Source organism: Bison bison, unplaced genomic scaffold (genome assembly GCF_000754665.1).
Source record: "Bison bison bison isolate TAMUID 2011002044 unplaced genomic scaffold, Bison_UMD1.0 scf7180017864384, whole genome shotgun sequence".
Classification (NCBI taxonomy): Eukaryota; Metazoa; Chordata; class Mammalia; order Artiodactyla; family Bovidae; genus Bison; species Bison bison.
This window is the reverse complement of record NW_011494956.1, coordinates 1,254,834-1,326,922: the sequence shown is the minus strand read 5'-3', so window position 1 is coordinate 1,326,922 and position 72,089 is coordinate 1,254,834. Positions and strand designations below refer to the sequence as shown.

General features: G+C 38.6%; 2 protein-coding genes across 2 annotated transcripts in view; both read left to right on the top strand.

The window, feature by feature from the left end:
• Nucleotides 1-8,157, top strand: part of CPB1 (carboxypeptidase B1 (tissue)) — a 36,836-nt gene extending 28,679 nt beyond the window's left edge. Inside the window, exons 10-11 of the mRNA XM_010858123.1 lie at nucleotides 6,004-6,088; nucleotides 7,791-8,157. Coding sequence (XP_010856425.1) covers nucleotides 6,004-6,088; nucleotides 7,791-7,978 — 273 coding nt within the window. The 3' untranslated portion in view covers nucleotides 7,979-8,157. The remainder of the gene's footprint in view (nucleotides 1-6,003; nucleotides 6,089-7,790) is intronic.
• Nucleotides 8,158-18,144: 9,987 nt separating this feature from the next.
• Nucleotides 18,145-50,313, top strand: CPA3 (carboxypeptidase A3 (mast cell)). Its single transcript, XM_010858122.1, has 11 exons — nucleotides 18,145-18,229; nucleotides 18,327-18,402; nucleotides 21,440-21,564; nucleotides 29,559-29,661; nucleotides 29,771-29,872; nucleotides 31,297-31,398; nucleotides 33,606-33,716; nucleotides 34,787-34,877; nucleotides 36,261-36,463; nucleotides 38,132-38,216; nucleotides 49,752-50,313. The coding sequence occupies exons 1-11, from the start codon at nucleotides 18,162-18,164 to the stop codon at nucleotides 49,937-49,939; spliced, it is 1,254 nt and encodes a 417-aa protein (XP_010856424.1). The 5' UTR covers nucleotides 18,145-18,161; the 3' UTR covers nucleotides 49,940-50,313.
• The last annotated feature ends 21,776 nt before the right edge of the window (nucleotides 50,314-72,089 follow it).

Below are 72,089 nucleotides of genomic sequence, written 5' to 3'. Positions count from 1 at the left end.
CACCAAGCTTGAGAACTCCACTTTAAGCAAAGATAAGAAAAGTCTCATTCCTGGCCAAAGTCCTTGGCTTTCACAGGATCTTACACCTCCACACACACAGTTTACAGTTTTCTACAAACCTCAAGTGCAAGACAGCACATCCCCATTACACAGCATTTATTTGGAAGAAGCACCACTGCCATCAAAAAAAAAAAAAGAAAAATTCTGGGCTTTGCAGCTTCAGCTGACTCATGCTTCACATTTTACTTGAATTCTAAAGAGCTAAAAAACACATATTTAGATCAGCCACAGAAAGAATTTAGTTTACATCAGTGAAAGCATTGCCACGCTCCCCATGGGGTCTGCCAAGATAGACAGGCTCCGTTCTCCTAAAGCAGACCCTTTGCTACTCCTTATCTTCTTTTTTTCCCCCCACCTCAAGGCTTTGCAGTCAGAGCCTGCACTTGTTTACTCTCCTCCTTTTTCTCAGAAACATATTTGTTTTTTCAAGTCCTGTAGGCTTTCTCCTCAGTCCCTGCCTTAGTAGGCCCTGGGGGTTTCTCCTTTTGCACCAAAATTACAAAAGTTCAATTCCTCACTGGTCCCTTGGTGTAAGTTACCCAGGATCACAGCACAGAAGGAAGGAAACTGCAGTGACAGATCATTTTGATGTTTCCATTATCACATGTATTCACCCAGAGGGATGGTTAAACTCAGGACTTGAAGTTAGAAACAAAGTTCTGAAGCAAATCTCCTCTGCACTGGTGTATACCCCACCGCCAGGGTGGGGCTTCTGCTTTCTTGTACTGTAAGAATGGGCCAGGGGAAGATGAGAAGAGGCAGCCCCCGCTGCCATGACACTGGCTGTGCACTTGAGGTTGCAGTAAGGACATGAGCACAGTCGTGAGGCAGGGGCTTCCTGATCACGTGTTACGTGGGAGTGCAGGTCACTGAAAAAGATCACCCTCGCCTTGTTCATCTCACCAGCCTCCTGGAGCTCAGAGCCTCGGGAGATGTTACAGGAGTCGGCCCTTTGTCTCTTGGGCTTTGAGTTAGATGTGACATTTTAGACTCTCTCTGTCTTTTGCTCTATGACCAAGGCCTCCTTTTAAGAAGACAAGTGACAAAAGAAAGCATGCATAAGATGTGCTAGGAAACGCCTAACTAAGGACTAATAAAGGCTGGCCATGTTTGGCCTTGACTGAAAGCAAAGTTTTCTCTCAGACTGGTTTATATTTAGCTTCCTTCTGTTCTTTACAATTGGTAAAACCAGCTCGAGCAACACTTCTTTTGAAGTATTCCAAGGCCACAAGGAGAAGTGAAAAAGAGCACAGGATTTAAAGCAAGAAGAACCCAGCTCAAGTCAGCCACTTACAGGGCTGCGTGCCCTTGGGCAAGTTCTTTTATCCTCTCTGAGTTTCAGTTCTTTTATCTGTAAAATGGGGATAAAAATATCTAGCTCTTAGCAAGAGCTCTTTGTAAAGTCTAAGGTTTTATGTAAATGTTAGTTCTTATTTTGAACCCGTTGAGGATGTAAGGTCTCCGTTAAATAACAGGTTATATAGAAAGTGTTATTAATTAGAGTTTCAAGATATGAATCATGGTCTCTGATATACCATTGTTTCTGCTGCACTTCTGTCAGCTGTCTTAGTCCCTTTTTACAAAAACATACAAGGAAAAGAAGTTACCTTCTCTAATATATTAGCAAATTCAGGAATCACCTCTCTCTCTACCATACCTGACAGGCAGGGGTCAGTCATCCAGCTTGGTTGGAACATTCTCACCTAGCATGCTGCCCCACATGGCATTCCATTCTGCTAGAAAATTCTGTGTTGATGAAATGTGGACAGATAATGTTGGGAAGATAAATGAGTAACATTTGTGAAAGTATTTGAACTCTTCAAAAGAAAAGACTCACACTGATTCCAGAGATTTTTGTTACCATAACTGGAATTTAAAATATGACATTTTGGTTGATTAATGTTTGTTCTGACTTTTTTGTCTCTTGGCCTTAGAGGGGCTGAAAGAAAGGGTCCACAGACTCTACTTTTTTTATGAAAGGAAATAAGCTAAGTGCATAGTAGAGGTCAATATCTAAATATGCTAACCCATCAACCACCACTACATGGTACCACCACTCTCCCCACAAGCATCCTTAATCTCCACCCAGGTTGGGGGGGGAGGGGGGGTCACAGTCCAGCCTCTGTAGAGCTCTGCACTCTGCACCCCCAATCAGACCATGCCCACCTGAAGCCCTGGGAAGAGAATCAATCGAGTAACCATGTGCTAGGTGTTATGCGATCTGCTAAGGATACAAAACAAACAGCCAAGAATCCTTCTCCCCCACCACCACCCCACCAAAAGCTCCACTAGAGGACAGACAGATGCAAAAACACATGATGGGAGCACAGAGTGATAGGAACTCCGATGGAGACGTGAGCCCTCACAAAGAAGAGGGGCAGCTTTGCAAAGAAGGTGACATTTAGACTAAATTTGGAAGAACAACAGCAATTCCCCTTGTAAACAAAAAAGGCAAGAGGATTCCTACAAGGGGAGAAGGACACCCAAAGTCATGGAGGTAAGGAGAGGCAGGGAACAGAATGAAAGCAGTTCAGGGCCACTTGGCTTGGAAAGAAGGTGGGGATGCAGGGCAAGTGATACGTGGCCAGACTTCATGAGAGAAGGTGAGAGAGCCATTCAGGGATGCGGTGATGAGGGGATGGTCAGAAGGTGAGTGAGGAGGTGGATATCAAGATGAGAGAGCAACTGAGGACAAGGAAAGCCAAGTCTGAGACACAAACTAAATGTTCCTTTAATGGGCACCAGTGACAAGAGCAAAATAACAGCTGTTTTAAGTTAACATCAATCTTAGGTATTGTTTCAGCATCGGAGGCAGAGCAACTGTTTGCAAAAGTTGTCTCTGATGGCTTAGATTGCACTTGGTTATTGCTTTGAGGAAAGGAAACCAAACATTTTTATGTGGCCCTAATGACAATCCCTGGTGGCTCAGACAGTAAAGCATCTGCCTACAAATGCGGGAGACCTGGGTTTGATCCCTGGGTCAGGAAGATCCCCTGGAGAAGGAAATGGCAACCCACTCCAGTACTCTTGCCTGGAGAATCCCATGGACAGAGAAGCCTGGTAGGCTACAGTCCATGGAGTCGCAAAGAGTCGGACACGACTGAGCGACTTCACTTCACTTTACTTCAATCGTAGTTATGACTAAATGGATAAGTTGATCAATCAAAAGAGATAACAGATCACAAGTAAGCCTCTTAGATTTTGCCAGATAACTCAAATGTTACATTATACCAATAAAAATACAGAGAGACTTTGAAGATCATCTGTCATGCAGGAGATCAAGAGATAATGACAATGATCTTGTCTTAAATCGCCTAAAGTCATCACAACTTTTCACATTTGGAACTAATTGTAAAGAATTTCCTTTATTCCAGATTTATGGAGATAAAATAAATATAAGGTGTACAATGTGATTATTTGATAATATAAATACTGCAAAATGTTTAATTAATTTACATACTATCTCACATAATTGTCATTTTGTTACGGTGAGAACACTAAAGCTCTACTCTCATAGCCATTTTCATGTATTCAATGAAGTCTTGCTATCTATAGTCACAATGCTGTACATTACATGCCTGGAACTTATTAGAATCTTATTTCTACTAACTAAAAGTCAGAATTCATGGCTTAAGTTGGGGTTGGAAAGCAGAAAAGAAGAAAAGCCTGAGGAAGGCAGCTAGAGAAGGAATAAGAGTTCTTTAGGATCAGAGGTTCTGCCTTACAGAAAAATAAATAATAAAAATTTCCTTGGTTGAATCAAAAGTTAAGGAAACTGTAGAATTGTAGGAAATATGCTGTTGATCTAGGGCTTCCCTTGTAGCTCATTCGGTAAAGAATGTGCCTACAATGCAGGAGACCCAGGTTCAATTCCTGAGTTTGGAAGATCCCCTAGAGAAGAAAATGGCAGCCCACTTCAGTATTCTTGCCTGGAGAATCCCACAGACAGAGGAGCCTGGCAGGCTACAGTCCATGGGGTTGCAAGAGTCTGACATGACTTAGTGACTAAACCACCACATGCTGTTTATCTAGCAAAAAAACCTAGTACCTCACCATGTTTCACATCTTTAAAAGATGGTTTTAAATGTATTCTGAGTATTGTGCAATGTTTACAGAGTATTCTGATTTCGATTGGCAATAGACCCTATACTAAGGGATGGAGAGAAGACCCATCTCTAGTGTGCTGGTTAGAATAAGATTAAACTACAGAAACAGTACCCTTAGATAACAACAGGAAAGACTGCACACAGTATGAGAAAGCACATATTATTTTACCAGTTTGGAAAAAGGGGAAGTAAAACCCTGAAATTTGAGTTCAAGTTTCTGTCTCAAAACTCTAAGAATAATAAGTTAGTTCCAAGAAACTGATTGCATCATTTCAGTGGACCAGACCAGAAAATCAGGCTTGAGATCATGATTTATAATTCCTTTTAAATTTTCAAATTTACCACTTGGTTGGTGAAGCATTCATGCTTGGGGAGCTGAAATTCTTAAAGTCTTACAGTCATGCCCTCATCAATTTAAGTTAAGACTTTACTAAACTGGTTTTAATATTAGAGCAAGGAGTAAGGAAAGTTCCTACTTTTAAAAAATGGAATTATTCTGATGTCATCACCAACCTCACAGTTTTTCAGGCATATGTACAAGACAATTATGTTGCCAAAGTATGAAATACAGCTAGTTTCATAGCCAGAATGAATTATGTCTAATTCTCCTGCAGTAAACAATCAGATTCACCAATCTGTATTCTCCAGACAGCTAAGTCAAGCCTTGCTTTTCAAGTGATTCAGTGCACACTGGAGACTTTATAGAACAGGAAGGAGCTGCAGGCAGAGCCCTTCTCCCTGAGGAACTGAGTGTAGGGGCCAGGAGGGCAACTTAAGGTGATGCTGCTTTTAAGAAAAAATAAATAAATTAGTACTTACTACTTTTCTTAATTCTGGGATTGAAATATTCTGCATTTTGAAATAAAATAAGTGTTCTCTAATTTTTCACTCTAAAAAAAAATCTCCCACCCTGGAACTACACTCCTCCTTGAAATTGTCCGCTCTGGTGGCTCAGATGGTAAAGTGTCTGCCTACAATGCAGGAGATCCAGGTTCAATCCCTGGGTCGGGAAGATCCCCTGGAGAAGGAAATGGCAACCCACTCCAGTATTCTTGCCTGGAGAATCCCACGGACAGGAGAGCCTGGCAGGCTATACTCCATGGGGCCGCAAAGAGTCGGACACGACCGAGCAACTAACATGCAAATTTTACTCCAACAATGATTTAAAATAAAGGTAAGTACCTAATTCTCAAATAATGTGGTAGAAAGAGTGCTTATCATCCTCAGAGTTTCAAAAATATAGTTACTGAGTAACCACTAAGTGGGCTTCCCAGGTGGCACTAGTGGTAAAGAACCTGCCTGCCAATTCAGGAGACACAAGAGACGAGGGTTCAGTCTCTGGGTCAGGAAGGTCCCTTGGAGGAGGGCACAGCAACCGACTCTAGTGTTCTTGCCTGGAGAATCCCATGAACAGAAGAGCCTATCAGGCTACAGTCCATAGGGTCAGATACGACTGACGTGACTTAGCATGTACGCACAACCACTGAGCAACACCCCCTGCGTTAGGCCCTGGGAACACTGAGATAAAGGACAGGAAAAGTCACTGAGAACTTAGAGGGCAGCTAATGGTACTGACACAATATGACTCACTCTGTGTATGAGACAAAGGGAAGCTCAACCTGGGTGCTTGGGGAGGCTGTTAGGGAAGACATCCTTCTACTAGAATCACTTGCATTGTGTGACTAAATTCACTGCAAAATGGGGCTGGGCACTGAATAAGATTAAGACACTAACCCGAATTATGACTTATATGTCTTCAACGCCTTAGAAATAATGGACAGGTGTCTGTTTGTCAGTGTGCACTTTATTTCTTCACTCATATACCACTCTTTTGCAGAACACCCTAGCTAAAGGTGCCGTGAAAAAACTGGCCTCACTGCACGGTACCACGTACACCTATGGCCCAGGAGCTTCAACAATCTGTAAGTCTCCGCTTCAGAACAAAGGCAACAGATGGTCCCCAGAGTCTTTCCTTTCTATCATTTAAAGCATGTGACTTTTGCCTGAGAGTGAATGTTTTATAACACATGTAATCAGTTTTCTGTTTAGAAGACAAAAGGGGGCAGGGAATATCCCTTTCAACTCACGGACACATCTGCTCTCTGTAAACATCTACTGAGCATCTACCCCCATGCCAAGTCCTCAAGGGGTGCCCGTGGATAAAGGAAGCCGGGACAGAGAGAGAGCAAGAGGGAAGGAAAAGGGAAGGAGGGAGACCAGAGCAATCTTCCAAGAGCCCACAGCAAGGAAGCAGGAAGAGTTCATGGCCACACAGGTGCAAAGTGCTGAGACAGAAGGATGTATGAGAACAGAGCACACCCAAAGACTAGCCAACCCACCCCGCAGTATCAGGAATGGTTTCCCAGGACGGTGACACAGAAACTTTATCTGGAAGGATAATTGGTGGGGAAAAGCAATAGAAGGAAGGTTTTCTTGGCTAAACAGACTGAAGTTTCAAAGGGCTACCTCAGGCTTAAACTGTTTTCATGGGGTGCAAGCAAATGGCAAAAGAGTTAGTATAGGCTGGACCCCAGGGCCTTGGGTGCTACAGTGTGATTTCACTGAGAAGGAACATACTGCAGGTTCCATTTCCAATTTCTACATATATTTGCCTTTGCATGATTTTTTTCTCCCCCAGGCCTTAAAGGACCAGAAATATAAGGGAGAAAATGGCCAGCCTCACCATCAATGGCCTTCAATGCAGTTGGAGAGGCTCCAATCATGAGGGTTATTTTTTTTTTAAGCTTCATGTAGAATACAGTTTTCTGTATTCTTGTCCTTTATTAAACTTCTCTGTGTCAAATGGGGTATACTATTTTCTTAAGGGGGTTCTATTAGAAATAACTCATCTATTCACATACTGTGAACTTCATAGAAGCTTTATTCAGGCCAGTTCAATGAGGTTTCTTTTTCCATTATACCATAAGCCCTTGGAGGGCAGGGGCCATGTCTTTCCTTTGTCCTAGTATTTCCAAAGTTGAGCACATGGCCTGCTGCTCAATGAAAACTCTACAACTTCGGACTGAATGAATGAATGAATGAGCAAGTGACTGAATAAATGAATGACACCATAACTGTCACTGAATGAATAACTGAATGATGTCCAATCTATGCCAGGCCATATGCTGGATCCCAAAGAAACAAAAATGAAGACCCAGCTCTGCCCTTGAGCTGCTCCAGTTTCATCATTCAGTATAGTTTCAGCGAGGCTCAGAGTCCTCTCCTCTCACCAATCATCATGCAGTTTCCCTTATTTTTCTAGAAGATACACATTATTTTCCCAGGAACTATATATATGTTGTAAACAAATCACACACTATGTGACAGTTTACCACAGCATAGAAGCACACTGAGTATATAAATATGTATAACTGATTACATCCTGAAGTATTAAACACATCACTATTACCATGTAGAGCTAAGAGGTAATCTTACCAAGAGATAAGATTGGACTAATCTTTAAAACAGCCCCCGTAGCTTTTGTGATCTTGATGACTAGAAAATTTCCCTACCTGTACTATTTTGTTCAATGAAACATTTGTAATTATAAAAGAAAGCTGGCATGATTTTAAATCTCCTTCCTAGATTTAAATTGTTTTCTCCCCTTTGATTTGCTCATTTCAGATCCTGCTTCTGGGGGCTCTGATGACTGGGCTTATGACCAAGGAATCAAATATTCCTTCACATTTGAACTCCGGGATAAAGGCAGATATGGCTTTGTCCTCCCTGAATCCCAGATCCAGCCAACCTGTGAGGAGACAATGCTGGCCATCAAATACGTTACCAGCTATGTCCTGGAACATCTGTACTGAGCCAGAGTGCTAAGAGCTTGATTTCTGAATATTCACTCTGTTTCTCTTCTATCCTGAATTCCTACTTTTGTGGGCCTGGAGGTTTTTTTTCCAGATCCTCATCTTTCTTTTAAGCTTCTGGGTCTATTACGCTACTTGGATCTTTAATATTGATCATAATAAAAGTGAATCAGGATAACGGAAAAACCTGGCAGACTGTCTGCTTCTTTGGGGGAAAAGATATGAACAAATGACGAAGCAAGCTGTGCACAACCAATGATGTAGGTCAGCCTGCAAGGAGTTGAAGTCATTGGGGTACTGACAATCACAGCAGATTGCAGAGATGTCCAGGTTATAGTGGGGGGCTGATGAGGAAGAAGTAGGAGAAATTTAGGACTGTAAGATATGGTATAGGTGAGACGATCCCATCACAGTTTAGCTTTCACGTCAGCTCATTCAAGTTATTTTCTGAGCTGTAGTTACTACATGCCAAGTACTTTGCTAAGCAACTGAGGACCGAGCAACAAAAAATAAAGAAAACATACCTGCCCTCAATGGTTGTATAGGCCATTTGAGATGACAGACATGAAACAAATAATGATTTAGCTTATTATGTAAACTAAGATCATGGCATCTGGTCCCATCACTTCATAGCAAACAGATGGGGAAACAGTGGAAACAGTGGCTGACTTTATTTTTCTGGGCTCCAAAATCACTGCAGATGGTGACTGCAGCCATGAAAAGACGCCTACTCCTTGGAAGGAAAGTTATGACCAATCTAGACAGCATATTAAAAAGCAGAGACATTACTTTGTCAACAAAGGTCCGTCTAGTCAAGGCTATGGTTTTCCAGTGGTCATGTATGGATGTGAGAGTTGGAGTTCTTTATAGGAAAGCTGAGCACTGAAGAATTGGTGCTTTTGAACTGTGGTGTTGGAGAAGACTCTTGAGAGTCCCTTGGACTGCATGGAGATCCAACGAGTCCATCCTGAAGGAGATTAGTCTTGGGTTTTCATTGAAAGGACAGATGTTGAACCTGAAGCTCCAATACTTTGGCCACCTGATACAAAGAGCTGACTCTTTTGAAAAGACCCTGATGCTGGGAAAGATTGAGGGCAGGAGGAGAAGGGGACGACAGAGGATGAGATGATTGGACGACATCACGGACTCAATGGACATGGGTTTGGGTGGACTCCAGGAATTGGTGATGGACAGGGAGGCCTGGCGGGCTGCGGTTCATGGAGTCGCAAAAAGTCGGACATGACTGAGCGACTGAACTGAACTATTATGTAATAGCTAGTGATTTAATTTATATCATTGATCTGAAGTAGAGGAGAAATCTCAGGAAGCACTGAAAACTGAAGAACCATTATCTGGATGAATGGAGTACGATTTCCAGGCGCTATTAACTATGCAGAAGCTATAAGAAGAAAGCCAGAAAGGGTGGAACTCAGAGAATTGAGGGAAGATGGGGCAGGTTTAAGGGCTGAGGAGAGAGTTGGGGATCATATCAGGCAGGTTTAGAGGTCAGGTTAAGGATCTGGAACACTGGTCTAAGAACAAAGAGAAGCATTTTGGATCCTTAGAAGGTGGATCCAAAAAATACTGCTGCAATTTGTGTCAAAGAGTGCGTCTATGATTTCCTCTAGGAGTTTTATAGTATCCAGTCTTACATTTAGGTCTTTAATCCATCTTGAGTTTATTTTTGTATGTGTTATTAGAGAACACTCGAATTTCATTCTTTTACAAGTAGCTGTCCAGTTCTCCCAACACCATTTATTGATAAGACTGTCTTTTCGTCATTGTATATTCTTGCCTCCTTTGCCATAGATAAATAAGTAAAGGGAAAAGGAATAATTGGGACCTAGCTAAGCTTAAAAGCTTTTGCACAGCAAAGAAAACCATCAAAAAACAAAAAGACATCCAATGAATGGGGGAAGATATTTGCACATCATTTGACTGATGAGGGGCTAATACTGAACATATGTAAAACTCAACAACAAAAAAATAAACAAGTGGGTTAAAAAGGGGCAGAAGAATGAAACAGACATTTCTCCAAAGTGGAAATGCAGACAGCCAAGAGAAACATGAAAAGATGCTCGACATCGCTAATCATCAGGGAAATGCAAATGAAAACAATGAGATACACCTCAGAGTGGCTAACATCAGAAAGAACACAAATAACAAATGCTGGCCAGAATGTGGAGACTAGGGAACACTCCTACACTGCTGGTGGGAAAGTACGCTGGTGCAGACACTGTGGAAAACAGTAGGGAGGTTTCTCAAAAAACTGAAAATTGAACTACCATATGACCCAGCAATTCCATCCCTGGGTATATATCCAAACAAATATAAATGTGAAATGATACATGCTACCTCCGTGTTCACAGCAATACAATTTACACTTGCCAATATACTGTAGCGACCTAAGTGTCCACCAACAGATGGAAAAATAAAGAAGATGTGGTACATATATACAATGGAATAGAGCTCATTCATAAACATTAATGAAATTTTGCCATTTGCACCAACATGGTAGATATTGAGGGCATTATGCTAAGTGAAATAAGTCAGACAGAGAAAGACAAATACTGTCCAATATCACTTATATAAAAAATAAATGAAAAAATACAACAAACTAGTGAATAAAACAAAAAACTCATGAATAAAATAATAAAAAATACAACAAACTAGTGAATAAAACAAAAAATAAATGAAAAAATACAACAAGCTAGTGAATAAAACAAAAAACTCACAACAGACTCACAATAGAGAACAAACCAGTGGTTACTAGTGGGGAGAGGGGAGCAGGGAGGGGTAATATAAATGTAGGAGGAAAAGGCGGTTATTATGGGATGATATGAAATCATGTGTGTGAAACTTCTGAAACCTGTAAAACAGTATAGAATTTAAAGAATTTTTCATTCAATTAATGAAGAGCAATAAGTGACTATCCTGGTGGTCCAGTGGTTGAATCCATGCTTCCAATGCAGGTACATGGGTTCAATCCCTGGTTGGAGCACTAAGAACCCACATGTCACAGAGCATGGCCAAAAATTAAAATATAAATAAAAATATTAAGAGAACAATGAGCAGCCACTGAAGATGTTAAATTGTAAATGACATGATCAGAGTTTTGGGTTTAAAAAAAAAAAAAAACACCAGTCAGGCTACAGTGTGGGAAGTAAATTGGAGGTGAAATAAGAAGGTGCCAGGGACCCTGACTGAACCATTTGGGCCTAAAATAAAAGAGGCAAAAATAATTCTTTGACTTGTACATCAAATATGACTTGAAATTTTCCAGAATTAAAACTGAACATGCTAATAATGGAGAGTATTGTTGTCGTTCTTCAGTCACTCAGTCGTGTCTGACTATTTGCAACCCCATGGACTGCAGCACACCAGGCTTCCCTGTCCTTCACTATATCTCAGAGTTTGCCCAAACTCATGTCCATTGAGTCGGTGATGCTATTCAACCATCTCATACTCTGCTGCCCGCTTCTCTTGCCCTCAATCTTTCCTAGCAGCAAAATCTTTTCCAGTGAATCAGCTCTTCTCATCAGGTGACCAAAATATTGGAGCTTCAGCATCAGTCCTTCCAATGAATATTCAGAGTTTATTTCTTTTAAGATTAACTGGTTTGACCTCCTTGCTGCCCAACAGACTCTCAAGAGTTTTCTCCAACACCACAGTTCAAAAGTATCAATCCTTCATCACTCAGCCTTCTTTATAGTCTAATTCTCACATCCATACATGACTACTGGAAAAACCATAACTTGGACTATATGGACTTTTGTCAGCAAAGTGATGTCTCTACTTTTTAATACTCTGTCTAGGTTTTTCATAGGTTTTTGTCCAAGGAGCAAGCATACTGTGCAAAGTTCAAATTTTAAAATATAATAATATGTATTTAGATTTTAATGGGGGAGGGGGGCATTGGTTACTTTAAAATCATAAAGCAAAACATGACCTCATTGTTTTCCATGTGGAGTCAAGGAAAACAGGATTCCATATCTAGCATAATACATTAAAGTAGCTGTGGCAGTGTTCTATTCAAAAACAAAATCCACTAGTCACTTGTTCGAAAGTTGTCAAGCCAAAGAATGATTAATTGCATTAATTGTCCACTAGATGGTAGCAGTCAGCTGCTATAATTTGTGAGGCAATCCTCTTCAAAATAATTTAGTAATGTCAATATATCATTCATTTTTTTTTAAATAAATCATTTAAGTAGGCATAGCAAAGGAGAGACTCTTAAGTGCAAAAATAGAAGTTCCCACAAAGTTTTAAGCAGTATTGATGCTAACTTTAAAAATAGATGTAATTTAGCTAAATTATCTTTCCCCCATTCTATTTAAGTTCCATCCATGTGAACTGCAAGGATAACTCAACCACAGTTACTGGAGTGAAGTTACCTTGATGGAGGTGTATCATTCAATTCATAGACAGCTCCACAGAACACTCCCTCACCCTACCTGTAGCAGATAGCATCTACCTCTAAGGGATGCTGTGGCCCAAAGTTCAGTGCTTTAAAGCAGAAATTAGGAATCTATATGGGCTTTTCTAAAATTCCAAGGAGTTTTTAAGAAGAATAAAGCATAGGAAAGCAAATAAAATCCATGTATCTGAGATTTCCTGCACTTGAGACATTTTGGCTCTGTCTCTTGCAACTGAAAGTTAACAGCTGGCAGGTTAGCAGTTTCATTTGCCTGAGCCTTGTAAAGAATAGTAAAGACTGAGAGAAAAAGAGAAAGAGAAGTTTCTGCATTAAGCCTTCCCAGTGCAATGGTGCTGTATACCCTCCTGCCTGGCTGACCACAGGCTACTGCTTTGGCAGACCGGATGCTGCCCAGCCTTGCCTACACAGGAGCCCCTGACTGTGACTTACTCCCACCTCGGGACCTAGGACAGGCTCCAAGCTCTTCCTTCAGTCCCCAGCTCTTACCTCTCCAAAGCAGCAATTAATCAACAGCATAGGAACAGCTCCCTGGCTCTTTCCTATCTCCGATGGTGTTGCCACAAGACTAGCAAGACTGGTTTTCCAGCCTGTAGAATGGGAGTTCTGCTAGAATCACATCTCATGTATTCATCTGCTTTGCCAGATAACCTATATGGATTGATCAAAGAGAGAATTTCAGGTGTAGAAGGAAGACAGGAGGAACCATGACAATTAATAAGGTTACTTAGGTCATCTCATTTAAGCAGGTAGTTACCCCCGTCTAGCCCGATCTGCCACTGCCTGAATCACACATCCATGTATCTGTCCAGAAACACCGCCTTTTGTGCAACTGGTAAAGACATGTTTCTCTGCAGCACTCTACAGGGCAGTTTCAGTTCCATGTTAAATATACAATACCCATAACTAAAGGTAGAAATTTGTCCTTTCTGACATTTCCTTTATGAGATATTTAAAGGTATTCCATCAGTTTACTATATTTGATTTACAGACAGAAAATTATTTGAAGAATTCTAGTAAATCACATGAGAATGTTCACTTCCATTTTCTAGGACATTTCCTTTATGGTGATAATGTTTGAAAAATATGAAGAAAAGCATACTTTAAGAAATAAAGTGATATTTTTAACTGTGTCTAGACACACAAAAATCCTAGGAGTACAAAGACGAAGAAAGATGGAAAATTACTGTTGTGTGAAGCATTCAACTTTAGATATCTTTTTAAAGAGGTTAATTTAACCTGTGAAACACCACATCACCTTATACAGTTAATCCTAAAATGATACAGTGTCCAACAACTACTCATCCTACTCCATAAATATGCCAGTTCAGTTCAGTCGCTCAGTCATGTCCGACTCTCTGTGACCCCATGAATCGCAGCACGCCAGGCCTCCCTGTCCATGACCAACTCCCGGAGTTCACTCAGACTCACATCCATCGAGTCAGTGATGCCATCCAGCCATCTCATCCTCTGTCGTCCCCTTCTCCTCCCACCGCCAATCCCTCCCAGCATCAGAGTCTTTTCCAATGAGTCAACTCTTCGCATGAGGTGGCCAAAGTACTGGAGTTTCAGCCTCAGCATCAGTCCTTCCAAAGAAATCCCAGGGCTGATCTTCAGAATGGACTGGTTGGATCTCCTTGCAGTCCAAGGGACTCTCAAGAGTATTCTCCAACACCGCAGTTCAAAAGCATCAATTCTTCAGCGCTCAGATTTCTTCACAGTCCAACTCTCACATCCATACATGACCACAGGAAAAACCATAGCCTTGACTAGACGGACCTTTGTTGGCAAAGTAATGTCTCTGCTTTTCAATATGCTATCTAGGTTGGTCATAACTTTCCTTCCAAGGAATAAGTGTCTTTTAATTTCACGGCTGCAATCACCACCTGCAGTGATTTTGGAGCCCAAAAAAATAAAGTCTGACACTGTTTCCACTGTTTCCCCATCTAAATATGCCAAGACCTCTCATAAATCTTGATGTAGCAATATAAGATTGTACTGAACTATGCCTGCCAAGAAATGAAACTGGTTCTGATAAAGAGCTCCAAAATATTCTTAAAATCCATAGATTGGGGAGGAATGGGAGGTATTAAAGCATCACATACCTATGTCCTACTCCAGAAACAAGGAATTGTCAATATGCAGCAGACGTTAAGAAGTCAAAGATTGTTTATCACCAAAGTCTTAAGAAAAACCAGGATTCTTCCAACCTTTACTTAGATCCCCAAATAAAAGTGTCCTTCCTAGTTGACCTGAAAAACAGACATAGAAGCCTTTTTTCTATAGTTTTGAAATGAATCAAACAGAAAAAGTTTTTAACATAGAAAATATATCAGAATGCTAGAATTAAGAGTGACTTCTATTTTCTTCTTTCAACTTCTCTGTATTTTGATAAATTATTTTTCCATGTGTATTTATTAATTTTAGAATCCAAATAAAATTCCAAAAAGCAAAAGCATTCCAAATAATTCCAAAATAACAAAAAGCAAAGCTAAAACATAAAATATTTTTTACTTGAAGCAATACACACTAAAACAAATACAGAGATATTTTTGCCTTATTGGACATGGCCAGCACTTTAACCTTCCACCTGATATATGCTGATACTCATCAGTTCTGCAGCCTGATAATGGCCAGTATGTCTGTTTATAGAACTTGACAATTGTGTTAATACTTAGAGGATGGGCTTCCCAAGTGGCAATAGTTGTAAAGAATCCACCTGCTGATGCAGGAAATGTGAGAGATGTGAGTTTGATCTCTGGGTCAAGAAAATCCCCTGGCGGAGGGCATGGCAACCCACTCCAGCATTCTTGCCTGGAGAATCCCATGGACAGAGGAGCCTGGCGGGCTACAGTCCATGTGATCACAAAGAGTCAGACATGACTGAAGTGACTTAGCAGGCATGCACTTGGAGGACACAGGCATTTTTTTGTCCCTACCATCTACCAAATCCCTTACATATATATTCATCTCATTTGACCCTCATAACCACTTGTTAGGGTCCCTTTGCATGCCCAGGAAACTAAGGTCTGGAAGGCAGCATGCTCAAGGTAAAGTAGCTAGTGTTTGGGAACCACTCTGAGGTTACATTTGTCTAACTTCAAAGTCAAGTTCTTCCTTTTCCTCTGTTTTCTTGCTAAACACATCCTTAGAATCAATGGAGCAAGAATCTGCTCTGGAATTTTCTAGTGCTGATACACTTCTCCAATATCAACAACATGAAGGCATTTGTAATCCCCTCTTCTTCTTTACCTGCAGGATCATGGCAAGGGGGCCCTCCTGAGTGACAAGTCATACTGTACATCTCTCAGATGGAGAGGAATGAAGCTGTTGCTGCTGTACGTGTAACAGGAGTACCTCCCCAACAGAATTATTTTTATAATAAAAATATAAAACTATGAGAAGTTTCATTTATGATTGTCTATACATCTGTCAATGTGAAGAGGGAGTTTTAAAAGGAAATTCTAATAAGCTATCTGATCAAACAAATTCATTCACTATATTACCTTACCTATAATTGTGGGTAAAGCTGCTGCCTTCTCCAATCCATAATTAATTGAGTTGTGTTCAAGATTAAAGATCCCCTGCCAGACACTTTAAAAATGACTTATAAATGACTTTCATAAACTCAGCTTTCAAAAAGCACTTATTTGGCATGTATAGCATTTAGACCCTAACCAGAATAGCCAATGAACAAACATTTGAGCACTCATGTTATCTTGCCCTTTACATGTCTTCAAGTTGCTTTATGAATAGGGGTTCTCTCTGAGGATGAAGGCATAAAAAAGGGGAAAGGAGCAGGGAAGTAATTCAGCAATTTCTGTAATGTTTACTTCTTTACCAAGAGTAATCTAGCAATTTTGGTCAGGTTCACTTCATTATACTTTTGCCATCATTTATATAATCATCATTTATATAATGATGGCAAAAGTATAAAATTTAGACAGTGGGAGAAGGCAATGGCACCCCACTCCAGTACTCTTGCCTGGAAAATCCCATGGACGGAGGAGCCTGGTGGGCTTCAATCCATGGGGTCGCTAAGAGTCGGATACGACTGAGCGACTTCATTTTCACTTTTCACTTTCATGCATTGGAGAAGGAAATGGCAACCCACTCCAATGTTCTTGCCTGGAGAATCCCAGGGACAGGGGAGCCTGGTGGGCTGCCGTCTATGGGGTCACACAGAGTCGGAGACGACTGAAGCGACTTAGCAGCAGCAGCAAAATGTAAATATAAGTATTAATGGGCCATTTAGTATACTGCAAGTTGCAAGTGAATATAATTGGAATATTTTCTTTGAATCTTTAAGATCCAGATTCAATTGTCTGACTCCATCACCTGCAACGATAGTTGCTGTTCAGTTGCTAAGTTGTGTCCTACTCTTTGTGATCTCGTGGACTGTAGTGTTCCAGAATTCACTGTCCTTCATTATCTCCTGGAGTTTGCTCAGATTCATGTCCATGAAGTCACTGATGCTATCTAACTCTCTCATCCTCTGCTGCCCTCTTCTATTTACCTTCACTCTTTCCCAGCATCAAGGTCTTTTCCAATGAGTCAGTTCTTCACATCAGGTGGCCAAATTATTGGAGTTTCAGCTTCAGCATCCATCCTTCCAGTGAATATTCAAGGCTGATTTCTTTAGGACAGGCTGGTTTGATCCCCTTGCAGTCCAAGGGACCCTCAAGAGTCTTCTCCAACACAGCAATTCGAAAGCATCAATTCTTCAGCGCTCAGCGTTCTTTACAGTCCAGCTCTCATATCTGTACATTAAATAGTTCATACATTTAATATTTAATATGTCTCTATAGTGTTATATTATCCCCTAAGCAAAATGATACAATTGTTTGATTCCCTAGATTATTTTTAAAAAATGTAAATATAAAAAGAAGACTATCAATTGCTTTGAAACATTAAAGTTAAGTCATAAACCTAAAAAAAAATAAATAAATAAATAAAAATAAAATTTAGACAGTGAACATAACAACGTTTTCCAGATTACTCCTAATATTTTAGTATATTCAAAATAATTTGTAATATAAACATTTTTAATTTAACAACTTACAATGGGGCCTCAAAAGCATAGTTTTTGCCATCAAGGTTCTGTGGCCAGATACCCTAATTCCTCCAAGTTTCCAAGTGCAAATTTAAACCAATTTCTTCCATCATTTACATCAAGCACATGACAGAGCAGTATTTTAGAACAAAGAATTGGATTCAAAGGTCAATTCTGTGAACTTACTAACTCTGCTCCCTTGGGCAAAAGTGAAAGTGTGAGTCACTCAGTCGTGCCAGACTCTTTGTGACCTCGTGGACTATAGCCCGCCTGGCTCCTTTGTCCAAGGAATTCTCTAGGCAATCATCCTGGAGTGGGTAGCCATTCTCTTCTCCAGGGGATCTTTCCAACCCAGGGATCAACACCAGATCGCCTGCACTGTATGCGGGCTCTTTACCATCTGAGACACCAGACAAGTTATTTGCTAAACAAGGAAATTTGCCTCCCATTCCATCTGTACAATGGGAATCCTTAATTGTAAAAGGTATACGAGGAGCACGGAATTCACCTGTCACAAAGAGGGCAATTAGTGTAACATTGCCACCCTACTCCCCTCCCCAACTAGAAAATGGTGGGGCAAAGGGGTGGGGGGCACATTCTACCCACCAGAACCCAAAGAGGAAATTAGCTGTTCATCCAGATAAGAGTTGAGACATAAAACCAGCAGAGTGTCTTTGGGCAGGCAAAGAAGAACCATGAGGTTCCTCCTGCCTGTGGGTTTGATCGCCACCACCCTTGCAATTGCTCCTGTCCGCTTTGACGGGTAAATCTCACGGCCCTGTGCTCCAGACTGTGTTTGGGAAGCCAGAGAGGAAATGCTTCTTTCCAGTTCACGTGTTCCACCTTTTGTGTTCTTACAGGGACAAGGTGCTCCGTGTGAAGCTCCAGGATGAAAAACAAGCAAACATCATCAAGGACTTAGTCAAAACCAGCCAGGTAAAGCAAGGCTATCTTATCTTTTCTATTTCCTAAAACCTTCTCCTTTTGTCTTTTATTTTTAACACCCACAGAGCTACCAAAGACAAAGATTGGGGGAAATGGTGATAATTGGATAACTCAACTCACTGCTAATCCTTTCGTTGTTTCTGTTTATTTTTCTCCAAATTACCACTTCTTTTTCCCATCCAAAAACTTTGCAAACAACAGCATTTTCTAGGTGGAACTGTGAAATAGCGAGACATTCCTGACCTTTATCATGGCCTCTTCTTCAACCTTGACAGTTCCTGCCTACTCCATTCTCCTTACTACCATCTGGATCTATACCAGTGGTCTACTTTCTGTGGCATAATCATAATTATGATTACATCAAGGTACTGCTTAACTGATAACATCAATGTACTGTTTGATAATACCAAGAAGTGTCCCTTTCTAAGAGCAGATCCATTTTGAAAGAAAACTCTTAAAGTTTGCTCTATCTTTTAAAATCCAATGGACTAAAGTAATCATTTTATCGTTTGTTCAACTGCTCCTCTGTACAAGACACACTGTTCTAGCCACCTTGTTGTTATTCAGTCACTAAGTTGTGTCCAACTCTTTGCAACTCCATGAACTGCAGCACGCTAGGTTTTCCCTGTCCTTCACTGTCTCCCAGAGTTTGCTCAAATACATCATTTCAAATTCATTAGATTTTCAATGTCTGTGTCCCAATTTAACGTGTTTAAAACAGAAGAATTGAAGTTCAAAGACAGTAAATTAAACGACCAAGATGACATGTCAAATTTAAACCCAGAATGGAATCCAAGATCTGTCTAGTCAGACACTCCCTTATTTCCACATCAAATCAATCTGCCTATACTAATTCCCAGATCTTTTTCAAATCCATACTTTCCTCTTCATTCCCCTGTCACTGCCAAATTCATGTCTGCTCTATCTTTTTCAGGGACAACTTCAATAGACAATTACAATTTCTCTTATGTTCAGGGTTCTAGTCTTGTCTCCCATGAAGTCAAGTCCATACTGCAACCTGATTGCTCTAAAATTGGACGCCTACATTCCTCTGTTTGAAGGTTTTCAGTGAGAGGTGGCCTAGTATGGAAAGAGCATGGTCTTCGGAGGTTCAAATCCTAGTTTTACATTAGCTCTGTGTCCTTAGGCAAGTTACTTAACCTCTCTGGGCTTCAATTTCCTCCTCTGTGAAGTGGGGACATAATAATCATACCTACTTCCTAAAGTTATTATAAAGACTAAATGAGCTAATATTGGGGTAATGCTCAGCGCCTGGTCATAATAAGTACTGTAGAAGCATCTTCTATTGATATCGATGTGGTATTCCAAGAACTTCATAATCTCCAACCTCTGTACTCCACCCTCTTTCTTACCCTTCAAGCACTATTAATACCAAACACTCACCCACATTGGCCCTATACACCTTTTCTCGGGAGGAATGTATTTTCCTCTTTACTTGGCTAAATGCCACTTATTCTTCAAGATCCAGCTCAGGCAGTACCTCCTGGAGAAAGTCCCTCTCTGTTCATCAACTCTCATGACCCAGATGGGTTGCTTCTTGTGCTCCTAGAAACAACCTTGTGCTTGCCCCTGGCATGGGTAAGCATGTTGGAAATGCATAGATGGCTCTGTCTTCCACATTAAGCTCCTTGCTTCTCTTTTATTAACCGCCACAGCCCTGGCATCCAGCTCTGCACCTGATGCTTATTTAGTTCATGCAAGTCCACTGAGCCCTAAACTCTTGCCCTATGCTTCCCTGGTGGCTCAGTTGTAAAGAATCCACCTGCCAATGCAGGAGACTCATTTTTGATTCCTGGGTCAGGAAGATCCCCTGGAGAAGGGCATGGCAACCCACTTCCGTATTCTTGCCTGGAGAATCCCTTGGACAGAGGAGCCTGGCAGCCTAGAGTCCATGGGGTTGCAAAAGAGTTGGACGTGACTTCGCAACTAAACAACAACAACAAATTCATGCACCATATAACCCTGTTAGGATAGAGAAATTGCTATTGTGATGGCCTAACTCGCCTTTAAATCATTCTTATACCTCACAGATGTCTACTTTATACTGTAGCCTTTTGATCAAAACAAACCAACAAATATTGGTTGGTTCCCAGCAGCCTTTTACTGGAACAGGACTGACCTAGAAGTAGAATGGGATTCATCTACAGAACAGCCAGGCAGACTCAGCTATGCCCACAAGCTTGGCACGATGGGTGGAAAGTGAGCATTTTCTCCACATTTCCAAGGCTGGGAACTGATAACGTCATTTGGTTTCACAATTGAGTATGATTTTCAAGAATAAGAACTGGGAACTTCTAAAATGATTTTACTCTGAATTCTGTTCACCAAATTTCTGAAATTCTCAGCTAGCAGAAAATAAAGAGCAGGGAACCAGCAGTTGCTAAATATTGTGTGGCCCAGTTGTCATAGCTGTCTCATAACCTCCACAAGACTCCCAATGGAGGGCTGTTAGCTCCATTTCTTAGGAGGAGGACTGAAACTCAAAGAGTTTTAGTAATCTGCCCAAGGACATACTGCTGGGAAAATGACAGGGCTAGAGAATATGTCTTCACTGGACACAATCTTTCCAGGAATTCCAGAGTTTACAGGGACATCTGGTTCTGAGGGAGGCCTGACTCAAGAGCAGGGGCAGGGGAGGAAGAAGCCACATATTAATCCATATTCCCAACCAGAGGCAGATGCTGTGGCTAAATCAGTTATGAAACAACTCCAACTGGTGGTAGAAGAAAACAGATTAACCAAAAGCTGATCATTCTTTTTGCATTTGAATATATTATGTCCAAAAAAATATGATCATTACAATAGCTTTTTTCCCACTGCCTAATAGTCAACAGTTTTTAAATATATTTGCAAAAATCTCATAGGTTTATTAAGAGAAGAGCTCATACTTCAGACACGTTGAACGCTAAATTCCTTTCATTGCATATGACACGTGGTCATTTATTAATAAATATGTGTTGCTTGAGCAAATAAACAACTGTGACTAACACTGAACTCATCTGCACAGCTTGACTTCTGGTACCCAGACGCCACCCACCATGTAGCTGCTAACATGACAGTGGATTTCCAAATCAGTGCAAAGGAATCCCAGTTTGTTGAGTCTGCATTGGATCAAAATCAAATGCACTATGAGTAAGTCCTATGAAAATATTCAAATGTGTTAGATACTCAAAGTCTGCTGCTGCTGCTGCTAAGTCGCTTCAGTCATGTCTGACTCTGTGAGACCCCATAGACGGCAGCCCACCAGGCTTCCCCGTCCCTGGGATTCTCCTGGCAAGAACACTGGAGTGGGTTGCCATTTCCTTCTCCAATGCATGAAAGTGAAAAGTGAAAGTGAAGTCGCTCAGTCATGTCGGACTCCTAGCGACCCCATGGACTGCAGCCTACCAGGCTCCTCTGTCCATGGGGTTTTCCAGGCAAGAGTACTGGAGTGGGGTGACATTGCCTTCTCCGACTCAAAGTCTGAGGAGTCTTGAAATTGAAAGGAGAGTATAATTTTATATTGGGGCCCCTCAAAATGAATGCTCTATCTAAGAAATAACACTTACTGTTGCCTCCAAACAGAGTATGGAGGCCTGCTTATAAAAATGATGAGCTCAAACCAGGTACTCAAGTTCTATCTTATGTTTATTATGATCTGCAAGAATGACAGTTATGGTATCTGCCATCCCTAAAACTCAACCCCCGGTGAGGACAAAGAGCATGTGAGCAGGCATGGATGGTCTGGTCACACTCATTACTCCTGACAGGTAATCAGCCCGGAACTCAGCACTACTGATGACTACCAGCATTGCATTTTTTTTTTCATTATTTAAACTTTTTATTTTATACTGGAGTATAGCCAAGTAACAATGTTGTGATAGTTTCAGGTACACAGCAAAGCAACCCAGCCATATATATATATATATATATGTATCCATTCTCCCCCAAACTCCCCTCCTATCCAGGCTGCCACATGACATTGAACAGAGTTCCTTGTGCCCGCACCAGATTCTTATATTCAAATTCTCCTGATACATAAAAAGAGACCCAAAGTACATTGTTTACCTTTGAGTCAGAGATGTTGGAATATAAAATTTATAATAAATAATTCTTTATGAAAGAAATTCTTCCTCAGAGAAAGCAAAACAACACAGTAAAATAAGACTTAAATCTAAGAGGAGAGAATTCTCAAATGGCCTAAGATGCAGAAATGAGTCACTGTGGTCCCATAGAGAAATAAGAGGAAATTAGAAATTATCTAGCACTAGCCATGGGTCATGCACACACAGTCTGGGCCCTAGGGCAACAAATAAGAAGGGAGCTCAGAGATGAATACCACAAATCAACATATACTAGAGAAAATAAAGTGTGTTTTTATACTTTAAAATATTTAGCAGTTTGATGTACTGAGCGGTCCTGTTTGAACTCCCCCAGCCCTTGTCATTCCAGCAGCACCCTTTACAGGAACCCCATCACTCAAAATTGCTACACCTTAGTTCTTTCTTTTTGATTTAATATTTCATGCCTCTGCTACCTAACAGTGCTGTTAGCTCAAAAAACCTTCTACTTCTGGTTCAAAGATCCTACAGTGTCATATCAGAGAGAGGGATTTATTGCTGCTTATCATGACTTGATTGTATTTATTAAACTGCTACAATATCCCTAACAAATTTAAATACTATTAAAGGAAATACATACATAGACAAGTAAACAAAAAACATTCTTGCCTATGGCTTAGAGTCACAGGTTATTATGTGTGATTATTGTTGGTCACTATCTTTGTTTTTGCCATTGTTTCAAGAAGGCTGTGAAACAAACGTGTAAGTGCATGTATGGTGAGAATATATTCAAAAGTAAGTTATTCCTTGGGGTTTAATCACTGTCATATCTGACTCTTTTGCAACTCCATGGACTATAGCTTGCCAGGCTCCGCTGTCCATGGGATTTTTCAGGCAAGAATACTGGAGTGGGCTGCCATTTCCTTTTCCAGGGGATCTTTCAGACCCAGGGATTGAACCCATGTCTCCTTCATTGGCAGGAGGATTCTTTCCCACTGAACCACCAGGAAAGTTAATATATTGGGAGAACATATTCAAAATTATTAATCTAAACATTTTTAATTAATACATTGATAAGTTTTTCTATAATTTTATAAACTGTACCATTAAAATTAGAAGCAGACACTTTATAAACATAAGATCACAGAAATTAGTAGGACATTACGGACTCTGGGCTTATGCTGAGGTTGATATGCTGTCTTGAATATTTCTAAAAGAAATCACCCCTCTACACTATATACTTCCTGGTGACCATCTCGTGAATCACTTGAAAGCCAGACTTCTAAAATATGTGCCTCGATTTATACAATTTTCACTTTACTTCATTAATACAAACCTGACCCAGATTACTTATGATCAACTAATTCTTACAAAGTATCTAGCCCAAGCTAAAATAAATTTTAGCTAACTACATTTTCCTCAATATCCTGATACTGTAGACAAGAAGCTGACTGCTTGACACTGAGTGTGGTTAGTAGAATAGATCACTGTGACAGGAGACGCCAAGGCAGGAGGCTTCCAGCCATCCATTTTATCAGCCCTTATTCCTCTTTGGCCTTCTCCAAGCTTGGAACAAGTCTGACTCAAACAGAGGTCTAAATCCAGATCCTCATAAACAGTGTGCTTTTCGTTTTGTCATATGCCAAGTACTTTCTTTCTATTTACATCAAGAAGCAAAGGGTTAAACTACCTATAAAAATTAGTTTTATCTAATTAGGATATGATTTCTAGAAATTGGCCCAAATTAGCCACAGTTGTGGGAAAGCCACATAATCAGATAGTTACCTTCCTCGGAAATATAAATATGTAAAGTGATCTGTGCAGACAAGAACTATTTAAATTCTTGTCTCCAAGTACTAATTATATAGATAATTTTATTTGCATATTAATTACATGTGTTACTTGGTGTCAGTCAGTAACAGAAGTGGGTTCTAAGCACAGAAACATCTGGTTGGGCCAGACACCAGTTTGAATAAAACCACATTAAGAGGCTGGTTTGACACAATGATTTACTTAGACACCCCTCATTAGACAGTGCATAGAAACCACTATTTAGTTTAAAGCATCTGTGTGATATATTTTTTTTAATTTCCAGAAAATTAAATTACCAAGACAGATTTTACCTTAAAAGTAGCACGTTTGCTCCCTTTCCCACAGAAAAAGAGCAACAGGATAACTAGAGACTGTCAGCAGCAGCACACACATCAGCGGTGGTACCCTTTCCCTCCTGCTAAATAAAAATTAGTGCCTTAAAGTTTATTATCTAACATAGAAATATGCCTCCAATGTTGGGGGAAATCCATGTCCATAAGAGCCGAGTAGGATACAAGGTAATTCAACTAGGGAGTTCCTGGAGAGAATTGAGATCATGCAGAAACCTGGAATCATGCTTTTTGAGTAGACCCGCTGTCTATGGAGTCCCACAGAGTCGGACATGACTGAAGAGACTTAGCAGCAGCAGCAGCACCCTGCAGGAATGTGGGTATCAGGGAGAGGTAGTCCAAACCAATTTATCAGGCAGCATAACATGACTCTGCCTCCCTAAAACATCCTTCCCCACTGCACTTACACACACACACACACACACACATACGCACACTCCAAAACTCATGGTAACACATACACTGGCCCACAGTTCTCTATTCCTTTTTTTTTTTTTAATTGAAGTACTTTGAGTACAATATTAGTTTCAGGTGTATAGCACAGTGTTTCCATATTTTCATAGATTATACTCCTTTAAAATTTATACCAATTGTTGATTCATGTTGTGGTTTCACAGAAAACAAAATTCTGTAAAGCAATTATCCTTCAATTAAAAAATAAATTTTTAAAAACTTATTACAAAATAATGGTTATAATTCCATTTTATACAGTATATTCTTACCTGTTCTTATAAAAGCAGTTTGTATCTCTTAATTCCATACCCCTATCTTTTCCCTCTCCCCACTACTTTGCTTTCTAAATCTGTGAATCTTTCTATTTTGTGATGTACATGTTCATTAGTTTTATTTTTTTAGATTCCATAAATAAGTGATATCATACAGTATTCATCTTTTTCTGTTTGACTTATTTCACGAAGCATATTATTATCTAGATCCATCCACTTTGCTGCAAAAAGATAATCTCATTCTTTTTATGGCTGAGTAATACTCTAATTATATGTATACCACATGTTCTTTATCCATTTGTCTATTGATGAACACTTGGTTTGCTTCTATATCCTGGGTGTATCTTTTCAAATTAGTGTTTTGTTTTTTTTGTTTTTTTTTCTGGATATGCACCCAGGAGCGGAATTGCTGAATCACATGGTAGTTCTAGTTTCAGTTTTTGGGGGAAGCTCCATACTGTTTTCCATAGTGTCTGTACCAATTTGCATTGCTACCAACAGTGGGAATGGACTCTCTGGACTCTCAATTATGTTCCATTGATCTATGTGTCTTTTTTGGTACCAGTACTCTACTGTTTTGATGACCTAGCTTAGTAGTATAGTCTGAAGTCAGAAAGAGTGATATCTCCAGCTAACCAAATCCAACAATATATAAAAAGGGTCGTACATCATGATTAAATGGGATTTATTCAGGGTTGCAAAGATGGTTCAATATTTGCAAATTACTCAATGTGATATACCACATTGACAAAAGGAAAGATTAAAAAATCACTTGATCATCTTAATAGAGATGACTAGGTACCTGCGGTCACCTAATCTATGACAAAGGAGACAAGAATATACAGTGGAGAAAAGACAGTTTCCTCAGTACGTGGGGCTACAAAAACTGAACTGCTACATGTGAAAGAATGAAATTAAAACATTGCCTAGTACCATACACAAAAAGTAACTCAAAATGGATCAAAAACCTAAATGTAAGGCCAGACACTCTAAAACTTTTAGAGGAAAACATAGAGAGAACATTCTTTGACATAAATTGCAGCAAAATCTTTTTTGACTCACTTCCTAAAATAATGAAAATAAAAACAAAAGTAAATAAATGAGATCTAATACAACTTAAAAGCTTTTGCACAGCAAAGGAAACCATAAACAAAACAAAAAAACAACCCTCAGAGTGGGAGAAAATATTTGCAAACAAAGCAACCAGCAAGGAATTAATCTTCAAAATATACACCTAGCTCATCCAGCTCAATATCAAAAAAACAAATAACCCAGTCCAAAAAATGGGCAGAAGATCTAAACAGACATTTCCCCGAAGAAGACATACAAATGGCCAAAAAGCACATGAAAAGATGCTCAACATCACTAATTATTAGAGAAATGCAGTCAAAACTACAGTGAGGTATCACCTCACACTGGTCAGAATGGCCAGCATCAAAAAATCTACAAACAATAAATGCTGGAGAGGGTGTGGAGAAAAGGTACCCTCTGACACTATTGGTGGGAAAGTAAACTGGTACAGACACTATGGAAAATATTCATGGAGGTTCCCTAAAAAACTAAAAATAGAGCTACCATATGACCCAGTAATCCCACTCATGGGCATATACCCAGAGAAAACCATAATTCAAAAAGATATATGCACCTCAAGACTCATTGCAGCACTGTTTACAAAAACGAGGACTTGGGGAAGTAACCTAAATGTCCATCAACAGAGGAACAGATTAAGAAAAAGTGATACATCTATACAATGGAATACTATTCAACCTTAAAAAAGAACAAAATAATGCCATTTGTAGCAACATGGATCTACAGATCATTATACTGAGTGAAGTCAGACACAGAAAGACGAGTATCATATGATATCACATGCATGCAGAATCTAAGAGACAGGGTACAAATGAATATATTTACAAAACATGAGTCACAGATATACAAAACGAACTTATGGTTACCAGGGGATATGGGGCAGGAGGGATAAACTGGGAGACTGGGATTGCCATATGCACACTACTGTATATAAAGTAGGTAACTAACAAGAACCTGCTGCATAATGCAGGGAACTCTACTAAGGACTCATAATGGCCTAATTGGGAAAAGAATCTTTAAAAAACAGTGGGCATATGTATTAATATATGTATAACTGATTCACTCTGCTGTATTCCTGAAATTAACACAACATTGCAAATCAACTATACTCCAATAAAAAAAGTTTTTTAATTAAATTGGAAGGAGACAGGTAAAATTATCACTATTTGCAGAAGATAAGATACTTTACATAGATAATCCTAAAGTCTCTATCCAAAAACTATTAGAATAAATGAACGCAGCAGTTGCAGGATACAAGATTAATAAGCATTATCTGTTGCTTTTCTATATGCTAACATGAACTATCAGAAAGAGAGTAAAAAAAAAAATTCTGCTTTAAATTGTATCAAAAAGAATAAAATACCTGAGAATAAACTTAACCAAGGTTGTGAAAGACCTATACTCTGAAAACCATAAAATACTGATGAAGGAAACTACCGATCCCATGCCCTTGGATTGGAAAAACTAATATTATTAAGATGCCCATACTACTCAGAGCAATCTACAGATTTAATGCAATCCCTATTAGAATACCCAGGATGTTTTTCACAGAACTAAAACAAATAATCCTAAAATTTTTATGCACCCACAAAAAAAAAAAAATACACACACACAAATTGCCAAAGCAATCTCCATTCCTACTAAAAGCAGCAGATGGAAGGAGCCATGAAATTGTTAAAATAAGATTCGTTTTGCCTCTGCTCTGAACTAACCTGCTCCCTGATCTTGAGACTCAGGCTTTGTGGAGAGCTGATCAACTGAGCAAACTTCGTAGAAGCCTCAGTAGACTAAGAAGAGTTTAGATCTGACAGCAATACCCTGGGCTTTCCCTCCTTGTGATGGATAACTGTTGTATAATGGTTCACAGCTAGAGTATTGAAGTCAGACATTTCTAGGCTCAATTTCAACTTCTGTATTTTAGTTATATCAATGTTGGAAATCTACCTAACATCTATGAAAATGGGAGTTATAATGGTACCAGATTAATAGTGTTGATGTAAAGATTAAGTGATAAAATGTAAATACCATGCTGAACAGAATGTCTGGCGCATAAGAAAGACTCGATAAACACTGGCCATTTACATCATTAAATCCTCAGGGGTGATTATCCTTTCACCTATATTTAGGAATATTTTTTAACAAATTAAGTAAATCTTGGAGTGCTAAAATAATATTTAAGAGAAAGTATTTTGGTTTCATCTACTTAAACCTGGCTGCTGGTTAGTGGAAGGCCTCAGGAAAATAACATCTGGACATGGATCTTAATTTCCAGCCTTAGGCTTAATTTCTAGTTCCCATCAGCAGCAATCTGGCACCATTCTGATGTCCTCATGCAGCTGCATATGTGGGAAGGTCGTATTTCAGCTCACACGATTTTCTTTTGCCGCTGTTATCACAAGAGCTAAACTGATATGTGTAAGTCTAAAAATATTCTTAGATACGAGCTTCCTGTGACTAATTAATACTGCCATATGTTACCAATCAACCTCTGAGACCATAAAAAATCTCTCTTTTGCCTGGTTCCTCTGCTTTTAATGCAGGTGGAGCAAAAGCCACAAGCCCTCTTTAGAGTTTAAGACAATTAAATATGGCTGCAGGGACAACCCAAAATATAATCTCCAAACTTCTCAGACTTCATGTGAGTTTTAGTGCACAACAGGCGCCCCTTGATTCCAAATGTGTTGTCAAATTTTTCTTTCTCAAAAATCCCAGATTCATTCTAAGCCAAAAGCCAAGCATACAGTGAGTTAACTATAACAGGCATAATAAAGTGCTTGTCAGTGATGTTAATGGGAATCAATATTCATGAGCAGTACATGGTCTCATGTCCTAAATAAACTCTAATTAGGAGTATACCTCACTTCTGTTCTTCCTCTAAACTCAGATCAGTCAATCAGCAAGAACAGCACAGCTCTAGATAAATGGGAAGACAGGAAGCCAGACACATGACATCATGACATATCTAAAAGACATGGTTAGAGAATCATGAAGAAACAGTATAAACTTGATCAAAGACAGAGATGAAGGAAGAGAAGATTTCTGCAAATGAAAGATAACTGTTTTTCTTTCCCCTGTAAGCGTGTATTTTATCATTTCCCCCTGTCAAACAGAATCTTGATTCACGATGTACAAGAAGAGGTTGAAAAACAGTTTGATGTTAAAGAAGATAACCCAGGCAGGCACAGCTATGCAAAATATAATAACTGGAACAAGGTATCGTATAAAATGCCTGTACTTCCAAAGAGAAAAATGTCACCCTCAACATTTGTTGTCACTTAGTTGTCTTTTATTCTAATCTCTCAAAATTGATTTTGTTCCTAAGATTGTTGCTTGGACTGAAAAAATGGTGCATAAGCATCCTAAAATGGTCTCTCGTATCAAAATTGGAACTACTGTTGAAGATAATCCACTGTATGTTCTCAAGGTAAAAGTAATTCAAGAACTACTGATTCTTACTATTGTCCAAAAATAGGAATCTAAGAGTTACTTTGTGGCACAACTAGCTAGTTTTTATTTATTTGTTGTTTATTTTTGGCTGTGCTGGGTCTTCATTGCTGCTCTGGCTTTTTCTCCAGTTGGGGTGAGCAGGGGCCACTTTTGCAGGTTTTTCATTGCAGAGGCTTCCCTTATTGTGGAGCACAGGCTGTAGGGCACACAGGCTTCAGTAGCTGGGGCTCCTGGGCTCTAGAGCATAGGCTCAATAGTTGTGGCACAGGGGCTTCGTTGCTCCTTGGCACGTGGGATCTTCCTAGACCGGGGATCAAACCCATGTCTCCTACACTGGCTGGCAGATTCTTATCTACTATGCCACCAGGGATGGCCCTAGCTAATTTTTAGACAATAAAAAGTCTTATTTCTTTGAAGAACATGTAAGCTTTAGACAACCATTCAAGAATAGAAGTGACAGATGGTTTTAGGTGGGACCAAGAAAGTCTATGAATAAACCACTTGACAGACACAGAGGACAAAACCAGACAAGTTTCTTATACTGTATCTTTATTACAAGAGCATATGATGTCCTGGTGTGTAAAACAGTTTTTCATCCATTAAAATTCAGGGAAATGGACAACTAAATGTCAAGCAGAAAAGAAATTTAAGAATCATATAATTGTAGGAGTCCAGTACAGTAAGTGAGGCATTTTAACTGTGTTGATAGGGATTTCTGTCTATGACTGAGTTGACAACTGCCATTCAGCTGCTGCTGGATTTCTGTACATCTGAAGACATTGCTCCCTAAAGCATTCTCTCAATAATTGAGAAGCCCTTCCCTACTCTGAATTCCCATCCATTCATGCTCTCCAACCACTCAAAACAAATATAAATTCTCCAAATGACAGCCCTTCAAATATCCAGCCCTATTCCTCCTCCCCACCGCAACACAACCAGAGAGTCTTTCCCACGTCTTGTTTATGAAGTAAGAAAAACAAAAGAAAATGGCAGAAACAGAAGCAACTTTATAATCTATATCGCAGACCAAAGGATGTTAGCAATAAAACAAGAAAAACAATAGATTGTGATTTTAAAATTAATTTATTTAATTTAATTGGAGGCTACTTTACAATATTGTGGTGGTTTTTGCCATCCATCAACATGATTTTTTAAAACTCTAAAAGCCACTCTGACATGAAGAAAAATTTTTGAAAAATATACTGTGAAATAGATGATGCAGTATATATTTTAAAGATACGTACCATGGTCCTCCCTGAGAGAAATAAGTGCACATGCAGTGACTCACGCAACAGGAGACAGGTGAAATAATTGCTTTGAGACTATGATTGAGTTCTTGAACAACAAGAGATCAGGGTGTGAGTTCATGTAAAATAACATCTCAAATTTATTTTTTAAAAGATTGCAGGAAAGGATAAAAGAAGAAAGGCTATTTTTATGGACTGTGGCATTCATGCACGAGAATGGATCTCCCCAGCCTTCTGCCAGTGGTTTGTCTATCAGGTAAATCAAGTGGAACATTCACACAATTCTCCTTTGACTGTCAAGTCTCCAGAACTTCACTGGGTGGCAACACCCCTTTACAAATGAGTGCAGTTCCACTTAACTAGAAGAGCCCACATTTGGTGCTGTCAGGGAATAAAACACTCTGGATTTTACTCATCGTTGAGGTTTTTTATAAAATTGACACCTTCCTTCAAACTTATTGAAATCCAGATGATGACTTATAAATTTTTTTTAAAAATTGGCTATTTTAATATGGTTTATCCTATAGTTAAGTATGGAAAATCTGAAACTATCTTTATACTTAAAATCTACAAAATTGGCCTTGCTTCGGTAAATTCAAAGCACAGAACACTAGTTCCCACTTAGATATTTAGTTGGCTACACACACTTTTGGAAGTTTCATACTTAAATTTCCTTTCCAAGTGAAAAATAACTCACTTTTTAAAAAAGTAAATCCAGTTTATGGGCTTCCCAGGTGGCATAGCAATTAAGAATCCACCTGCCAAGTGATGCAGCTTCGATCCCTGGGTTGGGAAGATCCCCTGGAGAAGAAAATGGCAACCCACTCCAGTATTCTTGCCTGAAGAATTCCATGGACAAGAGGAGCCTGGCAGGTTACAGTCCATGGATAGCAAAAGAGTCAGATACAATCTAGTGACTAAACAACAACAAATCCTGTTTATAAGTTTGTTGTTCCTCTCACTCTATTTCTATTGTATTCTGATTCCCACGATCTTTTAACTCTCTCTTTTCTGCCAACTTTTGCATATAACATGCTGCTGGAATACGACATCACAACCACTTTCAGGGCAAGTTTATTTCCACTAGGAATGAATCTGCCAATCGAACTGATTTATCCCTGCAGTTGTTTTAGTTCTTCAGCTGAGGGCTCTGCTTACTTAAGCCATAAAGGAACACACAAGATAGGCCTATAAGAAATATCTTTTCTTGGGACTTCCCTGCGGCCTAGTGGCTAAGAGTCTCAGCTCCCAGTGCGGGGGGCCCAGGTGCAAACCCTGCTCAGGGAACTAGGTCCCACATACCACAACTTAAGATCCCACTTGCTGCAATTTAAACCTGACACAAATAAATAAACTTATTTTTTAATGAAAAGAAACATCTTGGCTCTAGTGCAGATAAACGTGGAAGAGATTGTCCAAGAATAATGATAGAATTTAGTTAGCCAAAAAAGGCCAAATAATCAGAGAAATTTCCATCTGATGTGAGAAAAGTTGACTGGTCAATCTAAATATTCTAATTTTTTTATTAACAGAGTGTTTTTCTCTTTAATCTTACTTATAATTAATTCATGAATCCTCTCCAATATTTACATGTTCCTATGCTTACACACTCCAGAGAAAGCAATGGCACCCTACTCCAGTACGCTTGCCTGGAAAATCCCATGGACAGAGGAGCCTGGAAGGCTGCAGTCCATGGGGTCGCAAAGAGTCGGACACGACTAAGCGACTTCACTTTCACTTTTCACTTTCATACACTGGAGAAGGAAATGGCAACCCACTCCAGTATTCTTGACTAGAGAATCCCAGGGATGGCGGAGCCTGGTGGGCTGCCGTCAATTGGGTCGCACAGAGTCGGACACGACTGAAGCAACTTAGCAGCATGCTTACACACTCAATCTCTATTTACCTAAAGATGTGAGGGTAAGAATCTACTTAAATTGTACTGCTAATTTTTCAATTGGTGTTCATTCTTTCTATGAAATGTTATCTTGCATTCTACGTGTGGAATGATACTAGTCTTGGTAATTAAATGATCCTTTAAAGAATATCCGGGCTTCCCTTTGTGGCTCAGCTGGTAAAGAATCTGCCTGCAAAGTGGGAGACCTGAGTTCTATCCTTGGGTTGGGAAGATCCCCTGGAGAAGGGAAAGGCTACCCACTTCAGTATTCTGGCCTGGAGAATTCGATGGACTGTTCATGGGGTCGCAAAGAGTAGGACATGACTGAGTGACTTTCACTTTAAAGAATATTCGGTCAAATTCATTTCACTAGTCTGAATAAGTGTAATTTTTTCTGTCATCTATATGGGTCATTTATCTTTATGCAGTTTAGGTGAAATATGTTTGAAATAATGTGACCTTGGGCAAATGACTTAAGGAGTTGTCGTCATTACAATTATAACCACAGCTCTCCATATGGTAACTAAACTTTATACCAATAGCTTAATTTTTTCCTACTCCTACAGGCAACCAAAACTTATGGTAAAAACAAGATTATGACCAAACTCCTGGACCGGATGAATTTTTATGTTCTTCCTGTATTCAATGTTGATGGATATATTTGGTCATGGACACAGGTACTGATCTGTAATCTCCTGTTTGAATTTAGATAATATATTATTTACTGACTTTCATGCACATTGGGGCTTCCTAGGTAGCACTAGTCGTAAAGAATACATCTGTTAATGCAGAAGACAGAGCCGATGCAGGTTTGATCCCTGGGTCGGGAAGATTCCGTAGAGAAGGGCATGGCAACCCACTCCAGTATTCTTGCCTGGAGAATCCCATGGACAGAGGAGCCTACAGAGACAGGCTACAGTTCATAGGGTCACAAAGAGAAGGACATGGCTAAAGTGACTTAGTACGCATGTACGTTGATTGTTAGGCATTAAGTTTAAGGTTTAGCTAACCCATTAATTCCCAATTCAAAAACTCAATTTAGACTAAGGACAGCATGATTTCCTGGTTACACAGGAGTCCTTGAAATAATATGAAATTTCTGCTCCTGAAGCTAATAATGGAGAAAAATGAAATAAAGCAGTAATTATAAAGGAAATGTATGTTACACAATATGGTGAAAGTATTTATAGCTAAGAATAAAAGTCACTTAGAGACATTATGAACATACTGACTTCAGAACCAAAGTCACTGTATTCAATCAATTTGGGACAGAATCTGAAGTGAAATAATTATATCAAAAAATCAATAAAAGAGTGACACAGGTATCTGTCTTTTATGAGAATTCTTTATGCCCTGCTGTTGCTAAGATTAATTTTGAGATTTCGGACTGATACTATCACAAAAAGTTCTTTTCTGAAAATTATGCTCCAACAATCACAATTTGACCTGTATTATATCTGAATCTGTAAATGGTAAAAGGTGTAATGAAGTTAAAATTCAAACTACAGATAATTTCAGAACATCAGGGATTACTTTTTAATACTCAGAACTAAACAACAGTTTAAAATAGTAATATAAAAACAATGTTTCTGAAAATATTATAAGAAAAATGTATATTTTCTTTAATGAGTCTCAGGTTAACTATATAAATTTCAAATAAAGCTATAGACACCTGCAGAGAGAATCTGAAATAATCAAACTGAAAAACGTAAACTTGTATAAACACTTCCATCATTCAATCCTGTAGAACCGCATGTGGAGAAAAAATCGTTCTAGGAACCAAAATTCCAAATGCATTGGAACTGACCTCAACAGGAACTTTAATGTCTCATGGAACTGTAAGTAGCAGACAAGATCTCAAGGGAAATAGCTATAAAGAGTGTTTAGACACCAAATTTAGTTAAACTATCTACTTATTTTAGGAAAGATAGGTATTCACTAAGCATTAATTTTCTAATCTAAAAAATGAAAGATACATGTCCATCCCAAACTTCATAACTATCCCATCTCCCCAACTTTGCCCCCAGCAACCATAAGTTCACACTGCTATATTCAAAATGGATAACCAACAAGGACCTACTGTACAACACAGGGAACTCTGTTCAATGTTATGTGCCAGCCTGGATGGGAGGGGAGTTTGGAAGAGAATGAATACATGTATATATATATGGTTGAGTACCTTTGCTGTCCACCTGAAATTATCACAACATTGTTAATCACTATCCCAATACAAAGTAAAAAGTTTAAAAATAATAATAATAATTGTAAAAGAAAGCTATAACTAAAAATAAATGAAAGATAATCACCACTACTTTAGAAGTATTATGAATGTTTTGTTGAATGGGAGGAAGTAGGGGGTAGGATTGTTTATAAAACTATCTCTTACTTAATATATCTAGTTTGCTAAAAATCAGGTGCAACCCAGAAATTCATCTGAACAGCGGTCTCAACTCCCTTCCTGCCCTGGTCTGATAAAATTTGACAAATACCAGTGGTCAGAACCGACAAATAGGCAGTTCCTCGAATGTTTAGTGAAAAGAAACATCTGGGGCAAAGAAAGTGGAAAGGTTTCATAGAAAAGCAGAGGCCTGCTACACCAGATGATATACAGCTGCTACACAAATATGATTTTATCTACACAAATATGATTTTATGATTTTACACTCATTCAAGGAGAAACTACCAATACCCCAATTCATAAATTTCTTCTTTATCTAATACTGTTGAAAATACCACCTCAGCATCTAATTATATTCTACCTATTTTCATCTTCATCTAATTATATTTCACTTAGGGAATATGATAAAAACATATATCCCTAAGTGAAAGCTGCCTGATGAAACAGATTAAAGAAACTCAGACTCAAAGAAGGTAATGTACACCAGCCTCCAACAAGTCAAATCTGAGGCTGAACTGGAACTGACTCCAGGCCCATAGCTACTTCTGATGCATTATTCCCATGACCCTTAGAAAGGAAGAGAAATAAACAAGGCTAAGAATAAGAATAACAAGTGGGCTAAGTCTGTCATACTCTGTGTCATGTGTGCAAAGTACTGTATAGTGTCTGTAGCACCAGGGACACTGGGGAAGCCCATAAACCTGGAAGACTAAAATGTTAAAAAAAAAAAATGTGAATCTATATCAGAAGAGGTAGAGGCTGTACTGGGGGGTAGGGGAAGAAAGAGACAGATTTTGATCTCAATCCTCCATGTTCTCTGCAGCTTTCCCTAACACCAATGATCCGTGTCAGGAGATCTATCGGGGTCCTGCACCAGAGTCCGAGAAAGAGACCAAAGCAGTCAGTGACTTCATTCGAAGCCACCTAAAATCAATCAAGGCCTACATTACCTTCCATTCCTACTCCCAGATGCTGTTGTTTCCCTATGGGTATACATCAGAACTGCCACCGAACCACAAGAACCTGGTATGTAGGAAAAAGCCTGCGGTTTATGCATTGGTACCACCACTGCCTTCCAGTCTGTTCATCATTAACAACTTGGGTTATTTTGAAAAAAATTCACATTTTAATACCAAAGAAGAAAACTAGTGAAGTCTACCTTAGAGTTAAAATCAGTCTTACGTTAGTTTTTCATATGATAAACATATATAGATAATAAAACCTTTTGATGTGATTTTAAGATAAAGCCACTATGAAGAAAGGTCTAACCTACCAAAGTAGAATTCCATTACTATCCAGATGACTATGTAGTTAAATGTCATAACATAAAACATAAAGAGCAAGAGCCTAAGACAACAGCAAATACATCTTGCTATTCCTATCCCAAGACATCAGATTTAAGGAGAGTCATTGTATTTTTATCTTCTTGATCAACTTGGAAATTATATTAATTTTAAGCTTCTGAACCAAAAAATATACTCTCTCCAAAATTTTGATCCACTTGGACTGCAAGGAGATCCAACCAGTCCATCCTAAAGGAGATCAGTCCTGAGTATTCATTGGAAGGACTAATGTTGAAGCTGAAACTCCAATACTTTGGCCACCTGATACGAAGAGCTGACTCATTTGAAAAGACCCTGATGCTGGGAAAGATTGAAAACAGGAGAAGGGGACGACAGAGGATGAGATGGCTGGATGGCATCACTGACTCAATGGACATGAGTTTGGGTGGACTCCAAGAGTTAGTGATGGACAGGGAGGCCTGGCATGCTGCAGTCCATGGGATCGCAAAGAGTCAGACATGACTGAGCGACTGAACTGAACTGAACTGAAGCATTCTTTTCCTTTCTATGAAAACTAGTTTGACCATGTTAGCTTAAAAAAAAAAAAAAAAACTTCTGCATATGAGTGATATTAAATATGTCTAACTGCTACAGAAGAAATAAAGCAGAAAACATTCATTGTCCCAGATCCCATGGGGCTAGCAAATATAATATCCAGTAAAAGCTGTAATTCTATCCTTCCTCAAAAAAAAAATTTTTTTTAGAGGTTACAGTTGTCCTTCTGACTTCAGTCAACTGTTTTCAACATTTAATTTTGAGTAGGAGCAGAGATTTGAACCAGTAATTAAAACTTTCTGTGTATATACAATAAATCTACAGGTAATATGTGGTCCATATGTGATCTGACTTTGGGAAAGACAAATATCTGATGCCAAAAACACCTCAGAGGAAAAAGAAAGAATATATTTTTTTAGAAGGAAGGCCAGAAGGCAGAAAGGAAAGAGGAAGGGAGAGAGGAAAGAGAAGTGAGTATAAAAGAAAGACAGAAACACAAAATGAGAAATGACTTTACTGTATATAACTAATTTCACATTTAGAAGGCCTCACATTAACAACTGGAGAAGGAAATGGCAACCCACTCCCATATTCTTGCCTGAAGAACTCCATGGACAGAGGAGCCTGGTGGGCTACAGTTCATGGGGTCACAAATAGTTGGACACAATTGAGCAACTTTAACTCACTCACATTAACAATATTTGTACCTTACTTTAAACAAATTTCTTAATCATTTGTTTTATTTTGATCTTCAAATGGCAAATAGCCAGTAAAACTGACCTTTTGTAATCCGCAGTAAATTAACTGCTTTTACTTAGTATCCAGTTACTCCACTCTAACTTCCCTTTCTCTCCAGGCCAAAGTTGCAAAGATCGCCACTGATGTTCTCTCAACTCCATATGAAACCCACTACACCTATGGCCCAATAGCATCAACAATTTGTAAGTTTTTCCTATTACTGTGTCATTTCCCCTAATTCTCTTTTACAGATATTAAGGAAAGCTAAAGAATTCATAATATAGAATTAGAACATATGGAATTGCTAATTTAAACTTCAGTTTTAACAGGAGATTCTGAATTATATGTGAACTCAGAAGATAGATTCTACCTTTTGGGAGGATAAGATTTTTCTAGAACCAAATTATACTGAACCTTTACAAGGTGACAAGGTCAACAGGAATAATTACATCAAGACAAATTTACAGTTTAATTCTTCCATCTTCCTATTCTCTACCACCACCACCACCACCAAAGCTGTGGCAGAGTCCACTTTATTTTTTTTTTTTAATCATTTAGCTTTGACTGGACTCTTTCTTCCTTGGCCTTGTCCCTATGCAAGCACAGTCTTTCCCCTAGCTCCTGGTGAGTAAATAGGTAAGCCAACAGTTTCGGCCACTTTGATCATGTAAAAACAGTCTCCTGTGGCTCTCAGCAGTTTCCTACTGTGTTCAACTGAAATCTACATGGTGAATTAAGAAAGGAGGTCCCAAGGTCCTAGTTCTGCTGCTTTTTTTTTTTTTTTAATGTCTCAGAACCACTTCTTATTCTTCACTATTTTTAAACTTTCATTGTCTTTCCATTTTGTTAATTATTGATTTAAATTTCTTACAAGTCAGGCACTGTGCTTAGCCCTTGATTTTCACAATCTCAGTTACTCCTCACAATATTCTATGAGGTATGTAGTACTTGTAGCCAGCTTAATGGGGATACAAGCCTAGGTTTAAAAAAAAAAAAACAAAGTCTATGATCTTAACCACTGTGCATATAATCATTTCCCATTTGGTTTTACAGCTAAAATAACTAGGCTTTTCCATTTCCAAGCAATAAAAAGAAATTCATTTGGTTTTCACCAAAGACCCTTAATTCAGACCTTGGGAAGTGAGACCATTTCTTCTCCGATCCCACCGAACTTAGTTTGGAAATTCTTTAATAAAAACCACCTTTTCTCCAAACTATTCCCAAGCTTCAGTCCTTATGCCCAAACTTTACAAGAAATTTCAATGAAACTTCTTATACAGTCTTAACTTCCTAACAAAATTTAATTCCTCAAAAGCAAGGATTATACTTCAGAGGTCCTCTCAGATCATATAATCTCTAGTACAGGACATGGAACAAAAGTAGAATTGATTCTCATAAACTTACTCAATGAAATGGTGTCATAACTTGTCCAAAAGAAGTGAACATGGATTGAAACCACAGCAAAACTAGACTTCATATAGAGTGACCTATATTACTCTCTAGAGCCATGATAGCCAACATTTTTAGCACAAAGACTATTGCTTAACTTTTAAACATTTCATGGATCAACTCACCAGCACTAAATACAAATGATTATTCCCAATATACGTTTGGAATGTGCGGATTGAAAAAATAAACATGTGCATTCTGTGGGTTCCATGTAATAACTCTACTTGGCCATACATTATAAACCACTTCCCTAGCCCAAGCTGAAAGAATAAACTGTAACTAAAAGTCTATATCCTCAACAATTGCTATGGAATTTGAAAATGCTGCAGTCATCGCAGCATTTCTAGAGCCCATTTACTGGAGGTTCCCTTGGTGGATTGGAAAAATGACTTAAAAAGCCAGACAAGTTCCATTCTTAGAGAACATGCATCAGCAATTACATATCAACCAGCTGTGAGCTTGAAAGGGCTGAAGAGAAAATACAGTGACACAGCCAATCGCCAGCATCCAAATAGATCTTGCTGCAACATAACCAGGCCAGGGATTCATTACACATACAAGTGGATAACAAGATTTCAAACCAGGTGATATACCCAGCTATATGAGTGGACAAAAATAAGCAAAGAACTGAAGGACAGAATGTCAGCCTACTTAGTGGATACTGGGAGATAGCAGGGCCAGATAAACCATCCAGGTATGATGTAAGAGTAATTTCTACATCATAATGAGGGAAAACACACAAATATTCTTGGCAGCAAAGAACAAAGGGTTGCGAGCAGGAACAAACTTTGCAAATGGCAGCTAGGGCATCAAAGGATTATTACTCTCACACTTTCAATATACATATATATATACACACACACATACATACAAACATGTATATACATGTATGTATATGCAAACATACAGGTATGTGTATGTGATATGTATTTGCATCTATGAAAATTATGAGCATACTAGAGCTATGCATTTGCATTGCATCACAATCATAATAAGCAAGAATTTACAGAGCACCTGCCTAATAGCCCAACACTTGGACCTTTGAGAGATAGATGAAAGACACAACAACTGCATTCAAAGAGTTACCTTCTAACTGGGAGGAGGAGATGCCTAAAGATAACACAGCTCCATGCTATCATATGTCACTTTAAAAATGGGAGGATAAAGAGGAATTATTATCCTATACAACTGTGTTGTATTTTAAACTTTTTATTATATATTATAAAGATTTTTTAAGCAATTCAGGTTTAGAAAGAATTGCCTCTTCCATATATGGGCATTAGCAACTTGATAGATGTATAAAACTCTAAGGAGTCACTCCTTTAATAAAGCATTTGATTAAACATTAATCAAATATTCATGAGAAGCAGGGGTAGCCAAGCAGTTGCCTTGGTAAGAATAGAGAAGAGATGCACCCCACGATTAAAGTTTAGTCATTCCAGTATTCTAATTGTCATTTAACATGTTCCAGGATTTGGGGGAAGCAACTAGCATTTACCAGTATTTTTCTCTTTGATTTGATGGAGACAGAAAAAGAAGACTGAGAGAGCATTTTTAAAACCCAAACTGTGGAAAGATCCCTGGCCTCCAGAAGAACATAAATATATCTGCAATTGTAACCTAATAAGCAAATAAGTTCAAACTGTAAAATCTAAAACCAGGAGGATACCTAGATTATCTAATTTGTGGTTCTCAAGCCTGACTTCTAATTAACATTATCTGAGGAGCTTTTACAACATGCAGATGATCAGGTCCTGTCCCCAGAGATTCAGATTTCATTAGTCCATGATGAGGTCCAGGAGTCTGAATTTTCTTAAAGTGGTTGAAGCAATTCTAAGATGAAACTAGGGTGGAGAACCACTGATATAAGCTAAACCCCTCATTCATAAACTATGAAATTGAGATATAGAAAGATTTGATCCCTTGGGGGCAAAATAGGATAAAAAATAAGCATTCCAGATCACAAACTGTAAACCATGAAGCACACAAAAATTGATATTAAAACATCATGAAATGCTTATATGTGCATACTGACAGCATAGCCAATCCTTTACCATCTTAGAAATAACTGAATATAGTGCCTGGTTAGCAAGAATACTTCACTGAATTGATGGGAACCAAGAAGTTTGCATCAATAATATCATCTGTCTATGGGTCACATCATGATTAAAAAGTTAATTTCAAAGTGCCATTCTTGTTGCCTTCCTACACATCAAAATCACTAGCTCTGCTCTTGTTTCTCAACTCTAGAGTACTGTTCTCTATACTCTTTCAGTTCAGTTCAGTCATGTCCGACTCTTTGCGACACCATGAACAGCAGCACTCCAGGCCTCCCTGTCCATCACCAACCCCGCAGTCTACAAAAACCCATGTCCATTGAGTCCGTATTGCCATCCAACCATCTCATCCTCTGTTGTCTCCTTCTCCTCCTGCCCTCAATCTTTCCCAGCATCAGGGTCTTTTCAAATGAGTCAGCTCTTTGCATCAGGTGGCCAAAGTATTGGAGTTTCAGCTTCAACATCATTCCTACCAATGAACACCCAAGACTGATCTCCTTTAGGATGGACTGATTGGATCTCCTTGCAGTCCAAGAGACTCTCAAGAGTCTTCTCCAACACCACAGTTCAAAAGCAACAATTCTTTGGTGCTCAGCTTTCTTTATAGTCCAACTCTCACATCCACATATGACCACTGGAAAAACCATAGCCTTGACTAGACAGAACTTTACTTGACAAAGTAATGTCTCTGCTTTTTAATATGCTGTCTAGGTTGGCATAACTTTCCTCCCAAGGAGTAAGCGTCTTTTAATTTCATGGCTGCAATCATCATCTGTGATTTTACAGCCCAGAAAAATAAACTCAGCCACTGTTTCCACTGTTTCCCCATCTATTTGCCATGAAGTGATAGGACCGGATGCCATGATCTTAGCTATCTGAATGTTGAGCTTTAAGCCAACTTTTTCACTTTCCTCTTTTACTTTCATCAGGAAGCTTTTTAGTTCCTCTTCACTTTCTGCCATAAGGGTGGTGTCATCTGCATATCTGAGGTTATTGAGATTTCTCCCGGCAATCTTGATTCCAGCTTGTGCTTCTTCCAGCCCAGCGTTTCTCATGATGTATTCTGCATATAAGTTAAATAAGTACAGTGACAATATACAGCCTTGATGTATTCCTTTTCCTATTTGGAACCAGTCTGTTGTTCCATGTCCAGTTCTACCTGTTGCTTCCCGACCTGCATACAGGTTTCTCAAGAGGCAGGTCAGGTGGTCTGGTATGGCCATCTCTTGAAGAATTTTCCACAGTTTATTGTGATCCATACAGTCAAAGGCTTTGGCATAGTCAATTAAAGCAGAAATAGATGTTTTTCTGGAACTCTCTTGCTTTTTCCATGATCCAGAAGAGGTTGGCAATTTGATCTCTTGTTCCTCTGCCTTTTCTAAAACCAGCTTGAACATCTGGAAGTTCATGGTTCACATATTGCTGAAGCCTTGCTTGGAGAATTTTGAGCATTACTTTACTAGTGTGAGAGATGAGTGCAATTGTGCATTAGTCTGAGCATTCTTTGGCATTGCCTTTCTTTGGGATTGGAATGAAAACTGACCTTTTCCAGTCCTGTGGCCACTGCTGAGTTTTCCAAATTTGCTGGCATATTGAGTGTAGCACTTTCACAGCATCATCTTCCAGGATTTGAAATAGCTCAGCTGGAATTCCATCAGTGATGCTTTCTAAGGCCTACTTGACTTCACATTCCAGGATGTCTTTACCACTCTACACTTTGAAAAGAAGAAAATCAAGACCCCTGAATTTATAGCTCAACATCCAATATCTATCCACTAAGACATTTGAACTGAAATACAAGAGGCAATAGATGTGGGGAAAAAAGAATTTCAGTCCATGCCCATGCATCTAGAGCTTCAGCTCTTGCTGAAAAAAGAATTTTGACTCTTGTTGACATAAAAGTGCATGTTATCAGTTTAAAGCATATTGATATGTTTTTAAAAACATACAAGTTAAGCCACCAGTGTCACTTTATGTGGATTTCTTTGGAATGAAACCAGATTGTTAGTTCAGTTCAATTTTATTTTGACTTGTTTTGAGTGTATTACAGTGAGTTCCTTGTGTTTAACATGCCTTGAAAAGAGTAGGAAATTTTCTTCTTATTGTCAATATTTTAAGACAGTGTTGTGAGCAGAACAAAAGATTACCTTGCAGAACTTGATTAAGACTTTTTGTTAAGAGGACTACAGATTGACATATGGTGGGTAGGACCATACAATGGTTAGTCATACAAACCCTGAAGACATGCAGCTTGGGTCTGATTCCTCATTCAACCACTTACTAGCTATGGGTCCTTTTTTGTAATTGAAGTATTTTTTTTACTTACACTATTAGCATCAGGCTTAAAGTATATTAATTCAGTATTTTTGCAGATTAATGGTTATTACAGGTTATTATAAGATAATAGCTATAATTCCCTGTTACACAGTATATCCTCATCACCTATCTATTTTCTACATCTATGTTGTCTTTGAGTAAACTGCTTAATTTCTCTGTGCCAAAATTTCCTCTTCTATAAAACAGCAATTGGTGCCAAATCATAAGGTTTTGCTAGGAGTTAACAAAATGAGTTACCACACATAAAGCACTTAGAAGGGTTCCTGGTATTTAGCAAGTGTTTGTTATTATATTTTATAAATATATCCACATATTCTAGTGGGTACAGATGGAGATAAATAAAAGGCTAAGCAACATGTTCTACTAAGTTGTATAATAATATATTCTTAACAAGTAAAAAGCTTTCAATGTTGTATTTATTTTATGTCTTAATATAGTTTTTGTTTGCAAATTTAAGGTTTCAAAGATACAAAAAGTGGTATCATAAAAGAAAATGTATTACACTCAATAACATCACACAATTATAAAAAATCACAAATTACATAAACTCTCAATCACCACCATTAATCTTAATGAGAGATGTCACATAAAGTAAATTTGTAAAAATGGAATATCCATATTCTTTAACTCTTTGAAATCACAGCAGTTTACTTAACTGCAAATGGAAGGCTGGTACAGCTAGAAATTGGCCGCGTTTATTGAAATGTGTAGCACACATTGGAGAAGGAAATGGCAACCCACTCCAGTGTTCTTGCCTGGAGAATCCCAGAGATGGGGGAGCCTGGTGGGCTACCATCTGTGGGGTCGCACAGAGTCAGACACGACTAAAGCGACTTAGCAGTAGCAGTAGTAGCACACTCTAAATCATCATGCAAGACACAACCCCTATTTTCCCTACCTCCATTGCTATAGAACTCTTACCTTTATGTTCTTTTTTTTCTAATAAACTTAAACTCAACTCTAGCTGAAAATGGCAGCCTTCTTGATCACTAAAGCTAGTGTATTTATCTCAGCTAACATGCCCCCAAAATTCCCTGCAACACTGGACCTTGTTGATATACCATTCTTGACACTCCCTTGGCTTCCTTGACACCAAACTTACCTGGTTTGCCTCTTCCTTCTTCTTTTCTACTCTGTCTCTGCTGACTGCCTCCAAAGCAGCTATTTTCCCCAAAATAGATATTATTCAGGTATTTCACCAGGTTCTGTCTTCAGGCACCCCCTCTTCCTTATTCTTTTCTAGAGAGGGAAGTGCTCTCTACCCTCACAGGCTGAAGCCTGCATTTGCCATCTAGAGGCTTCAGATGCCCAGCCAGGAGATCACCTTTCACTCATGGAGCAGTTACCTATGGGGATCAGTGGGAGCCCAGCAGCATCAGAGGAACCAACGAGATGAAAACAGCAAGTCAAAGGCTCTGAAAACTATGTTAACACTGGAACCAGAAGTCACCAAAGAAGAATAGAGCCTGTATGCTAAACCTAAACAGGGTGACTGCCTGCTAAAATAGATTTCCATTAAGATTTGGCATAGTAGCCAAAGTGTCTAAGATACAGTCAAAAATCACTTACCCTGACAAAAATGAAAAAAAATCACAGCTCGAATGAAAAAAGACAATCAACAGATGTCAACACTGAGATGATTTCAATGTTAGAATTATCTGACAAGAATTTCAAAATCATTATCATAAAAATGCTCCAATGAGCAGTTATAGATAGCCATGAAACAAATGATAACTTAGAAAATCTCACCAAAGAAATGCAAGGTATAAAAAAGAAGCAAATAGAAATTACGGAACTGAAAAACACAACAACTTAAATTTTAACAACTCACTGGAGAGGATCAATAGCAGAATGAATATGATGTAGAGAAGAATCAGTTAACTTGAAGACAGAACAATAGAACTTAACAAATCTGAAGAGAGAAAATAAGTTGAAAAAAACATAAACAAAGCCCAAGGGACCTGTGGCATAATAACAAATGATCAAGCATTCATGTCATCAATTATCAGGAGAAGAAAAAGAAAAGGTTGGAAAAAATTATTTGAAGAAATAAAGACTGAAATTTCCCAAATTTCCTAAACACATATACCAACATACTTAAGAAACAACTGAACCACAAACAGTATAAGTTCAAAGAAACTCATATCAAGCCACACCATAAGGAAAGTACTGAAAACTAAAGACAAAGTAAAAACTCTTGAAAGCAGTGAAACAGAAATAATCTAAGGGGGAGAAACAATTCAAATGACAGCAGATTTCTCATTTTAAACCTAGAAGGTCAAAAGGAACGGATAACATTTTTCAAGTGCTAAAAGAACTATCGATCATAAATTCTATATTCAGCAAAGACATCCTTCAGAAATGAAGAGGAAAAAAAGACATTCTCAAAGGAAAACTAAGAGAATGTGTTACCTGCAGACCTACGCTTTAAAGATGGGTAGGGAAAGCTCTTCAAATAAGAAATAAATAATAACAAAAGGCCTGAAACTGTGGAAAGGAAAGAAAAACAACAGATTAGGGAATGAATGAAGGATAAATAGACTATCCTTCTCCTTATGATAGTTGAATCAATATAACTCCATCTGATGTGAAGTTTAATACATGTAGAGAAGTAATTGAGACAATTATATTTTAAAAGTGGGAAGGGGGAAAGAATCTAAAGGCAAATAGGATTTCTATATATTACCTGACATTCTAAAATACTGATACCAATAGATTGTGATAAATTATGTGTATATATTGTAATACATAGAACAACCACTAAGAAAATTATGCAAACTGATACACTCAAAAACAATATTATAAATACATCAAAATGGAACCCTAAAAATATTCATGTAACCAAGAATAAGGCAATAAAAGAAATAGAGGAATGAAAAATGGAGGGATCAAATAAAAATCAAATAGTAAGATGGTAGATTTAACGGATAGGAATAATTTACCTACATATATTAATTAAAAGGCTGAAATTGGCAGGGTGGGTTCATAAAAATATGACAATACATTGGCTACAAGAAACCCACATCATATATAACATAGGTTGAAACCAAAAGGCTGAAAAAAGATGTATCATGCAAACATTACCCAAAGGAGTGCTATACTATACATCAGATAAAGTAAATTTCAGAACAAAGAAATTTGATAGAAACAAAGAAGAACATTAGTGATAAAATGATCAATCCACCAAGAAGACATAATGACCCTGAACAAGTGTGTGTAAGCCAATTTCACTTAGGATGCTTCTGCTAGTTAATTTCCAAATCCATTTTCCCAGACACCTTCCTTTAAGACACAGTAAGTAAGAGAAAGGTGGCAGCAACCCCTGGCTTTCATCAACCTCCCAAACTTTCCAATTCACATGTCAATGCATAAACAAGGCTTCACATATCCTTCTGCGTCAAACACTGTGTATTTGGCAGGTGCTGTGCACAGAACTGAGGGGGAAAAGCACACAAAGCCAACTATGGCCTCAGAGATCCTGCACAAGCCTCGCCCAGGAGTTCCCCCTACCTTCTACCCCAGGGCTAGACAGGGTTCTTGCATTTTGTCAAGGCTGGACATCCCGATGGTATTTCTCTGGCTGTTACAGGCCACACAGCTCCCCAGTGTTCTGCCACCGGTTCCCAGATCCCTAGTAGGAGGAACCTATCCCCTAACTGATGCTAAACATATCCTTTTGTCTTCCTTGCTTTACCCTTTCTTTTCCCCATCACTGCTCTCTCTGAATTTCTGTTCCTGTTAATAGCATGTGGATTTTTTCCAGCTACCCAGATTGAAATATCTATCATTTTCTTCAAATTCTGTGACTCTTCCATTCCGGCTTTTCTTACAAGCCCGACCAATTCTGTTCCCTGTGTGGTGATGCTATGCTAGTTCAGGCTTTCACTCCACAATACCTCCTAACTGGTCTCTTTCCAGTGCCGTTGGAAGTACAGCACTGAAATGGCTATAATTGGTTTCCAAACAAAACATTTTTACTGACTTAACAAGCTTTCTGAACTTTGCCCACAAATTCTTGCTGTTCCGTTTTCTAGTGCAGCTGGATCTCACTGGTCCCTAAACCCTTCCATGCTTTCCATCCTTGTGGTTCACTGGCTAGAATGCCTTTCTTCAATCCCCATCTGGAAAAATACTAGACTTTCTTCAAGGCTCTCTCCAAATACAATCTCCATCATGAAAGTGGTATTTCAGCAGGTATTGAGCATGAAATGTCATCCCCTTCACCAGGCCTAATAGCTTTCTTCCTCTGAATCTTCACAAGATACTATACCTTTCCTATGATTCTTTAATAGTCTGCCACATCTCTGCTGCTGCTGCTGCTGATACTGCTAAGTTGCCTCAGTCGTGTCCAGCTCTGTGTGACCCCATAGATGGCAGCCCACCAGGCTCCCCCATCCCTGGGATTCTCCAGGCAAGAACACTGGAGTGGGTTGCCATTTCCTTCTCCAATGTATGAAAGTGAAAAGTGAAAGTGAAGTCGTTCAGTTGTGTCTAACTCTTAGCAACCCCATGGACTGCAGCCCACCAGGCTCCTCTGTTTATGGGATTTTCCTACTGATTTGCATATTTGACTTTTTTCCCCACCAACTCAAAGTTCCAAGCACACCAATAGTATCTTCTTCATCTCCGTACCCTGTACCACCCACCCTCTACAGTTCCCAGTAAAGTGCATTGCACATATTAAAGGTTTGGTAAATACATATTGAATAACTTTAAAGCCAACCCTATCTCTCTAACAAAATATTCTTTCTCTACTTCATCACAACTTTGAATTCTTATCTTTCAAATCTAAAATGTTAGTATCAGTTAAACTCATTACTTTTTCTAAAACATAAGTAATTTTATATACAAAAAATATATATTTTTCTATTATGTAAGTCAAAATGTACAAAAATGTATTTATAGCATTTATATACACTTATATCAGAGAAGGCGATGGCACCCCACTCCAGTACTCTTGCCTGGCAAATCCCATGGACAGAGGATCCTGGTGGGCTGCAGTCTATGGGGTCTCGAAGAGTTGGACACAACTGAGCGACTTCACTTTCACTTTTCTCTCTCATGCATTGGAGAAGGAAATGGCAACCCACTCCAGTGTTCTTGCCTGGAGAATCCCAGGGACGGTGGAGCCTGGTGGGCTGCCGTCTATGGGGTAGCACAGAGTCGGACACGACTGAAGTGACTTAGCAGCTTAGCATACACTTATATAAAGCTTATATATAACCTCTAAATGTTTATATTTTTGGTCTTTTTAACAAATAATATTCTTAGTAAAATTTCACAAAAACTGACATGGAAATGTTGGATTAGGGGGATTAAACACATCCTTAAAATAACTGATTTAAACTTTCTCCTAACTATGAAATATTTTATCCTAGCAACATAAATGGAAACAGACCTGAACTATTAGAAGGAATCTAATTTCTCGAATCTTGTATGTATTGTCCTCCCTGGTGGGTTTTCAGTGACCCATCCACTCCTGAGTTAGTCTCCTCAACTGCTTGCATTTGCTCAGACCACCTCCATCTATGACAACATGCACCCAGAAGACGAACTCAATTTAGACTCAAAATGATCCAAGCAAAATGTAATCCTGAATATACAGCACATATTTAAAGCATGTGGTGGATTCTAAAGCCGTGATTATTTTTTACTCAGCACTGCAACCTCCTGCACAGAGCAACCTGGCGGGCTATAGTACACAGGGTCGCAAAGAGTTGGACACGACTGAACACACAGGCATGCACTACACTGCAGACTACTGCTCTCATTCATTACTGCAATTAATTGTACATATAATTATTTTTCATTGCTAATTTTACACCGGTGAATTTCTTTTTCAAAAAAATGTTAACATTTGTTTCTAATTAAATATTTACTGCTTATGTTTTACAGACCCAACATCAGGTTCTTCTTTAGACTGGGCTTACAACCTGGGCATCAAACACACATTTGCCTTTGAGCTCCGAGATAAAGGAAGATTTGGTTTTCTCCTTCCAGAATCTCAGATAAAGCCAACATGTAAAGAGACCATGCTAGCTGTCAAATTTATTGTCAAGTATATCCTCAAGCATACTTCATAAAGAATTGCCCTCTGTTTGGAATAAGCCAGTTAATTCTTCCCATGCCTTTCACTAGAAAGTCACGTCTTTGCTTGTACCTAGATTGGTTTCCATACCACCTGAACAGATCCTTTCTTGCTCACTTAAGTCCTATGTTATTTCTTTTTGCTTTTATTTACTCTCCATAACATCCTAACAAATAGCTTTAGGTGAAAGTTTAACCAAGTGAAGTTGTAACACAGCATAAAGTATTATTTTGAGTATTTTGAAAGGTAGTAGACTCTGGGTCATGAGACAAAAATGAGAACCTTCACGTTCTTCAGAACCACTTTCACCATGTGGCTTCATCATTTCATGTGCCAATATAATAAAAATAAAACATATTCTAAAACTTACCTTCTGTTTTTTATAAATTATGTTCTCTACATTCCTCTATTAGTACTAATAATCATGCATTAATTCTTTCTATGCATTCTGTAAACACAGAAGTATATCTTCAATTTTTAAAAAACATTTTGCCTACATATATTTAATACAAGTAGACCACGTTTATATCTGCACAATAGCAAAAGGATGTTCTAGAAGGAAATAAAGTAGTTTATTTAGAAATGAATCTCAATGCCTTAAACAACCAATCCAGTTCTCATCAACATCAGATCAGATCAGATCAGTCGCTCAGTCGTGTCCGACTCTTTGCAACCCCATGAATCGCAGCATGCCAGGCCTCCCTGCTCATCAACATAATGTACATTAAATTCAAAACAGTTTAAAGTGTCATAATCAGAGGAATTACCTACCAAAACACCTCTTGGCAGTTACAGACACAGTCAGAACGTCTGATCAGCTGTAATCCCTGTCTAACAATGGACAGAAAAGAAGCCTGGAAATATACTACAAATTGGAAAGAGAAAGTCATGTGGACTAAGGTCAATCGGAATAATTTATTACCTTTATACGTCTATAACCATATTGCTTAAGATAGTGCTACAAAATACCTTTTCTCTAACTTTATTCTTCTATATCTCATCATATGATAACACTGGTATCCACATACTGGAAATTCAGAAATAGATGGTCAACGAGAATTTAAGGGAGATGTAAATAGAGAGTTCCTTGACTTTCTATAAACTTCTCAAAACAATCTGTATAAAAATTTAGAGGATCTTAAAAGATTCCGAGAAACCAGGTTAGCAAATAAACTGGGACATTCCTTATGGCTCCTTTAAGGCCCCACAAAAGAAAGAGTGTCATTAAATCTATAAGGTGATGGTATATCTGATAGTTAGAAGGTAGGTAAAAGTTTCCCATGGAAAACTGTCTAAAATCTATATGCTGCTGCTGCTGCTAAGTCGCTTCAGTTGTGTCCGACTCTGTGCAACCCCAGAGACGGTAGCCCACCAGGCTCCCCCGTCCCTGGGACTCTCCAGGCAAGAACACTGGAGTCCCTGGGACTCTCCAGGCAAGAACACTTGCCATTTCCTTCTCCAATGCATGAAAGTGAAAAGTCAAAGTGAAGTCGCTCAGTCGTGTCTGACTCTTAGCGACCCCATGGACTGCGGCCCACCAGGGTCCTCCGTCCATGGGATTTTCCAGGCAAGAGTACTGGAGTAGGGTGCCATTGCTTTCTCCGCTAAAACCTATATAGGGAAACCTATATAAAACTAATAAAATTGCTCTACAGATAGAGGAGGAAAATGCGACAGAGACAAAAAAAGATAAAATATAAAGCCCTGATTATAAGACTAAACTGTCCTTTATAAAAAATATAATATCTATACCTAAATATTTAGCATTCACAACTGGCTCAGAACACAGGAATGTAAATGTGTTCCATTAAATTTGCCATATGAGAATTACACACTCATTCACACTTACTCAGCTGATAAAGGACTGAAAGAAATCATAATCTTAAAATGTACATAAAATATTTCTAATTCTATTAGGCCTTAAGGTAGTAGAGATGGAGAAGGCGATGGCACCCCACTCCAAGTACTCTTGCCTGGAAAATCCCATGGACGGAGGAGCCTGGTAGGCTGCAGTCCATGGGGTCGAGAAGAGTCAGACACGACTGAGCGACTTCACTTTCACTTTTCACTTTTATGCATTGGAGAAGGAAATGGCAACCCACTCCAGTGTTCTTGCCTGGAGAGTCCCAGGGACGGCGGAACCTGGTAGGCTGCCGTCTATGGGGTCGCACAGAGTCAGACACAACTGAAGCGACTTAGCAGCAGGTAATAGAGATAAGAGAGATAATCCCAATTGTTGAATATCATCCAGTGTTCACCCAGTTTATAAAAGGCACAAAAGTTTTACTCACCATTTTATTTGAACCTTAATATAGCTTAATATTTCTTTTCTCAATTAGACAGAAAGCATTTGAGTGACAAAAAATAAAAAAATCCTTACAAGATCATTCATTTCTTAATTAAATACCTTTTGCATGATATCTTAGATATTTGCTTGACTTCATGTGAATTGTGAAAATAAATATGTGAAGAAAATACCTACATTAAATTTTAAAAACTAAAATTTCATTGTACTTATGGAAAATTTGAGTAGTCAGTAGTTGATTCTTCCCTTGTCATTTCTCATTTATCAGTAAAATGACTGTGTATCCAAGTTACAAGTAGAGCTGTCTCTTAAAGTATTCTTGACAATGTCTCACAAAAAAAATCTAAATTATCATTCCTATTCTAGTGTTCATACCACCAAATTCACTCAAGAAACATTGTTTCCTATTTTGAACATTTTTATGGCAATGATCTAGTAGCTGAGACATATGTCTTCATTACAAGAGAAAATGAAATATCTTACTGATTATTTTTAGCAGTGCAAGTAAATTTTAGTTTCCAATGGGCATTATGACTTCAAACTGATTTTAAAATGCCACATCAGGGACTGCCCTGGTAGTTCAATGGTTAAGAATCCACCTGCCTATGCAGGGGACTCAAGTTCGATCCCTGGTCCAGGAAGATCCCACAAGCTTCTGGGCAACTAAATCCAAGAACTGCAACTACTGAGCTCCTGTGCCCCAGAGCCCATGCTCTGCAACAAGAGAAGCCTCTGCGATGAGAAGCCTTCACCAAGAGAGTAGCCCCGACTCACTGCAACTAGCGAAAGCCTGTGTGTAATCAAAAATAAATAAATAAACTTTTTTAAAAAAAAAAAGAGCCATAACAGAAGTATCTTCCCCACCCCCAACACACTGGATACATTCTATAGCTACGTAAGTACTCACTGGCTAAATAAATAGACTTACTGACAAGAGTTTGTTTCTCACTTAAAACAAACATTTATGCTTGATTTTCTTTAGATGAAATTCCCAAAGAAACTTGCAGGAGATCACTGAAAATGTACAAGTTCTCTTTATTCTCAGATTCTGCTGACTTGCTCTTACTAAGTGTTTAAATTATGCTGGTCATTCAAATGGATGAATGTTGGGTTTCTGCAGACATGGGAAAAGATCAAAGACAGAGAACTTGTTGATTTCACCACCTGGTTCTCAGTACTATAAACTAACTTTTTGCCTTTAACATAGAAAATATAAATGAAAGTTTTTCTAAAAGAGAACATGCCAAAAACCTATAATGAAATATGGTAGTATTAAATTGATGCTAATTTCCCAGGACACAAATAATAAAAAGCAGTAGCAGTAAATAATCTCAGTTGAATACTCATTTATACAAATGTCTATAAGAAGTAATAACACCTAGAAACTGTGCCCAAGTTTATAAACTGCTACGTGTGAGTTTGTGTGCCCAGTTGCTCAGTCATGTCCAACTCTTTTCAACTCCATGAACTGTAGCATGCCAGGTCCCTCTGTCCATGGGATTTCCCAAACAAGAATACTAGAGCAGGTTGCCATTTCCTCCTCCAGGGGGTCTTCCGAACCCAAGGACAGAACTCGTGTCTCCTGCATTGCAGGAGGATTCTTTACCGCTGTGCCACCAACGAAGCCCAATTTAAGGGTTATTGATCCTCAAAAGTTTATAAGCACAACTGAAAACAAAATCCAACATAATTTGAAAAATACATGCACACATAAAAGTAAAACTTAACTCCAATCCAGGGATCTCAGAGTTTGCATAGCAACTTCATCTCTTTTGTAGTTGTTTGTTACTATTGATTTTCTCCTTTGCTTTTTTAAACAATATTCAGAAAAAATACATAAATGTATATTAGATAGCTGGAAAATATAAAACATTTCCAATTATCAAAAACAAGTAAATTAGATGTCCTGAAATTTTACAAAATAATTATAGCATGCCAATGCATTTGTTATAATTAGGTGGCCTGAATGTCTCCCTGCTCTGAAGTGCCACCTACAGCTTCCCTAGTTGTTCTGACCCTAAGCTGGTGCTTGTTCAAATGTAATATATGGAGACTGACATTACCAAGATGGCCAAATAAGATGTCCCTCACTAACATGTCCCCCTCAACAACAATAATTTGGCATCCATCCAGGGACAAAGGTGCCTCTGTAGGAGCAGCAGAATCCAGCTCCATATGCCAAGGGGAATGGACATACAGACCCCAGTACCAGCTATGGACCCTGAATGGCCCATGAACTGGCTCTAGCCCTTCTTGGCCACAAACCAGGAGTCCCTATAGAATACTCACTTGAACAATGAGCTACTTACTTTATGGAAGCCCAGGAGTTCAGTGGAGAAGCCCCAATATACCACCAGAGCAAAAAAAAAAAAAAAAAAATCCAAGATTGGACACATTGGAGAGGAGAAGAGGAATAGTTTGACTTCACCCTCATCACATTTCCCCGAAGGTGCCACAACTCAGTCTAAGAGAACTCTTCTTGGCCTGTGATTTATCCCACAGAGGAAAGGGAGGGTATGTGAGTGAGCACCTGGCTCCCTCACCTATGTGGGACACTATCCTGGAGGCCCATTTCTCTCTGGTCTCATCCAGCATACTGAGTCATGAGCTGCATGGCTGGGAGCAGTGAGCAGCTGGGAGAACAGCATCTGGGAGTAGAACGCATCAAAGAGACATGAATGATTCCAACCGCACCACAGATTCCATTCTGGAGGCTTACCTACGAGTCACTGGGATATCTTGCCCACAGATTTCCCCAACCAGCACAGCTACTCCAAGCACTTCACAAACACACACACAGAAACACAAATATACACACTTCATGGCCAGCTCCCTGTGTATGCTTCCAATCGTAGTGAAAACACACTTTAGCAGATAATGAGCACATACCCAAAACAAAGCAGGTCTGACTCTGTGGGCCAAAAAGAAACCACAGGCTTAAACTTTGAGCACTTCTCTTGGGAAAGTAAAAGGGAGGCTGTTGACACCCAGCCTGGTATACTACAGGATCAAGAGAAGGTATACAAGCTTAAAAATTCTGCCATAAGAGGTAGTAAAAAGTATGGAGCAGGCTATAGAAAGTCTGAGAAAGTCTCAGAATTCCTAACAGGACTGAAGGAGAGTTATTTCTCTCCTGAAATCAGTCAGTAAAGACTGGAGGAAGTGACTGCTACTTCAAATATGAAGACAGAAACATAAAACTTCAAGGAACATTGAAAGTCAAGGAAACAGGATACCACCAAAGGAAAACAATAATATTCCAGTTCAGTTCAGTTCAGTTCAGTCGCTCAGTTATGTCTGACTCTTTGCGACCCCATGAATCGCAGCATGCCAGGCCTCCTTGTCCATCACCAACTTCCAGAGTTCGCCCAAACTCATGTCCTTCGAGTCGGTGAAACCATCCAGCTATCTCATCCTCTGTCGTCCCCTTCTCCTCTTGTCCCCAATGCCTCCCAGTATCAGGGTCTTTCCCAATGAGTCAACTCTTCGCATGAGGTGGCCAAAGTATTGGAGTTTCAACTTCAACATCAGTCCTTCCAATGAACACCCAGGACTGATCTCCTTTAGGGTGGACTGGTTGGATTTCCTTGCAGTCCTAGGGACTCTCAAGAGTCTTCTCCAACAACACAGTTCAAAAGTATCAATTCTTTGGTACTCAGCTTTCTTCACAGTCCAACTCTCACATCCATACATGACCACTGGAGAAACCATAGCCTTGACTAGATAGACCTTTGTTGGCAAAGTAATGTCTCTGCTTTTTAATATGCTATCTAGGTTGTTCAGGGCTTCCCTGGTGGCTCAGAGGTTAAAGCATCTGCCTGCAAGGCGGGAGACCCGGGTTCAATCCCTGGGTTGGGAAGATCCTCTGGAGAAGGAAATGGCAACCCACTCCAGTATTCTTGCCTGGAGAATCCCAAAGAGTCAGACACGACTGAGCAACTTCACTTAGGTTGTTCATAACTTTCCTTCCAAGGAGTAAGTGTCTTTTAATTTCATAGCTGCAATCTCCATCTGCAGTGATTTTGGAGCCCAAAAAATATAAAGTCTGACACTGTTTCCACTGTTTCCCCATCTATTTGCCATGAAGTGATGGGACCAGATGCCATGATCTTCGTTTTCTGAATGTTGAGCTTTAAGCCAAGTTTTTCACTCTCCTCTTTCACTTTCATCAAGAAGCTTTTTAGTTCCTCTTCACTTTCTGCCATAAGGGTGGTGTCATCTGCATATCTGAGGTTATTGATATTTCTCCCGGCAATCTTGATTCCAGCTTGTGCTTCTTCCAGCCCAGTGTTTCTCATGATGTACTCTGCATAGAAGTTAAATAAGCAGGGTGACAATATACAGCCTTGACGTACTCCTTTTCCTATTTGGAACCAGTCTGTTAACTCACCCCAAAAACATGGAGATCTACCATTTATCTGAGAAAGAATTCAAAATATCTGTTTAATGGAAGCTCAATGAGCTACAAGAAAATACATACAAAATAATCCAGTGAAACTGAGAAAATAATACACAAACAAAATGAGACATTTAACAGAGATAGAAATCACACACACACAAAAAGAGTCCAGCAGAAATTCTGGAGTTAAAGAATGTAATGAATAAAATGAAAAAATACAATAGATAGCATCAACATCAGAATGGATCAAGCAGAAGAATCTGTGAACAGAAGAAAAGAACTTTGAAATTATCCAACCAGAGAAGAATTAAGAAGAAAAATGAATGTTTATGTGAATTATGAAATACCATTAAGAAAAGAAATCTGCAGATTAGAGAGTCACAGAAGGAGAAGAAATGGAGAAAGAGAAAGAAAGATTTTTTAAAGAAATAATGGCTGAAAACTTCAAAATCTGGGGAGAGATTTGCCCATTCTAGTTCATGAAGCTCATGATGCTTTGTCCCCAAACAAATTCAATGAAAAAAATCTTCTCCAAGACACATTATAGTAAAACTGTCAAATATTAAAGACAAACACAGAAGCTTAAAAGCAGCAAAAGGAGAAAAGCTTGTTATTTACAAGGGAATCCCCATAAGTCTATTAGTGAATTTCTTCAAAGAAAACGAACAGTTCAGAAGCAATTAGAATGATATATTCAATGTGCTGAAAGAAAAATACTGCCAACCACAAATACTTTATCCAAAAAAGTTTTCCTTCAGATGAAGGAGAAATAAAGACTTCCTGAGATAAACAAAAATTTAGAGTCCATCACCACTAGACTTGACTTACAAGAAATGGTGAAAGGAATTCTTCAAGTTGAAATAAAAGGGCACTATTAGTAACATGAAAACATATGAAAATATACAATACAGTGGCAAAGACAAGTATACACTCAAATTCACAATACTATCTTTAATATGGTGGCATATTAACCTATTTAACACTAGTAATAAAGATTAAAAGGCAAAAGTATTAAAACATAACAGCTTCAATAAATTGTTAATAAATACATAATATAAAAGAGGTCAACTGTGACATCAAAAACAAAATACGGGAAATAAAAGGGTAGAGTTTTTGTATGCAATTAAAGTTAAGTTGTCATCAATGTAAAACAGACTGCAAGGTAATTTATGTAAGCCTCATGGTAATCACAAAGCAAAAATCTATAGTAGATATACAAAGGATAAAGAGAAAAGGAAAAGACTTTTCAATAGCATAACACTATTGAAAGTCTTCAATTCTAAATGAAGACATTAAGAGAGGAAAAAAAGAGCAAGGGAAGAACAACAGAGCCAGAAAGCAATAATTTGGCACCGTAAGTACTTATCTATTAATAATTACTTTAATGTAAATAAATTAAATTTTATATTAAATTATATAATCAACAGACATGGAATGAATAATAAACCAAGACCCAACTATATGATGGGCTTCGTTAATGGCTCAGACAGCAAAGAATCTGCCTGCAGTACAGGAAACCTGGGTTCAGTCCTTGTATTGGAAAGATCCCTTGGAGAAGGGAATGGCTACCCACTCCAGTATTCTTGCTTAGAGAATCCCATGGACAGAGGAACCTGGTGGGCTAAGGTTCATGGGGTTGCAAATAGTTGGACACAAATGAGCAACTAAAACTTTCACTTTCACTTTCAACTATATGATGCCTACAAGAAACTCACTTCAGCTTTAAGTTTGCCCACAGGTTCAAAGGGAAGGAATAGAAAAAGATATTCCATTCAGATGGAAACCATTTTACTCAAAATGGATTAAAGACTGAAACATAAAACATAAAACCATAAAACTAGAAGAAAATTTAAGTAAAAGTCTTCATGAGATTGTTCTTGGTGACAATTTGGGAATGTGATATTTAAAACATAAACAAAAAAAGCAAAAATAAATAAGTGGGGCTACATCAAACTAAAAGGATTCTGTGCAGCAAAAGAAACAATCAACAAAATGAAAAGGCAACCTGTGGAAATAGAGAAGATATTTGCAAACCATCTATCTGATAATAAGTTAATATCCAAAATATACAAAGAATTATATAACTCAAGAGCCAAAAAAAAAAAAAAAGCCCAATTGAATAAAAAAATGGGCAGAGGACCCGAATAGACCTTTCCAAATAAGACATTTCCATTAGTGATTAGCAACACTAACCATGAGGGAAATGCAAATCAAAATCACAGTGAGATATCACTTCACACCTGTTAGGATGGCCATTATAAAAAAGACAAGAGAAAACAAAGTGTTGGCAAGGATGCAAATAAAAGGGAACTCTTGGACACTATTGTAGGAATGTAAATTGGTGCAGCAACTATGGAAAGCATATGGAGGTTCCTCAAAATACTAAAAAGAGAACGACCATATGATTCCCCTTCTCTGTACATATCCAACATGTGGTGAACCAAGGACCAAAGAGCAGATAAAACCAAGGAGAGTCTTGGAATGCAGGAACAGAAAAAAACAGACACTTATCATCTTTCCCTCCCCCATGTTGTAACTATTAATGGATTTCAGATCCTCCTGGAGAAATATCAATAACCTCAGATACACAGATGACACCACCCTTAGGGCAGAAAGCGAGGAAGAACTAAAGAGCCTCTTGATGAAAGTGAAAGAGGAGAGTGAAAAAGTTGGCTTAAAACTCAACATTCAAAAAACTAAGATCATGGCATCTGGTCCCATCACTTCATGGCAAATAGATGGGGAAACAGTGGAAACAGTGTCAGACTTTATTTTCTTGGGCTCCAAAATTACTGCAGATGGTGACTGAAGTCATGAAATTAAAATACTCTTGCTCCTTGGAAGAAAAGCTATGACCAACCTAGACAGCATATTAAAAAGCAGAGACATCATTTTGCCAACAAAGTTCTGTCTAGTCAAAGCTATGGTTTTTCCAGTAGTCATGTATGGATGTGAGAGTTGGACTATAAAGAAAGCTGAGCGCCAACGAATTGAAGCTTTTGAACTGTGGTGTTGGAGAAGACTCCTGAGAGTCCCTTGGACTGCAAGGAGATCTAACCAATCCATCCTAAAGGAAATCAGTCCTGAATATTCATTGGAAGGACTGATGCTGAAGCTGAAACTCCAATACTTTGGTCACCTGATGGGAAGAACTGACTCATTGGAAGAGACCCTGATGCTGGGAAAGATTGAAGGCAAGAGAAGAGGACAACAGAGGATGAGATGGTTGGATGGCATCACTGACTTGATGGACATGAGTTTGAACAAGCTCCAAGAGTTGGCGATGGACATGGAAGCCTGGCATGCTGCAGTCCATGGGCTCACAAAGAGTTGGACACGACTGAGCACTGAAATGAACTGAACTGAACTGAACAGTATAACCTATCTCCCCTCCTATCCCACAGAGAGAACGTAATTGGCTTACTCTTCCCCCGACCCAGTTTATGTGCCTCATCCAATCAGCAAATGACCTGTAAGACCCCTATCCCACTCCTTGTACCCTGGGTATAAAAGTGGACTAAGGACCCCTTCTTAACATCAGTTCTCCCTTGAGTTGGCTCGCTACTTTAACAGCATCTCCCACTCTCCATGAAAGTTTATTTCCCTCTCATTCTGTCTCACGTCAGGAAACTTTTCCAACCTGCACCCAGGCCACGACACAAAGAAAAAGAAATCAGGATCTCAAAGAGATATTTGCACCCCCATGTCCATAGCAGCATTATTCACAATAGCCAAGAAACTGAAACAACCTAAGAGTCGAGCTATAGATGAATGGATAAAGAATAGTATTATTCAGCCATAAGAAAGAAGGAAATTCTGCCATTTGTAACAACATGTATGGTCTTGAAAGCACTATGGTAAGTGAAATAAGTCAGATAGAGAAAGGCAAATAATATATATCACTTATATGTGGAATACAAAAAGCCAAACTCAGAAACAGAGTAGAATAATGAATGGTTGCTAGCCATGGGAGATTGGAGAATGGGGAAATACTGGTCAAAGAGTACAAGCTTTCAGCTTTAATATGAATAATTTCTAGAAATCTAACATATAGTATGGTGACAACAGTTAATGAAATTATATTGTATACTTCCAAGCTAAGAGAGTAAACCTTAAACGTTCTCATCACAAAAAAAGCAATTATGTGAGTGATGAAGGTGTTAACTAACCTATTGTGGTAATCATTTCACAATATATGTATATATCAAATCAACAGGCTGCACACCTTAAACTAACACAGTGTTAGGTCAATTATATCTCAGTAAAACCAGAGAGAGAAAAAGAAAAAGTATTTGGTCCTTATAGATGCTGTGATATTTTTAATTGCACATGTTACCATATTATGAGATAACTTTACATACTTTCCCTAAAGGAAAAAAAAAAAAAAAAAAACACTGAAAAGAGAGAAGAAGCAGTATTCTACCACTCCAGGAAGAAAGAACTTAGATAATTTAAGTTCAGATTACCTCTTGTTGCAAAGAATGCCTTCTTTTCATTCCACTAGTGACAAATAGAAAATTATTAGTGAAACTCAAATTAGGAGAAACAAATATATTCAACCTTCTAAATTAGAAGGTTTTATTATGTAAAACCATTTCAAAAGCAATAAAATTTACCAAATAGTACAGCTAATGAATACATGGCAATTTTTCAGACTATCCTTTATGCTTCTTTCTCCTTTTTTCAACACAATTGTATCTCATGATTAAAATACCAAGTCACTTTTCTATAATGAGTAAAAATGAGTCATAATAGCATCTTGAAAATTTCGGCAGCATATAGGCTACTGACAGAAATTCCTTAGGCAAAGCTTTTGGGAGACTTTCTTGCATTTCATTGTCACAAAATCCATTATACCAGGATAGATCTCACCCTGCCTGAGTAACATCTATTTGAGGGTTATAATTTTGTCATAAAAATGTACTCTCACATGAACTTAGCATAAAAGGTCTCCGTCCAGAAAATAGGAATTGAAATGGATATATTATCACTTGAACTGCTTTTCTGCTCACTTATCCTTCAATTACAAGCCTTAAGTTCACTGGTGTCAAGAGAGGTTAAACCAGAAAAATGTAAAACAATTTTTGAAATATGTGAGGGGAATTTGACACTTAACGTTCCAAATGCATTATTATTGCCATGGTATCACCTAAGTGTGCTACTGATTCATTTTACATTGTGGATTAAAGGCTTAAAAGACTGTTCATGAAACAAAGAAAAAAATCCTTATGTATCATTTCATATATAAAAGAAACTGCAAGAACGCTGGTTTCTTTTCTAATTTGAAAAGTCTCCCATTTCTTTTTTTTAATCTCTGCTTTGCAAAACAAATTTCAAGAGCAATCAAATTTAATGGGGCAAAGAGGGGGAAGGTGAGAAGGAAAAATCTGGGGTATTGTAATCATACTGGCAGTAATGATCATATGAGAAGTAACATTTGCATAGCATTGGATAATTTAAAAATTGCCCTCACTTGCATGTCTGCATTTGATCACAACTCCTCTATGAGACTGAGTTGGGGACAAGCTAGGATTATCCCATTTTATGTATTAGAAACAATGGCTCAAGTATTTAAGTGACTTGCATACAAAAAGTTGTCACTTAAAACTAGACCTTCATACTTAAAATTCAAATTCTTTTTCTTAGACCACACTGTCCTATGGTTATCACGTTCTTAGAAGGCAGAGAGAGAAAGAGGTTGTCAAATTTGTGAGTCATCAATTTAGGTTCTAATTCTTGAACCTTGCCAAAGGTGTATCATCTTAATGACCCATCAGACACTCTTCTAAATGGTTTAGACTTGAACCTGTACTGAAATCACCTAAGAAGTTTAAAGGACAGACTGCTGGGCCCCTTCTCCACAGTTTCTGAAACTAGATCTGGATAGAACACAATAATGCTCACTTTTAAGAAATTTCTAGATAATGCTGATGCTGCTGGCCCAGGAATCACACTTTGAAAAACACTCTGCCGCTGCTAAGTCACTTCAGTCGTGTCTGACTCTGTGTGACCCCATAGACGGCAGCCCACCAGGCTCCCTCGTCCCTGGGATTCTCCAGGCAAGAACACTGGAGTAGGTTGCCATTTCCTTCTCCAATGCATGAAAGTGAAAAGTGAAAGTGAAGATGCTCAGTCATGTCCGACTCCTAGCGACCCCATGGACTGCAGCCTACCAGGCTTCTCTGTCCATGGGATTTTCCAGGCAAGAGTACTGGAGTGGGGTGCCATTGCCTTCATATAGGGTAATTATAAACGTTCTACAATAAAATAACTCATCTTTCAATTACTGTTTTTCTCAATAATTATAGTGATCTTTATTGACATGGGCAGTTTATTTACAAAAAGTAATTTACTCACATGTCTTATCACCAATTAAAATTGTAAAGAAATCAAATAGTTGAAATGGGGGAAATAGTCTCATTTCATTTTCTATCTTTCCAAAAAATGTTTGTAAATAAGTGTTTGAACAAAGATTTACACGTTTCAAATCCATTATACATTAAAACAGTTTAAAATATACATAAATAAAATGTATAATAGAGTCCTTCCTTTGAAATTTCATTGATTCTACAGATTTTAAGATAAGTGGCATCAATATATTTTTATTATTTATATCATATTTTTATTTATTAATGTATTCAATTTTTAAATGTTTAAATGCTTTTATGTTAAAGTCGTGTCCAAATCCATTTTTAGAACATAAAAATAAGACTTCTGCCAAGGCCCAGATTCACTGTGGCTACATCCAACTGAGGAAAACTGGTTTGGTTTGGAGTTAAAAATTCCTTCAGCAATAACAGTAGCTTTCTTAACAGTAAAACTGAGCAAATTCTATGCTCAGTATTTGCAAAAGTCTTTTTGGAGTTAACAGCATTTGTTTCAGGGAAGACTAAGGGGAGGACTCCAGCTGACATGGTTCTTTGGCTGTCACATAAAAAGCTCAGACAGGACGATGGGATAATCTGAGGACTTTCTTATGCCCGGGCATCTCTTGATGTTGCCACTGGACAAAGCTCAATTGAATCTGCACCAATTAATCTTTTACAAAGACAGAGAAATAAAGAAAGATAAGGAACACGTCTGGTCATTTTTACAGAAGACTAGGAAAAAAGGGTCAGGAAGAAGAAAAGGAATAAAATCAGATTTTCCCTAGCTACTTCCTCAAACACCCACCCTCTCACGGGATTATTTAAATATTCTGCCTCTAAGTTTCATCTTAACCCAACTGTCCATTTCATTTGGTCTACAAAAAGCAAGACTCTGAGATGAGTCACCTTTCCGCAGACTGGGGATCAGGGTAGCCTCATGATTCTGGTGTGTCCGGCATATTTCTAGTCACTACTTACTGGTTTTTTATTAAAATAACCTCACGGAAGTTAACGATCTTTTATTCCTTTATCTTATTCTAAACCAAATAGGCTTCTTGTATATATTTTGAAAGACTAATAATACAGGAACATTTGGGCATACAACAGATGTAATGGAACTTAGAAGGACTCTGAAGAAGGACTCAAAGGCAGGTCTGAAGAGAGGTTTCACCATTTACCAGCATGGCTCATCTGTGAAATTCAGGTAATGCTACCTGTTATAAAGTTACTGTGAAGATTTCAAAAGAAGTATATAAAGGATGTGAAAGTGTTAGTTGCTCAGTCTCGTCCAGCTCTTTGTGGCACCGTGGACTACAGCCTGCTAGACTCCTCTGTCCATGGCATTCTCCAGGCAATAATACTGGGGTGGGTAGCCATTCTCTTCTCCAGGGGGTCTTCCCGACCCAGGGATCAAACCCAGGTTTCCCATACTACAGGCAGATTCTTTACCGTCTGAGCCATGGGTGACCAATTGCTCTTATTTGCTCAGAAGAAAGACATCTCCTGGGATGTGAGCCTTGCATTGCTAAAACCAGGACTCTTCTGGGAAAACTGCGACAGTTGGCCACTGAAACACTTCTCAGGCAAAAGTAAATAAATATTAGGATACCTTCCTCTGCCTCTCCAATTCTTGAGAAACATTTCACCAGATAAAATCTCTATCAATATTTATCAGTAGTTATCATTTTGCTATTAGGTGTTAACTACTTTACATGAACTGCAACAGTTGTTCTTTAAGTGAACCCTTAGAGCTAAATATCATTTTAATAACCATTTTGACACATGCCAAAATTGAGAGACAGAGCAACTGAATGCCCTGCTCAAAGTCACAGAACTAAGAAATGGAACAACAGGCATTCAAGTCCTAGGAGGCACATTTTAAAATGTGCAAGCTACATACTTCCTACTCAGTGTAGTCCTCAGACCAGGAGCCTTAGCATCACCTAGGAGCTTGTTAAAAATGCAGACTCTCAGCACCACACCCACCCTGGACTAACTGATCCACAATCCTTACTGAAACACTGATGCCTGAGACATTTACAGCTTAAATCATGAGCTTTAGATAACATGAGCAAATTTCTTCATTCCGTGCCCCTAATTTGTGAGGTCACAAATCTGAAGTCTAGAATCTCTAAAAGCCACACAGAGACTTAGCCAAGGAAAGTAAAGTTGAACTAAAGTAGAACTTGCATCTCCGGAAGTAGACAAATACACTAGGCCCTCTTGAAACTGAAATAAAGCCAAATAGTGCTTTGTTAAAGCATGGGTTTAGGGAGATTCCCCCAAAAAACACATCTATTTAGAATAGGACCAAAACTAGACCTTTCTTCTGGTATAAGTGCATCAGGAATTGAAGAGAGCAAAGACCAAAATATCAAAGCACTTTGCAAAGGAACTTTGAGCTGATCTACTCTTTGTGCTATGCAAGTTCTTGGCTTTCACGTAAAACTGAAAATAGAAAGAAAATTCATAATTAGGAGTCTAGCTTATGTTTAGCACAGATTTAGACTTTTGAATATAAATATAAATTAACCAGTATTTAATGTTCTTTTCAAAAACAGGAACTCAGCAGAGATAGTCTATCAAGCACTCTTACAGAAAGCTGAAAGCACAGCAATAAAATCTCATTCCAGGCTGAAACCAGACACACAAAGTCAGAAGTGATGAAGTCATTATCATTTGCTAGATTAAAAACATTCAGTCTCAATAACAACTCAGACCCAGTTCAGAGCAACAGCTTCAGTCTATCAGAGTAAATATTTTATGTGCCAGAATATGTTGGGTACACAGTCCGTACCAAATTATGTGTTTAATTAGCTGCACTTCATCAGATGCCTTTATACCAAGGCCATCTCTTCTGTATGACATATTTCTTCCATATAAAAATGAATAAAATAGTCACTGAAAATAACTGCATTTAGGAAATAAGGCTATAGTTCCACCTTCAAAATTCCTTGGCTTAAATCTAAATATTTTTCTCACAGTGTTTCTTTTTAAAATAATTCATTAAATATCTTAGTTTTTCATTAATTTTAAACTGGACTTTTAAGGCTTTAGCTTCAGGTATCACATATTAGTCTGTATGAGAAAGGAATTGACATTTCTGGAGCTCCATGCCAGGCACTTTATATCATTTGATTTAATCTACCAACAGTGTTATGAGACAGGTATAATCAACCACCATATAAAGAGGAAATCAAGACTCAGAATCTAAGAGAATTACCCATGGTTCATGGTTTTCACTGGAGGGGCAGCATTAATATTTGAACCCAAGCCTGAGCCTCAAACACAATGCCTTCCAAAAGTGACCCTAAGTTCTTGTGGTACATCATTCAAGGCCTTTGGAGCTTGCAAATGAACTGTTTCCTAACAAGTGAGAGTTTACAGACACCACAGGCTCACAAGGAATGAGCAAAGGGAAGGTTTAATGCTCCTCCCAGCCCCCTTAGATCCTCTGCTTCATCCCATGATAGCCATGGAAAAGCAAATGGTTACAGTTTTTTCCTGGAGATGAAGAGCGGGAAGTTTGGCTCCAGAAGGTACAGGTCCACCCAGGAGCTGGTCAGTGTCATCACTGGGCCAGGGACAGCAATTTCCCCAGGAATCTGGCTGTCTCAAAGAGCAGGCTGCCAGGTTCTCGCTCAGATGGGTCCCACTGAATCTATGACCCTTATTCAGACTTTCCATACACAAGTAAGCCACCAAGCCTCTCCAAGGACACTGCTAAATAGGTCAGTCACCAACCTTTTTGGCAAACATACATTCAGACCTACATTCAAACCTCAATCCCACAACCAAGTTGCCTGCTCGTAAGGTCTATAGACTTCAACTAACTTACCAGACAATGTGGTGACCAGAGGGGAATAAGATCGAATTTTAAAATGGCATTTGCTTAAAAGGCCCAGATTCCAAAAGAATGTGTCCTAGGAGTCTTTATCAACATCACTGCCCCAATTCAAAACCACTGCTCAGACCTGGGCCCCTTATGGAAATTTTCTTAAAGGTTCCAGTCTGTATGAGCATCCTCCTTCTCAACTGCTCCCAGAGTTTGACTACCCCTTGTGTGGGGTTACTCCTGAGCATACAGCTATACTCCTGGAAATCAGCTGCTATTGCAGACTTCTTTTTTCTTCCCTGTAGGACCTAACACATCTACGCCATAGTAAAGGAGAAGACCAATGCTGGCAGGCTGCTTCAGCAGGGTCTCCAGGGATGGCAATGCCTATGTGGAGGGACCAGAGTTTAGAATCCGACGTGCAGAAGTGTGATGAGGAGTGAAGAGGCTCTGCTAAATGAACGCATGTCAACCAGGCTCACTAGGGTCTGACTTCTACAGTGAGATTGCCAAATTATTAATTGACGGTGGGCCGATGGGGGTCTGGAGTGAACTAGAGAATGCAGAGTAGACACACTTCGGAGAGACAGGCAGTATCCATCCCAACCAGGTGATGAAGAGGAAGAAATGCGAACAAAAGCTGGGGGAATACATGTCACAAGATTATGCTAAGTCTCAACCTTATGCATTTTGGCCTAGCAAGTATCACGAAAAAAACAAAAGCAGCAGAGCACCTCCCAGCAGCTAGCGCTCTGTCTTCGTCATCATTCTTTCCCTTTCTTTAAAACAATAAGTGTGCTTCTGCTTTTCTCCCTAGAAAAGCCTGGAAATTGGGGTGCAAGGGACAGTAAATGTCCCCAGGGGCGACATCAATGCCCCTAGACCACCTGCCTTCAGAGACCACTTTCTAAATATGTTCTCTATGCACCCATGTCCTTGTCTCAGGCTCTGCTTTTAGGGGAACCCAAACTAAAAGGGAAATAAAGGCAGGAGAAATGGCCAAATCATCCAGAAGAGATGAAAGAGCTTATGCAAATAATCCATGCACCACCCAGGATTACCCTTAAGGCCCTAAGGATCAATTTGTCAGAAACTTTGCTGATTGGGAACAGAAGTTGCTTAATTTCTAGCAACATGTGATTCAATTGAGGAAATTAATAAAACTAGTTGTTTATTAGTCAGACAGAAAATGCTAAAGAAACTCCAGTGATGACACTATCACTGATAAAGGTGCTAAAGAGGTTAAGCAGCCTACCATCCAGGCTGCCACGTAACACTGAGCAGAGTTCCAAGTGCTTTACAGTAGGTCCTTGTTGGTTATCCATTTTAAATATAACAGTGTACATGTCCATCCCAAACTCCCTATCGATAAGGTTGGGGGAGAATGGATACATGTACATATATGGCTGAGTCCCTTTGCTGTTCACCTGAAACTATCACAACATTATTAATCAGCTGTACCCCAAAACAAAATAAAAAGTTTAAAACAAAAAAAGGAACCTAAACCTATAAAGCTATGCATAGTTGCCAATAACTGTATTTGTTATGGGAAGGCAAAGCTGTTGTTATACTTAACTTTTAATAGACTTTATTCTTTAGAGCAAATTTAGATTCACACCAAAATTGTGCAGAAAACACAGAACATTCCTATATAACTCCTGCCCCCACACATGCAGAGCCTCCCTCATCAATACCCTGCACCAAGGTTACATTATGACCACCAGCGAACCAACAATGATACTCTCTGCCACTCAAAGTCCTCGTTTACATTAAGGTTCACTCTTGTTGTTGTACATTCCATGGGTTTCATATTTAATTGCAAACTGCAAAATTATAAAGACAAAAATAAGCTCTTCCCCCAAAATGTTATGGTATGTGCTCAAGAAACATGAATGGTTTGCCACTGAGCTAGCTCAAAGTCCTCCAAACAGATTTATCCAGAAAATCTACCCAACCCATCAATTAGGTTAGTTCTTGAGACATTGCAGAAATGTGTATTAAGATGGGTAAAGAATAAGGTCATTGAGGACAGAATCTCAGTTATTCCCAGTGGCCTACCTGAACCACTGCGAATCCTCCCAGCCCATTCAAGTACTCTTTGAGGATATAATAGAAGATGAGTTGACATAAAATCCAGATTAACTCCAACCAGAATGGCAGAGCAGTTGTTAGCAGCTTGGAAGGAAAAAGACACGAGATAATGACGGAGCACTCTTTTAAGAAATGATCTGTCACCAATGCTGATGGGTGGAAAAACACAGATACTGGGGACTCTAAATGGAGAAAAATGATTCACAAGAGCAAAATTCTGAATATAAGGTTATTTCAGGAAAAACAGCAAATTGACAGTGCTCATATTTGCATCTTTATGTATGTACAACTGCAATATATGTTTTTTAGCACACATGTTTTTGAGAGCTGTCCAATAATCTTTTAATAATAATCTTTTTTATAGTCTTATTTATAATCTTATTTTAAAGTCTAATAATCTTTTTTCCAAAGTGTGGAATAAAAATCCTCAGAATTAAAAAATTTTAGCTTTTTAATGGTAGCTTTTTTCTTTCTTAGTGACACCATGGATGGCATCTTAACGTCAGTAAAACATAATAAGTGCTTACAAAATCAGGGAAACCGCTGCTTTCAGAAGTGAGAAGACAAGCATCATGGAAAAACCTCTGCTGATGGCCCATCTCAGCTGCCTCCCGCACCAAAGCAAGTGATTGGGAAAAGTAGCCAGAATTCAAAGTAAATTCATGCTCTTTGCCTTTTACCTGCCCACCTGCTGACAGACAATGTCCTCTAATTTTCAACATTGCATATCCCAATTAAGTGTTTCTCATTAACAGAATCTGACGCAGTAGGCTAGGGGTTTCAGAAAATATTGCTCTTGGGTACTATGGTCTGAAATGTGTCCCCCCACAATTCACATGTTGACAGCCTAACCCCCAAATGTGATGATATTTAGAGACAGTCCCTTTAGGAAATAATTAGATTTAATAAACAAGGTCATTAGGGTGGGCCCCCCATAATGGAATTGGTGCTCCTATAAAAAGATACCAGAAAGCTTGCTCCCTCTCTCTACCCACCACATAAGGTCACTGTGAAAAGGCAGCAAGCCAAGCAGAGAGCTCTTACCAGAACCCAACCATGCTGGCACCCTGATCTCAGGTTCCCAGCCTCCAGAACTGTGAGAAATAAATGTCTGTTGTTTAAGCTGGCCAGTCTATAGTGTTTTGTTATGGCAGCCAAAGCCAATTAATATGCGAAGCTTCACCCCTGAAATGCAGTACAATCGGTACATTTAATATAAGGGCCAGGGATGAAGGTGAGTTAACAATAGACAATCCACACAGCTGCTTTGAGGTTTATGATATACAAGATTATTACTCTCAATTCTTCACTCACTTCCTAATAAAGTTGCACATCCTCACTCTTTGCCATGTGACTTTTCACTGCCTCCCACTGCAGGCAGAGTATGTATCCCAGCCCACTACAGTTGGGCTTGGCCAAGTGATTTGTATAGGACAACAGAATGTGAGCAAATGTGATGCAAGCAGAAGTTTTAAATAAGTCTGTGTGGTTTGGCCTGCTGACTTACATTTCTGTGGTCTCCAATGAGAATAGCATGCCCCAGACAGCCACTGGTACTGGTGAAGCAGACGAGACCCCAATCCACAGACTTGAGCCAACCTAAGCAACAGAAAACCTAGGGAGAAAAGGAATGTTTATTATTGTAAATCCCCAAATCTTTGACATTTTATGCAGCAAAAAGTAATGCAGGGGTTAACACAGAGTATCTAAAATAGTGCTTTCCACATATTAACAATAATTATTTCAGGAATCCTATAAATTATACTGAACAATAAAAATGTAAGCAAGATATTCAAAGTCTCTGTTTAAAGAAAATAGCAGGTGTGAGTAGCAGGCCTTCATCGTGTAAAAATGGTACCTTTTTGCATTTTTCTAGATCAAATTAAATCTAGTTTGAGTACCAGGCTTCAGAGTTGGAAAGAAGCCTAACAGCTGTTCTTTTCAATTCCCAACCCTTTCTTACATGACACAAAACCCCAGGGCTTATATGGTTCTAAACAGAGGGGGAGAGTCATAATTTCAGACAACTTCTGGAAGTAACACTGACTGCAAAAAATATTTTCTACATTTCTGGGAGATCTAAGACTTCAAACTATATGAGTAATACGTGCTGTCCATATTGGTAGAATCTGAGGGAGTAAACATCACCCATTGTCTTAATTTATATTTATATTCCTAATTACTTAAATTAGAATTAGAATTAAGAGGATTTTACAGGGCTATTTGGAAGTAATAGTGGTTTAAAAAAAAGAGAGAAGATGGTCTATCACCATTTTAATTTAATGTATCCTTAAAAATGTAATCAGAATAGTGTAAAAAAGACAGAAGAGGATTTGTCTTAAGTGATATACAGCAAGTCTGTGCATATGCAATTAAGTATACATCAGAATAAGTATATAGAAAACCATTCAAAGAATAGCATCATTCTTTGAAGGGCAATTTGGCAATACTTATCAAGAGCCATAAAGCTTTTACATCCATGGACCTTGTAATCTCATTCTAAAAATAAATCTAAACCAATAAATCAAAAGAAAAAGATATATTTTTAAAGATGTTATACTTATCTCTAGTAGTAAGAAGTAAAAATAACATAAATACACTCAAAAAATAATCTAATCATAACACAGCTTTAATAAATTTTAGTATATAATTTTTAGAATATTATGCACCATATTAAGAATAAACACTAGAAGCATTAAAATAAAAAGAACAAAGCAAAAGAAGTACACTCAATTTAATAATATGAAAAGCTTGCAGGATAAAAAAATGTTATTGTATATGGTTAAAGATGGGGGATGGAACACAGATAAAGAGCTTTGATATAGTATTTGATATTCTATGTTTATATTCTAAACACTTGGTAAAAATAAAATCATGAGACAAAATTATATGTTACTTTGCGCTGGGGGGAAAAAAAAAATGTTGGCCCCTAAAAACAAAAGCAAAGGGTGGTGGATCCATTTCCAGGTCCTACTAGGAAAGTGAACACGCAGTTATTGGATCTCACACCCAAGATCAACCAAAGACACCAAAACAAATATAAGAAATCCTTGAAATAAAAGACAGAAGGCTGTTCTGAATTACTGCAAGATAGAAGGAGTGGCTTCAGCCAGCACAAGGAGCAGCCCAGTATAATGTAGAAAAATG

Excerpts from the sequence above, each read along its gene's own strand:
- CPA3 (XM_010858122.1), top strand. The coding sequence starts at position 18,162 with ATGAGGTTCCTCCTGCCTGTGGGTTTGATCGCCACCACCCTTGCAATT. Across the intron at positions 18,230-18,326 it reads GCTCCTGTCCGCTTTGACGG|GGACAAGGTGCTCCGTGTGA; the intron begins GTAAATCTCACG and ends GTGTTCTTACAG. Across the intron at positions 29,662-29,770 it reads AATATAATAACTGGAACAAG|ATTGTTGCTTGGACTGAAAA; the intron begins GTATCGTATAAA and ends TTTGTTCCTAAG.